This window comes from Jatropha curcas, chromosome 7 (assembly GCF_041381405.1).
Source record: "Jatropha curcas cultivar XTBG-Jc1 chromosome 7, XTBG_Jcur_1.0, whole genome shotgun sequence".
NCBI lineage: Eukaryota > Viridiplantae > Streptophyta > Magnoliopsida > Malpighiales > Euphorbiaceae > Jatropha > Jatropha curcas.
Window position 1 is genome coordinate 2123686 of NC_143157.1, and position 72089 is coordinate 2195774.

A 72089-nucleotide genomic window follows, 5' to 3' on the forward strand; every position below is an offset into this window, starting at 1 on the left:
CGTGGTTAATTTATTTTGATCAGTCTTTTCGTACTGATTTAAAAATTCCAAACTGGTTTAAAAAATGGTGGCAAATAAGGGGCTTATCCAATGATATTCTCCCTCCTTCTATCATCTCTCTATATCAGTATTTTAAAGCCCATTATAAACCTAGACCTGAAGAAGCCCATATTCCATCCTTAATGTATTATTGTATGGCCTTCTTTACGCCCTGGGTATATCAATGGTATTTGGACACTCAGTATGCCATAGGAACTCAAATTCCTATGTTGGTAAAACGACACAAGATTAAATGGTGGGGCTCTTTCAAGAACTCTACTACTGAACTTATAATTAATCAATGGATTCGAAATAAACTCTCTCAAACACCTGCATTAACCTATGCCAATACACTTGCTTTAACGGATCAACCCACATTTGGAATTCAAAAGGCACAGTGTCAAGCCAGGTTAGCAGCAGCTAAAACCCTTGATGAGTATAAAAGAATTTGCCAGGAAATGTTCCAGCAACTTTCCACAGATTCTCCAGTAAAAACCTCCTCAAGTAAACCGCCAGCAGGTTCTTCAGATAAATCGTCATCCAAACCCAGTCTTAAAGGCAAAGCCAAATGGGCAGACATGGCGTCCTCCTCTTCGTCAACATCATCATCTTCCATTGTTTCAAGTAAAGATAGCAATGATGATATTCTTCAATCAATAATAGTAAAAAGTAGAGCTGACAAAAAAGAAAAAGGAAAAGCAAAGTTAAAACAAAAAAGCAAAGTAAAAAGAAAAGAAAAGAAAAAGAAGGACACTTTGTCCTCATCTGATTAAAAGGCAGAAGGAACCTTATTCCTTCACGTGTCTCTACAGTAAAAGGAAAGCTCCAATGGCCGACCAAGCACTATATCTCTACAGTAAAATTCCGTGGCAAACAGAGTAACGTGCATCAACAGTAAAAAGTAGATTCTTTGCTTTTTCTATATAAAGGGAGCCTCTCCCCTTGTGAAGGCATAAGTTTTAGTTTTAGTTATCACCTATAATCCCTCTCTCCTTCTGTGCTCCAAGTTAAAGTTGTAAGAGTTCAAGTTGGAGAAAGTCTAAAGTAAAATTGTTGTAAGTTTTAAATCCTTTATTTCGTAATTAAATAAAGTTTGTATTTTATCATAAACTGCTACTATTAAAAGCCCTGTTAAAGGCTTCTTTCTTCTTCTCCCTCCACACTCTGACTTAGTTCTGGGGATCCCAGGCTAAGGTTGCAGGAACCCTCAACCTTAATTAAAATAAAATCAATTAAAATTGGTTGAATTGATTGATAAATATTAAATATTAAATTTATTGTGATTTGTATGTTGTATAAGTATGCTCTGTGGATGCAGCTTAGTCTGATCTTCCACATCAGAAAAATTGTGTAAACTGTATGTTGATTCTGAAGTAAAATTATACTTAATGAATTATATAAGTATTCATATAAACCCAATTAATCATAGTATTTTAGTTCACAGTTATAATTTATCTTTAAATATTTGTATCTGTATTTATTTAAATCCCAGTAATAATCTTAGCTCTCTACATATATATGACTTGTAATTCTTCAGTCTTTAAAGTCTTTATCAACTTTAGGTTTTTGTTGGAAACAATAAAAAGCATAAGTCTATACACGATAAACAATAAAAAGCATAAGTAAGTCTTTGTTTTAAAGTCTTCAAGTCTTTATTATTTTATTTTCAAAGTCTTTAGTCTTTTATTTTTAAAGTCTTTTATAAGTCTTTTAGCCTTTATAATTATATCTTTATAGTCTTTAGTTTGGTTGTTAATTTTATAGTCTAAATATTCTAATTTTAATTCTTCAAAAGTATATATTTTTAATTATATATATATTGGTGAAAGCTTTTAAAATCAAAAGGTTTTAAATCTGAAATTTTTTACTTTTCATATTAATGAAAACACCAATCAAATCACGCCTAGTTTACACTATTTAATGTTTGTTTACTTTCGTAATGATGCAATGAATTTATTACTTATATAGGTAAGATGACATCATATTTTAAATCTTATATGTTGCTAAAGAAATTGCTTCACTCCTTTTATTTTAAAAATATTCCCTATTTTCAGTTAAATCATATAAGCATCTCTCATTCGTGGAGGTTGAAGTTTTTTTACTTGTACACTTCAGATAATGACTTTCCTAACGTGTTTACAGTAATGGTCCAAGTGTCAAATTAGAAACACGATCTTGTAAAATTAATTTGAGGTTATTTTGTTTGATTCATTAATTTCAAAAGTAAATAAAAATGAGCGTCTAGTTTGTCATAAACCGAATTGAATCAATATAAATCGAACAACATAATTTTTTATACAAACATAATGTTGGGATATCCTCCCAAGTCCCACATCGGAAAAATGTGAGAAGTGGAACCACAATATAATGGTTCAATCTCAACCTATTAGTATGAGGCCTTTTGGGAGGTGCCCAAAAATAAATTCGTGAGGCCTTGGCCCAAAGCGGACAATATTATACTAATCCGGGGTTGGATGGTCCGCGCGGTCCCATCAAGTGGTATCAGAGCTCAGGTTACAGCAATCTCAGGCCAATTTCCGGGAGAGTACGGGTTGTTGCTCCTCCGACCCATGGCCTGATGTGTGAGGGGGAGAAGCCTCACCTCTTGAGTTAGCTTTTGAGGTGGAGAAGGGATTCGGTCAGAAGAAAGGAGTTGACTTTGAAGAAATTTTCTCACCCGTAGTCAAGATGTCTTTTATCAGAGTTGTGCTCGGTTTAGCAGCTAGCATGGCCCGATGTGTGAGGGGGAGATTGTTGGGTTATCCCACATCGGTTGTGGAAGGGGCTGGTGATCAAGTTATAAGTGTGAGGGAAAGCCTCACCTCTTGAGTTAGCTTTTGGGGTTGAGAAGGGATTCGGTCAGAAGAAAGGAGTTGACTTTGAAGAAATTTTCTCACCCGTAGTCAAGATGTCTTTTATCAGAGTTGTGCTCGGTTTAGCAGCTAGCTTGAATTTGGAGATCGAGCAACTTGATGTAAAGACCGCTTTCCTCCATGGTGACTTAGAGGAGGAAATTTATATGGAGCAGCCAGAAGGGTTCAGAGTCAAAGGCAAAGAAAACTTGATGTGTAAATTGCAGAAAAGCTTGTATGGCCTCAAACAAGCTCCCAGACAGTGGTACAAAAAGTTTGACTCTTTTATGGTAAATCACGGGTATGAGAAAACTACTTCTGATCATTGTGTATTTGTGAAAAAATTCGCAGAAGGCGACTTTATTATTCTCTTGTTATATGTGGATGATATGCTTATTGTGGGCCAAGATGCTAAGAAAATTGAGAGCTTGAAAAAGGAACTTGGAAAATCCTTTGCCATGAAGGATTTGGGATCGGCAAAACAGATACTCGGAATGAAGATCTCCAGAGACAGGAAAAAGAGAAAGTTGTGGCTGTCTCAAGAAAAGTATATTGAGAAAGTTCTCAGCAGATTCAACATGAGCAATGCGAAACCAATTAGTACTCCACTTGCAGGTCATTTCAAATTAAGTCTCAGTCAATGTCCTTCAAGTGAGAAAGAAAAAGAAGAACTGAAGAAGATTCCTTATGCATCCGCCGTTGGCAGCTTGATGTACGCTATGGTATGCACAAGACCAGATATTGCTCATGCTGTTAGTGTTGTTAGCCGATTTCTTTCAAATCCAGGTAAAGAACACTGGAATGCTGTAAAGTGGATTCTCAGGTATCTTAAGGGCACTTCCAAAATGTGCTTATGTTTTGGTGATAATAGACCTGTGTTAGATGGTTACACAGATGCAGACATGGGTGGTGATGTTAATTCGAGCAAATCAACTTCTGGATATCTGATGACCTTTGCAGGTGCAGCAGTTTCTTCGCAATCAAAATTGCAAAAATGCGTTGCACTCTCATCCACTGAGGCGGAATATATCGCCATTATAGAAGCTAGCAAAGAACTCTTGTGGATGAAGAAATTCCTACAAGAATTGGGTGTAGAACAAGAGAAGTACATTCTGCTATGTGATAGTCAAAGCGCGATACATCTCAGCAAGAATTTGACCTTTCATTCAAGGTCAAAGCACATTGATGTGAGGTATCATTGGATACGTGATGCGCTGGAGATGAAGTTATTTCAGATTGAAAAGATTTACACTGATAATAATAGCGCTGATATGATGACTAAAGCTTTACCTACAGAGAAGCTTATCACTTGCAGAAAGATAGCTGGTATGGCCAATGTCCCCACTTGAGTGTGCAGGGGGAGATTTGTTGTGCGGTGCCCACTCAGTGGGACCCACACTTTGTTGAAAATAGAAGATGGTAGGTGATCAACCACATGTAGTTTGAAAAAAAAAAAAAGAGGAAAAGAAGTCTTTGGTAGGTGATCCGTTGGTAGGTGGACGCATTAATCATGCGTCCACCTCTCCTAATCAGGCTTCCACCTCTCCTATAAATAGGAGATGGTGCTAGAGCTTCAACACACCAACGAGCAGAGCAAAAACAAAAGAGAGAGTTTTGAGTTTTAGAACGGGTTCTAAAACTTGGGTAGTTAAAATAGTGTAGATAATTTATGGTGTTTTTGGGAAACACTTTTGAGCGCCACTATTTTGTATTACTCTCTTTGTAAGCCTACTATTTTTAATAGTGGAAGAAATATTCAGTTTTTGTCCCTTGGACGTAGCCCTAAAAAGTTAAAGGGTGAACCACGTAAATATCTGTGTGTCATATTTATATTTTTCCGCTGTGTTATTATCGTAATTTTATTGCCGGTCCCATCAAGTGGTATCAGAGCCTAGGTTTGGAGCGGGCATAAGCAGCGGACTGCGCAGTGTGAGAAAAATCTCGGTGTGACGGTGTAACAGCAGGACCAAGACCGGGAAAAGATCTGCAAGTGGTGTCTTGTGTCGAAAGTTTTCCCGGCAAGAGGAGGTCGGGCGGCGTGTCCTGCAAAGTTGTAGCGGCGGTACAAGATGGTGGGCAGATTATCCCTGGAGGGGAGGTCACGATTTGTGTGGTCCTTGGTTGGAGGGGAGGTTTGTTGGGATATCCTCCCAAGTCCCACATCGGAAAAATGTGAGAAGTGGAACCACAATATAATGGTTCAATCCCAACCCATTAGTATGAGGCCTTTTGGGAGGTGCCCAAAAATAAAGTGGTATCAGAGCCCAGGTTATAGCAATCTCAGGCCAGTTTTCGGGAGAGTACGGGTTGTTGCTCCTCCGGCCCATGGCCCGATGTGTGAGGGGGAGATTGTTGGGTTATCCCACATCGGTTGTGGAAGGGGCTGGTGATCAAATTATAAGTGTGAGGGAAGGCCTCACCTCTTGAGCTAGCTTTTGGGATTGAGAAGGCCCAAGATCACCTATCACATAATTGAGTTGAACTGAACTTTTATAGAATTACATTGAATAGAATTTGTTTAGTTCAATTCGATTTTTGTCTTTACTTATTTTTAATTACTGCTTCTAGATGTTCAGTTCTATATAAGAAAAACCAAACTGAACAAAAAAAAAAAAAACATATGTTAAAACTAAAAACAAACCGAATTTTAGAAAATAATTAAACCGAACCAGTTGGTTATTGCACTCAGACCAAAGTAAAATTTCTCGTTTCAATCATCAATTAGTCAAACGCCAATTGTTTTTCATTCTTCTTGCTACAAATTTTTTTATATAAGACAATAAAACTTATTTACTGATGCATAGAACAATAAATTCTTTTCCACTTTTAATGTCTTTATATACATTTCTTATTCACACTACGTTTTGTTGGGCAACAATTTTTTGTCAAAATGCTAAATGCTATTTTTTATAGTATTCGGTAACATATTGTTTGAATTAACTTTTAGAGGTTAAAGTAGCGTTTTGTAAAAAGTTAACTGTGGTTCCCATTATGTATGACACAACCCAAGAGGGGGTGAATAGAGTTTTCCAAAAATTTATCTTTTAAAACACAATATCAAAATTCTGTAGCAGCAGAATTAGAAAGCACTTGTGAGAGACAATTATCACGTTTAGAACTTTTTGATAAAGCTTATATAAGATTAGAAAACTGATTATAACTCAGATAGTGTAAAATGACATATTAGAACTTTGTAGAAATCATAGTACAGAAATCCAGAGTTTTAATGTTCCACAAAAATAAAACTTATACACATTTAAAAACAGTAAATCAATAACAACTTTGCATTTCTAAAAATATTAACAAATGTCTGAATAGAATATAACCAAGCAACACTTTAGAAAATAAAAGAAAATAAAACAGAGATTTATAGTGATTTGGCACTAACTCGCCTACATCCACTCCCCAAGACTTATCTTAAGATTTTCCACTACGTTATCTCTTTTAAAACATAAGAGACAAACCAACAGTTACAAGGAAATAGATTTAACACCTAAATCTAACCTTAAACCCACTAGATTTCAAAGGTTCTAGTTAATCTCAACCTTTCTGTTTTGTAGAGATCAGAAAACTCAAATCAAGATATTAAATCTCACACAAGGAGAAGGTCGTTTGATAACATTTTACACCATAGCTTCTCACCTAAGCTATTACACAAATATTTTTCTTTTAAAATCTCTAGTCTATAAAAGATTACAATAATCTATATAGATAGAGAGAAATGCAACTATAAGCATAGGAAGAACAGAAAATAGTTTTGAAAACAGAAAGTAAGTGCAGAACTATTCTTCAGAAAGAGTTGTTACCAGATTTCTTTTCTCTTGAAAAATGTATCTTGAAGAATATAGATGAAAAGAAATGAAAGGAGTTGAAAAGAGAGCTTTGAAAGATTTGAATTTTGAACAATAGACTTCTACTCTTGCCAACATTTGCTTTTGAGGGAGGAGATAGTTTTTATAAGAGAGAAAAATAATCCCGTTATAAATGAGATGGGATTTCTACTTTAAATTTCTGATGATTGATTTTGACACTGTAAATTCAAAAATTAACTCAGTATGAGTTGCATTAATGAGCTGTTGAGGCTCTTCACGCAAGGCACTAAGTTGAGAGGGTTAACTTCAGAAAGCTGTTTAACTTTACAAACAGAAACTATCAGCTGTGAGTAATAGCTATGTCGAATCAGAAGTTGCTTTTTGCAGAATTTCATTCAATAGCCACCAAGGAGGGTTACTCCTAAAATCTTTTAAATGGGAAAACGTGAAAAGTAAAGATTTTGACTATCTCCTCTTAATAAATTTATTCAAAAGCATTTTAATATAATTTTTGAGAGAGATAAAACAGATTTGTGCTCATAATATTATTTACTCTCTATCCTTCAATAATTTTCTAAGACCTATTATAATACTAACCAAACAGAATATCTTTATTAAACTTCATGGTCTTTAAATAAAAGTCTTGGATTGTAAGAGCTTTAATTATTCAATAATAATTTTCTACATAAAAAGACTTTAGCACAACAATAATATTAAATTTATTTGGTTTACATAATCATCAAAATTTTAGGATAAAATTGACCTTGAGCCAATATTAACCTATGTAACATTTAATTTTTAATGTTTCATGAAAAACTAATTAAACAACCAACAGCTAAAGCTTCTAAAATACATAATTTTGCCGAATAGACCCTTACAATTCAATATAAATCCCTGATGTACACAACGTTTCCCTTTGTTTTTCTTTTCTCCCTTTTTGGTAGAGAAGCACTTTTCATAGCACAAACTCATGACTCCGAGTCATAATACAAGGTTTAATATCAGCAAAGTAACAAAATTAATGTTTTTAATTGAAAATTAAAAAAAGGAGGGAATTTTAATATATATGAAAAAAAAGCTACAGGACCAATCTCCATCCATTGGCTCATATGAAGAAAGTTAATTAGCAAACAGTTGACAATTAGTTGACATGAGTCAAAAATAAAAGAAAGTTAGTTGATAAATAAAACATTAAAAAAAGTGTATTTTATAAAAATAATCACGTAGACATGAAGTCTCTATTTATAATCAACTCTACGCATATTAATTTGTTAAAAAGATATAGCTAAGTGGCAATGGAAGCGGAGAAATGGCTCCTTCTTCAGCTTGTATTTGTTGGTTATGTGCTTGTCAGAATTGAAGGTCTCAATAGAAGCAGTTTTCCAACTGGTTTCATATTTGGAGCAGGATCAAGTGCTTACCAGGTAAACTTAATAATTAATATTAAACTATAATCATTTATATAATTTTTAATTAATGGTTTAATTTATAATTAGTATGAAGGAGCTGCATATATAGATGGTAAGGGACCAAGTATATGGGATACCTTTGCGAGGATTCATCCAGGTCTTTCTTTACCTTGAAATTCTCATTTTTTTCTATTCCTTGATTTATTTTTTTTTTTTTAAATTTAATCTCTTTGGATTTAAAGAAATAAACCACTTAAATATTAATTCTAATGTCTTGTTTTATTTGATTAATTAGTTAGCATATGGTCTTTTTAATTAAATGCTTGAAGTAGTTGGCTATATTTAAATTAATTAGTTGTTTTATATTTATCCATTCAATCTTTTTAAATTTCATTCTTATATTTCTTCTATGAAAAACGTCTCAATTTCTTTAATTTTCTTCTCGTTTCAACACAATAAAAAAGAAAAGTACCATTTTAAAGAAATGAATAAAGTGAAGGAATGTAGTAAAATAGCTCATTTTGATTTTTGAACGAGAAATTCTAGTGAAATGCACCTCATTGTAAAAAATTATTAACTTAATCACTTGGTCGATAAAAAATACTCCTTTTGTTCCATTTTGTTTGCTTGTTATTCATTTTTTGGATATCCCAAAATGTTTACGAGGTTTCTAAATTTAGACACGTGAACAATTATTTTTCTCATAATAAGCTTTATAATTGTTCATTTAATGAAGAGTTTTTAGTATCTTAATGAGTTATTAAGGGTAAAGAATGACAAAATAATTTTTGTTGACTAAATTCTTAATATGCGTGGTTTGTCAAACCAGGCAAACAAAATGGAATGGAGAGAGTAATAAAAGTTGAAAACACTAAAAAAAAGGACAACAACATTCGGGCACTAAATTTATAATTATCTGAAAGAAAAATAAAATAAAAAGAGAAAAAGAGATTTTATAACAACTGAGATGTTATTATTTATGAAATTTGATTTTAAATCCTATAGGAGGCTACAATGCTTGGTTTAAAAAAAAATCAAGTTAGAAATTTCATTAATTGAAAACTGTATACAGATGTTAGATATATATCAATATGTTTCTATAATTTTGTATAGGAAGTCTAGTAATAAACCACTTATACAAAGAATAAAAAAAACACAATCTTGATTTAAAATATCTGATCGAGTTGACAAAATATAATATTTGTATCATAGGCAATCGCTTGCTCCACTTGGTGACTATTCATGGCCACTGTTCGACTCCATGGTCTTTTTATAAATCGGATCTGATTACCTTCAAATTTTTTTTTTATTGGAGAGGAGATTTGCATTTTTTTTCTGCGTAACTATCTAAATAATAAAAGACGCTAGACAAATGATAACGATGCTTGGGTTAATACCAACTAATCTTTCTGTTTTCTCTTTCATTTTTCTTTGATAGAAAAGATTTTAGACCATAACAATGGGAATATAGCAGAAGATTTTTACCATCATTACAAGGTATGGGACAACTACTATTTTCTTTTCCTAATATACCCTTTACTCATTTTATTTTGAAATTAAAAATATATGTTTATAGGAAGATATAGCTCTTATGAAAGTACTTGGATTGGATTCATTTAGATTCTCCATTTCATGGTCTAGAGTCCTACCTAGTAAGTTAATTATGTTTTTTCTTTTATTTTATTCAAATATTTTCATTACTTAAAACAAAAACTATAGACCTTATTTGTGTTGTAATGTTAAGAGGGAAAAATCAGTGGGGGAGTAAACCAAGATGGTGTTCACTTCTACAATAATCTCATCAATGAGCTCCTATCCAATGGTGATTATTCTCTATTCATTTTCCAGTTATTTGGTATATAATGGATGAAGGCTATACGTGACATTAAAAATTAGCAAAAAAAAAAAAAAATCGTGGGACAATATAAAATTTTTTTCATATAATCATATTAGTGAATTATAATGATATATAGTCAATAAATACAATTTTAGTGGGATACTATATACTTCTAAAGGAAAAATAAAAAATACATATAAACATTTTCAGTAACATTAGTTATTTTATTAGTTATTAAGTATTTTAGTAGTGGATAGCTATTCTAATAGCCTATTAGCTATTTGATTATGGCATTTTGCTAAATGTTAAGATAAATAATGTTTTATAAGAAAAGATTTATCTACACAGTGTGTATGGATCTACTGGCCATACACCGAAATCAATAAAACAACTTTTTGGTTTAAAGGAAAACATTACTGACTATGGAAAAGAAAAAATTTTTAAAAAACACTCTTTTTTTGATTGATTGGTTTAGAGAGTTCCATATACGGAGTGTTGACAAGTCTTATTCACGTTTAAACATTATGTCATAGAATAATATAAATAAAAAAGGTAGTGTTTTGACTGCAATCAAACATTAAACACATTGTAAAAGCTAAAATTGACAACTATAGACATAATAAAAAAAAAATAAAATTCAAATAACTAAATGCATATATTTCAAAAACTAATAAATGAAATACCTTGATAAATGATAATTTTAGAAGGCTAAATTTTTACAAATTACAAATATAATTGAATATTTAATGTCTCTTGTATATGCGACCCACAATCTATATAACTCATTTGAAGTCTTTCTAAATAGGCATACAACCTTTTGTAACTCTATTGCATTATGATCCCCCACAAGCCTTGGAAGATGAATATGGAGGATTCTTGAGCCCTAATATTGTGTAAGTAATCATGCATATATATATATATATATATATATATATATATATATATATATATTATTAACAAAAAAAAAAAAAGAATATAGTCTTATTTAATTACAAATGCAGGGATGATTATGGTGATTATGCAGATTTCTGTTTTAAAGAATTTGGTGATAGAGTGAAGTATTGGGTAACAATTAATGAACCAAATTTATTTAGCTCAAATGGGTATGCGACAAGTAGAGGGCCACCTTGTCGATGTTCTGATTATATAGATCAAAATTGCAAGGTTGGTAACTCTGCTACTGAACCTTATGTGGCTGTCCACCACTTGCTTCTTTCCCATGCTCTTGCTGTCAAATTATATAGGGAAAAATATCAGGTTTGTATATACTAATTAATTACTCTGTCCGTCCCAAAGTATAAGTTGTTTTTTATGATTATTTGATCAAACTACCTTTGGTTTTGTTATAATTTAAGAGAATCAATTGTTTTTTTAATTCTCATCTAAAAATTTTGAACGATTTATATTTTGGGATAAAGGGAATAATTTGAAGATCAAATTAAAATTCAGCTTTTCTTTGTTATAAGGATTGCATATTTATTTATGTAGGATTTTCAACAAGGAAAAATTGGGATTTCAGTTCTGACAGAATGGAAAGTTCCAAAGTACCAAACAAGTGCTTGCATCAAGGCTGCTTTTAGAGCCATGGATTTCCAATTTGGATGGTAAATTTATTACTAATTACTTCATTTCTATTTTTTAGTATAAAATTATTATTCTCTTAGAGTTATATATATTTTCTAAGAAGTTAAGTTCTCCAAAAGTTGAGTTAATTTCTTAGGAAGACAAAACTATAAAACAAGTTTTTCACTATTCTGCCTATTCTAAATAGATGTGTAATGCTATATAAGAAAAAGGATTAATACTACTTGTTCATTACCTGACTTAAATCCATTTAATATAAAATAAAACTAGAGAAAATCTTAATAAAACTAAATTTCAAATTTATATAATAATAAAATCCATAAATAAACTAAGAAAATTTAAGAAAGAAAAAATTTTAAATTTTAAATTCAACTTAAATGTGAATTAAAAATTATAATAACTTTTACATAATGGGTTTTTGGGCAGTAGATGCCCAATATCTTAAGCTCATACTTGACTCAAATCCATAAGTAGTAGATTTAATATCTATATGTGTCCCAGGCTCAAGCAATTAATAACCAGACCTCCTTTAAAGGATTGGAATGAGTCCATGTAGGCATAGCCATCGGTTCAGTTTGAATCGGAACCAAACCGGAACTGAATCGTACTATAGACAAATTGGAACTGTCGGTTTAAAGTTTTGAACTGGAAATGACAGTTTAAGGGCTAGTTAAAGTTCATATGAATGTTAAATTCTGAACCTAAATCGGTCTAGAACCAGCGGTTAACCAATGGTGGTCCGATTCGACACAAAAATTTTTTATTTTTATTTTTAAAATTATAATCACTTAGTTTATTTTATAAAATTTAGTATATAATTATATTGTTTAATATAAATGGGAGTTTAACATTTTTTTCTTTCAAATATTAATTTTTACTCAGTTTAAAATTACATTGTTTGAAGCATTTTTAAATTTATTTAATTAATAACATTTAGATAAAATAAAATGATAATTTATTTGATTTTTTTTATAAAATTAATTAATTTCATTGCTTACATATATGAGTACGAGCATTCTAAAAGTTATTTAAAATAAATTTACCAATCTTTTTTTTGAATTCACATTAATTTTTTCAAAAAAAAAAGACGCCTTAAAATTGAATTTTTAGTTTTTTAGAAAAAATTACTACACATTTCACCGGACACCTTGATCAGAACTATAGATTCATTGGAACCTGCATCGAAATTAGCAAGGACTGTAACCGGCTGTTCAAAAGCCAATTTAGGTTCAATATTTTAAAAATCTTAAACCAGCAGTTCCATGAACCGGCCATGCCAGAGTCCATGCACAAAAACCCTAGCCCGCTTTTATCCTTATCTTTTATTCTCTTAGGTAGGAAAAGTGGAAATTTATCGGGAAGAAGAATGAATTGGCTAAATGAGATTTAAAGCCTCTAACCTGTAGATTAAACCAATGAAAAATAATATTTTTTTTTGAAACCAAGGTATTTGTGACCCTTTACCGGTGACAATTGGTAAAGTGGGAACAACTTTTAAAAATCTATATTTTTAATAGTTTGGTTCATAGGTGTGAATCTATAGACTTGGATCTAGGTAAAGCGGTATCCATTGGAAAGCATAAATTTATCCGTATACTTTACATAAAAAAACTTTGTGGCACCAACTTTTATTTTGACCTATTGAACACTTCAATTAAATACTTCGAGTTGCAAGAATTATTTTATTGAATACTCAATTTTCTAAAATTAGATCAATTAAACACTTATTATATTGTTAAAACACGTGAGAATTATTATTGCAAAAATTATACTAAGCACACATTAAGTGAATATCTTGTACATAAATGCCAAAAACACAAAAAATATATTATTACTTGTATAGAGAAGGACACACTGTTAGCAAAATTCATAACTTTAAGGACATAATAAGTTACTCTTGGAGTGCCACAATATTTTTTTCCGTAAAGTACATAGGTATATTTATACATTTGGCTCAAGTTAAACTAATAATGGAAATCAAGAACTATGAACTCATTCGCTTTTCAGGATGTCAAGCTTTATTCGTTTAACTTCTCCCATGAATTAATGCAGGATTGTTAATCCAATTACATATGGTGATTATCCTCGAACAATGCGTTCTATTGTTGGCCATCGACTACCTAAATTCACCAAACAACAGTCAAAAATGCTAAAAGGATCACTTGATTTTATTGGAGTTAATTACTATACTGCATATTATGCAGAAGATGCAGCATATTCAAGAAATGTCAATCTAAGTTACACTACAGACAATCATGTTAATCTCACTAGTAAGTTCTATCTATATCACTTGATTTTATGGTTCATGATTCGTCTTACAAGCTTTCTTAATCATTGTCAAAGCGAAGAAAGATGGGATTCCTTTAGGTCAACCGGTATGATATTCTTTCTTTCTTTCTTTCTTTCTTTCTTTCTCTGCATTATATACATGCATATACACTAGCTCGAATAATGCTGAATTCACGATATACAACTTATTTAAAATTAAATTTTGAGATCGACTTTAGCACAAATTTTTAACTAGAATATCAACTTGGCTCAATTTTTCTAACCGGTAAACACAAGTTAGAGACAAATAATAAAAAAAATAATGGTTTGATTTTCTTTTAGTTTAAATATATTACCCATTTTTAACTCAGTCAATTACACATGTATATAATCAATATCGTGCAATTCTGCAAATGATCATGTAAATTGTTTCGCAGACCTCCTATGATGGCTATTACTTCTATCCCAAGGGAATTCAAGAACTAGTTCTGTACATAAAAAGGAAATACAAAAATCCTGTTATTTACGTTACAGAGAATGGTAAGTTATTATTTATTATACCTCTGCTTATCAATGATGATGAAGAGAAAAAAAAAAATGTCAAAATAAAAAGGATAAATTGCTTTCAACAATATATTCAAATAGGTTTTTCATTTATAATGTGACTAATACCAATTTCTGTTTCTTTTTTGATTTTAGGACTTTTAGATGTGAGAAATAGCTCATTATCTATTACAGATGAGCTTAAAGATAAGTTAAGGATATCATTCCACCATCAGCATTTGTCATATCTTCTAAAAGCAATTGAGTGAGTAATATTACAATATACCATCTTTAAAACTTATATTTTCTAAATTAATTTTTTGAAGTGTTTAAAAATGTTTACTATTGAATTGAATTGGACAGGGATAATGGTGCTAATGTGAGAGGATATTTCTTATGGTCATTTCTAGATGACTTTGAATGGGAGTTTGGCTACACAATTCAGTTGGGTATTAACTATGTGGATTTCAATGATGGCCTTAAAAGATACTCAAAAAATTCAGCATTGTGGTTTAAGAAGTTCCTTCAAAAGAAAAATGTAACCATCACATGTCATTCTTTCTCCTTCTTGTCATCTTTGATGTAATTATTGCAAGACCTTGTTACTTCAAATCTTTTTCAATTGCTATATTGTTGGAAGTTTAGAAAGCACAAACAGTAGAGAAAAATAGAAAATCTAATGCTCCCTCCCTCTGGTATTTATAGGTCTGATTTGACTTTCACATAAATAAAAAAAATTAATTAATCTAGTTAAACTATATTTTTTGTTTAATTTTTTTCTTAAAATAATCTCTATTAATTATTGTAGTATATACAATTGGGATATAGGTGTACACTGGGATGAACGTAGGATCAAAACTGGAAGGGAAATATAAAATGTGGGCTTTAAGGACTCATCTAAAATGTGAGCTTTAAGGACTCATCTATTTTAATGAGGCCAGAATATAAGAATGGAACAATATTTAGTAAAATTGAATTAGAAATTTCAAAGAAAAAAAAAATGTAAAAAGCTGGGATCCGTCCCTGCATGTATATTAAATAAGGGTATATTAAGTGATAAATTTGTAAAATATCTATCCATAGCCTCCATATAGAAATGTATAAGATGTGGATGAAAAAGGGAGAGAAAACGGAGCCTTAACTCTGCAACCACTCAGATACTTAAATCATTGAGAAAATAATAAATAATCGTAATTAAATGAGATATTGTGTTGTTTATTGCATAGATATTGCGTAAATATTGCATATCTGAATAGGGAGTTTGATCCTAGAAAAATAAATTCTTATTGGATATGTATTTGTGAAGGAATAAGAATAAGATTTTCTAATCCTATTCTATTCTATCCAAAGAATAATATTTGATCCTAAATACTTATATATAAATTACAGTTATATCCCTGATAAATACTTATATTCTGTTATTAAGAAATTAAATAATAAATAATCTTTTAAAAAAGAAAATAGAATTATATTTTAAAATAAATAAAAAAAGAAAGTAAGTCTATATACACAAGTCCGAGAGAAATGCATAATTTGTACATGGACAGGTCTCTCGGAAGGATCATTGGTTAAAATTTTTGAATGGACAGTACGCAATTATGTTGACTCCAGCAGTAAGTACATATTTGACATTAGAAACATTTTTTACTTCAACATTGGGGAGTTTTTGGCGGCCTCTTCCAATATCTTCAAGTTGCATTTTCATTTTATTTCTCACGTTGGTGTGGCAAAAATTTCCATCACTTTGCAAAGCGTGTGTTGACACCGGCCCAAAATATTCTAATGTTGGGCTTGACCTAAATATCTAAGTAGTTCTTCTATTTTGGTAAACCCTATTAGTTGTCTCCTAGCTTTACCACTACCAAACCAATTTAAAAAAAAACAAAAAAAATTTTACTGTTATGCAGTGCTAAAAATACTGAAATACTCTCATTTTATATAATATATATTATATTTTGGAAAGTCAAAATTTTGACATATTATGGCATAGTCTAATAGTGAATGCATATATGATCTGACAATAGATCCAGGTTCGAATTCCTCCTCCCCAATACTCAAATAATAAAAAGTTAAAACTTTGTAAAATCAAATTTAAACATGGAAAGAGATACTACCATCAATTCCTCCATCTAGCCTCGTTGCGAATTCCTCTTTCTCCTATTCATCCTCCTCTTCTCTCTATCCATGCATGGACGTCGCCGATTGAATTCTAATCCTCTAGTTGCATATCCTCTCAATCTAACGATTCTTTTGTGTGCCCTTCTACTTGGGTGTGTGCTTTTCATTTAGGGCAGTGCTACACGCGTCATTATGATATGGATCATAACCACATTTTTGGAAGAAAACCACTTGAGGATTTAGTTAAAAGTATAATTTTATCCTTAAGTTATTTTGCATTTAATGCCACCAAAAAATGACCTTTTCACACAAGAGAAAAGCACACACATGCCAATTTCACACTACAAATAGTCATACTCACACACGCATATTAAGACTAATAAATTTCTCTTTCTCTCTATAAGATGTTTGGGGTCAAAATTGACGAAACAAAAATTAAATTATTAATTTATTAGCAAAAGATTAACCATAGGCTTTATGTCACGACCCAATTCCATGGGCCGGACCGGCACTAGGGCCCAGGTAGGCTTAAGGCTCCCGAGACCCGTAGTAAGCCTGGAACACTAGAATCCAATATCTCGGTATAAATTTCAACATTTAGCCCATATGATTATGAAAAATAAACCTCAAGATTTTATTAAATCTCGGCCCAAATTTATCGGCTACAACATTCCACAGTTCGGGCCTAATTAACAATGCATCACATTTATAAAATGGGTTCACATAATTATCTCGTCTATAATAATAAATGATTAAAAGTATACAAATCCTACAACTGCGGAGTCACTAATTGTTAGTATACATAGCAAAATAATTATGGAACTAGGAAAAATTCCTTATTTCCCTGCGCCGAAGAAACATAGCCTAAATCGGATTAAAGGAAAAACCTACTTCCTGAAAAATCAAACAAGACATGTGAGTTTTCTAAAGAGTAATAATTATTGCACAACACACGCAGTCATACAAATGTGTACACATATTAATCTAGTCATCCGACTAGTTATATGCTCACGCAGCCACTCACACAAATGGCATATCACCAGCACTCACAATCATAAACATCTTCATATAATCATATCACGTGGAAATTAGTCAGTGGCACCACATGAAACCCCAACGAGCCGTCCTCACACATGGCTCGCCCTCTCATACATGTGCACCAGGGAGCCGATCCCCCATACGGCCAACTGGTCTAATCCTCACTAACCAGTCCTCTCATTGTTTTTCCCATTCTCTCTTTTCTTTTCCATACCAATAGGAGGCAACCCGGTGGTCTCCATCCAATCTAGATCATCAAGTGCTCACAACAGGAGGCCACCCTGCGGGCTACAATCAAATCTAGATTATCAGGTGCGCAACAACAAGAAGCCATCCTGTGAATTCCCATGTAATCTATATCATCAGGTGCACAAGGGGGCGCCGATCTCCCATTTTCCCGGCCGACGGTCAAATATCATATAATATTCGGATCCATATCACAGACCGTCCTCACAAACCCACGGTGGTCCACTTCATCCCAATTCCACACAAACAAAGCATAGCATTATCACAACACAATTAATCAAACATTGCAATCAAATGCAGACATATTAATCAATTAAACATCATAATGCAATGCACAATTAAACATCCAAAATCAATGCAAATAAATAAATAAATAGTATTAACAATAATCAACAATAATAAAATAAATAACAATATTAACAATAATAATGAAAATAAATAAATAAATATGTAAATAATTAAATGAATAATAAAGATAGTAAATAATCAGAGCACTATATTTATTATATACCAAATTATAGAACTAATCTAAATAAACTTATTAATTATGTTGTTAAATAAAAATTTAGTCTAATTTTTATCAAAATTTCGACAGCACCTCCCCTAAAAATTGAACTATCTACCTGCTCACATATCACAATATCATTATATCTTTATCAATCAATGCACACAGCCCATCCGTCGGGCAATCAATCAATTTAAAATCCCATCCTCCTTCCATAACAACAATATCATTAAGTTAATTTCAATTACTTTCACTTGATAGTTTCGTAGTGTCTAACTATTATAGTACTCTTTATCAATCTTTCATTTCTTCATTCTTGCTTAAAGATAATAGCCACATATTTATACCTTTGTTAAATTTTATATTAGCCAATACGAACAAATGCTTTTATTAAATTAAAATCTAAAGAATACATATACTAAGAGATTTAACTTACAGCTTAAAATATATCGATTAACTATTCCTAGCGAGAATTAAACCTACTATTTCAAATGTTTCAGTTTATCTTTCGCATTTGGATTCATAATAATCATTCTGAATGTTTCGCATTCATGAGTTCAGAATTAAATGTATTTACCTATCAAGGTTCTCTAACAAGAATCATAATAATTTTAACTAGGCCTATTCCATCACTCCTATTTTCAACATAAAATTAAAACCCCTCTTATCCCAATTCATGTCAATTTTCATGCTTAGAAAACATTAAAAATCCATATAAAGCTATAAAATTCAAACAAGAAAATAATCACAAATAAATTCAGACCCAGATCAAATTGACTTAAGCCATTTTCTAATAGAATTAAGCATTACTTCAGCTTTGATTACTAAAGATTACTATTAACTAATATATTGAAGTTTAATAACTAACAGATCCACAAGGAGATAGATTCCTATCTTAAACATTACTTTTGTATAACTAATTCATTCTTAGGTATTATTCATGTAATTATGTAGCTAATATCCTTAATTAACAAATTTTCTGCAGTCTTATACTTTCTAAGCCTAATTATAAATTCAAGTCAAACAATAGTTTGAATATCAATCAATGTCAGATTACAAATCTAACATTATAGTCATACTCTACTGGTTGAGTGCAAAATTCTGCCTATTTAGCACTTTCCGGTTACCGGAAACATCAACCGTCGCCACAAGCCACGGTGGCCCGACGGCCAGCAGGCCTGAGATCAAATAACAGTAATGCTTCCTGTAAGTTCGATTTTGAGATCAATATCTACAAAATATGGCAATTAATTACTAAAACCCCAAATTTTATCAATTGACAAAACCTAAATCTTCAATCATCTCAAGTGGCTCATTCAAATTCAATTTGTCCATTAATTATTTATCTAAAGATAACGAGAAGGCATTTTGGGACTCACCTTGCTAACGTGGATCGCCGAAAAACGATGAGGTCGCTGGAAATCGAGCAGGAGACGCGATCTGGCGGTGGAGCAGAACTGCGACTTCTGCCATCGTTGCGCTCGCCAGAGAGGAGGAGAAGGAGGCTTGAGCATCTGCGGCGGTGACGCGACGGCGAGGTGGCGCTGGTTCTGGTGGTCGGACAAAAACGAGAGGAGGAGAGGCAGTGAGGTCGTTGCGCCGCAGAAAAACGGGAAGAGGAGAGGCAGTGAGGTCGCTGACGTTCGATGGTGGCACGATGGAGGTTCGGTCGGCTCAGGTGGCCGGAAACGGAGGAGGAAAGGGGGAGAGGAGGTCGCGCGCTTGGTGCTAGCGCAAGGAAGAAGAAGGGAAAAAAGAAAAGTAAAAGAAAAAGAAAAAGAAAAAGAAAAAAAGAAAAAAGAAAAAAAATCTTGGGGCTTCTAGACCATTCCGGTTCGATTCGAACCGGTTTGGTCTAATTTAATGATTCGGCTCGATTTTTGCTCGATTTTCGAGTTTTTCAATTGGTTTTTGAATTATTCTTGTGGTTTTCGATTTTTTTGGGCTTGGGCCCAATTTGAAAATTTGGGCTCGAATTGAGCCTGTTTTACATTTACAGCCCACACGGCCAAAATTTGCGATTTTTGATTTAAAAAAAATTCGAAGGTTTTGAAAATAAAAATTCGGGGTATTACACTTTAGATGTAGTCATGGGCTTCAAATTAAATTAAATGATTAATTTATTATCATGAGCTTTAGAAGTGAATGAACATTTAGTTTACACTTAATTATTTTAATCAAATTTGATTTTAAATTAATTTAAATTTATATTATTTTAATTTAATAAATTTTCAAGTGTAACTTAATCAAATGTGATATAATTTAGTTATAATTTTAATTTAATTAGAGTCCTGTTCTTCCATTAAAGTTTATAATTTGAACTCTTCTGCTAGCATCATATATAACAAGTTTCCAAAAGTATAAAGTTCAAGACAATATTGTAAAAGTTTTTTTTATCATCCTATTTCGAAAAGGACCCGTATTTACTTACAAGGTTAATATCTTCTATCAAGATCAGCTCTAACTATAATATTTCAATTTTATATATTTATATTTTTTTATTCCTATGAAAATACCATGATGTGCTTAAGTTATATTTTTATTATGAATTGCCAAGTTTCTATAAAAAAATTGTAATATAATCAATATCATAGACCAGAAATTCCTTTATATAAATTGTATATTAAATTCTCTAAAACTTTTATTTTCGCAATTTCGATATTTCAAACATTAGCAGAGAAGAAATAATTAAATAAGGCATTAGACCCATAATGTCTGAAATGAAATTATTGATATAATTTCAGTATAATTTCACACATTCACCATAATTTTAAACTTATATTATGAGATGGACCTAGGCATGGCCAAATTACGGTTCCGGGAACCGGAACCGTCGGTTCGAACCAGCCCGGAACCGTAACCGGAACCGGTGAGAACCGGGACGAACCGGAACCGGAACCGGAAAAATCCGGTTCGGTTCTGGTTCCTGCAAATGAGGAACCAGAACCGGCGGTTCCAGAGAACCGGTCGGAACCGGACTGGAACCGCCGGTTCTTCGGCTGGTTAGAACCGCCGGTTCGAACCGGCGGTTCTAGCCGTTGTAACTGTCAGATTTTTGATTTTTTTTTTTTGTTGTGAAATGTCTTAATTACCCCTCCCAACAGCCATAAACGGCTATATAACGGCTAGTTTTAAGGGTATTTTTGGAAAAATGAATTTTTGGATTTATTATAAATACCTCATTTTATTTACAAATTCATTACAAAAAAATCTCAACTCTCTCTACTTACTCTCTCTACAATATACTACTCTCTCTACAATATACTACACTCTACTCTATATTATTCATTTATTCTTCTCTACTCTACAATATCTCTTATTAAGTAATTATTCTCTCTAATTTTTTTTATTCAATTTTCCAAATTATATTTTATTATCATATAATGGCAAGTGGAGGAAACTCAAATTCGGGTAAGGGCAAGGGAAAAATTGGAGAATCATCTATCCCTACAAACGACATCTATGATATGATTCCCGACCAATTTAATTTTGAAGGTTTTCCAAATGAAAATTTGGATATTCCAACTCAAGAATCCGAATTTAATGAGCAATTTCAAGAAGATGAAGAGTAAGAGCAAGAGCAACGAGCAAAAATTGTTAGAAGAGCAAGACAAAGTTCCGACATATTCTCCATTCATTTCACAAAAAAATTCAAAGGTGAGAAAATGTACGATGTAATTTGCAATTATTGTGGAAAATCTTATAAATTTAAACAAGCGGGCGGCTATGGATCATTTTGGAAGCATTTGGAGGCAAAACATCCAACAAAAATAGGAGTTGATCGGTCTTAACAACAAATTTCCGGGTACGCTTCTAACATTTCTTTATTTAAATATTCTGATAAAATACAAAAAGAAGAATTAGCAAAAATGATTTCTATGGAACATTTATCTTTTAGTTTTGGTGAAAAATTAGGTTTTAATAATTATTGTCAAAAAGCTTTAAATCCTTGTGCTAAAAGAGTACCAAGAAATACTATAAAACGAACTATTATTTCTTTATATAACAAAGGAAAAAAAGAGTTAGAACTTTTATTTTCTCAATTGAAAATTCGTGTTTCAATTTGTTGTGATGTTTGGAGTGATCATTGGCAAATGCATTCTTATATGGGTATTACATGTCATTGGATTGATGATGATTGGAAAATTCAAAAAAGAATTATTGTTTTTCGTGTTTTTGATGATAAACATACTGCAATTAATATTTATAGAGTAATTGTTTCAATTTTAGATGAATATAGGTTGACAAAAAAAATTTTTTCTATTTCATTTGATAATGCTTCTGCAAATACTAGATCAATTATTGAACTTAAAAAAATTTGTGAACCAAATATTGGTGGTAAATTTTTTCATATAAGATGTGCATGCCATGTTTTAAATTTATGTGTACAAGATGGTTTGAAAATTCTTGATTCTTTTATTTCTCCAATTAAAAAAGCTATTTCATATTTATGGACACATCCCCAAGTGATGAAAAGTTGGGCTAAATTTTGTAAAGAAAATAATAAAAGACCAAAACGTTTTTCAAGGGATGTCCCAACTCGTTGGAATTCAACATATGAATTACTAAACGAGTCTTTTTCTTATAAAGAATTATTATGTTTTTTTGTTACTAATAATATTGAGGATATTAATTTATATCCACAAAATTGGGAGATTTGTGCAAAAATTTTAGATATTTTAAAAATTTTTAATGATGCTACCTATAAATTTAGTGGAGTTTATTATCCCACATCTAATTTATTTTTACCTATGTGTATTAATATTGTTACTGCACTACAAGAATTTCAAAATGATGATTTATTAAAAGATTGTATTTTTTCAATGAAAAAAAAATGGTTATCTTATTTTAAAAATATACCACCTCTTTATCTTGTTGCTATTGTATTTGATCCTAGATGTAGAATGGATATTTTATGTGATTATTTGACTATTTATTATGACGTATTAAATCTTGATGTAGAAGATAATGTTAATATAAATGTACTAGTGTATGAAGTTAAACAAAATATTATGCAATTATATAATGAATTTGTTCAAGTTTCTAGTTCATCTACTTCTATTTCTACTTCTTCTCAATCTAATATTCCACAATTTTCAACACAAAGGGTAAGTGGTGTTGATGTTGCTCAACAAGTTTTATTGCAAAGACAAAAAAGAACAAGGGAATCCAGTTCTATTTCTGAATTTGACAATTATCTAACAACTTCTTTTGAGTTTGGTGATAATTATGCAGATGCAGATTTTCCAATTTTAGATTGGTGGAGTCGTCACGCAAATACTTTTCCAATTCTTTCTTTACTTGCAAAACAAATTTTAGCAGCTCCGGTCTCCACTGTTGCGGTTGAACAAGCTTTTAGTCAAGGAGGTAACATACTTGATGAAACACGATCTCGTATGACACCCGATTCATTAGAAGCACAAGCGTGCGTGGATGATTGGACCAAAGCCGAACTAAGAGCCCAAGAAAATCCAAAAGAAAATGAAGATTTATTTGATTTATACGATGGGTCCTCAACGAGAACATCAACCGGTGGTGCAAATAGCGATTAAGGTAAAAAGGGGTGAAATTGATATAAGGTAAGTAAGAACTACGTGGGCTTTGATTCCTCTAAACCCCAAGAGGATACGTAGGCAACTTAATTTTTTTTTAAACAAAAAAAAAAATTAAGTTCAAGCCCATTTTTTTTTTTAATTTTGTTCAAACTTAAAAAAAAAAAAATTCAGTTCAAATTTTTTTTTAAAAAAATCATTATGTTCAACACTCAACAATTCAAGTCTTTAAAAAAATAAATTTAATTGAAGTATTTTTTAATTTTTTAGGTGTATTTTTTAATTTTTTATGTTCAAATAATTTTTTTTTAAACCGATCTTCAAAATTTAAAATTTTTTAGGTGTATTTTTAAATTTTTCATGTTCAAATAATTTTTTTTTTAACCGGTCTTCATATTTTAAAATTTTTTAACTGTATTTTTTAATTTTTTATGTTCACATAAAATTTTTTTTTAAACCGGTATCCAAAATTTAAAATTTAAAATTATGCGATTCGCCGGAAAACCAATCGAAACCGTCGGTTTTGTAATCGGATCGGAACCGGAACCGGAACCGGAACCGAACGGTTCGGAACCGGAACCGGAACCGGACCATTTCGGTTCGATTCCGGTTCCAGCTTTTCTGGAACCGGAACCGCCGGTTTCGGAACCGTGGCCATGCCTAGATGGACCAAAAGAACTACATATATAGTTTTGGCCCAGTGAGAAAAAAGTGGAAAAAAAAGAGAAGAAGAAAGCAGCCTGATAGTTTTTATTAATTGCATCCATCAAAACATAAAAACACAACTTAAATTAATAGGCATCAGGATTTGCCAATAGGTATGTCTCAATAACCTTAAACAGTGCCAACGTCTGTTGCTCCCCAGCCTTGATCTTTTCTTGATCAATCTTAGCATCACCGTTGGCATAATATTTGCTTATGGACTTGGCAATTGATCCTCCATCAGGGGTAGGTACTAGTTTTAACTCATAAGAGATTTTCTCTATCGTATCACTCTATAATGCACCTTCAATTGTAGTGTAGTTATATATAAAATTATCTTTATCTATTGCGTCAATTCTGTTTTTCATATACTTAACTTCGTTACCTGCTTATGTCCAAAAGAAATATATTATTAATTAAAAGTTATTTTAGAACTAACAAATCAATATGCAATGCCTTAATTAATTATAGCAACAACATTATAAATTGTGTTCGGCAAAAGTTTTTTATATATTATTAATTAAAAGTAAAAACGCTATTTTTATAGTGTTCGGTAATACATTATTTGAATTAGCTTTTAGAGGTTAAAAGTAACGTTTTATAAAATGTTTTAGTATTTTATGAAAAGCTAAATCCTATTAAAACAACTAACAACTACCAAACAACTTAATTTTGCCGAATAAGCCCATAATTTTAATTAAGAAAAATATACTTTTTTATGATATATATATATATATATATATATATATAGAGAGAGAGAGAGAGAGAGAGAGAGAGAGTTTTTAAATAACAATTTAAATGGTAATTAATAAACTTATGAGTGCAACTAAGAATTTTCCTTTCATTATTACCTTCAACGAAGGTAGTCTTCTTGATAGTTCCAGGACCTCCATTTCCTTCAATAATCTCAATACTCTTAATGGCTTCAAGGACGAAGACCTTAAACATCATAGCAGGGGAGATTGCAGTAGCAATTTGATCTTCATGAATCAAAGCAGCCATCTTTAACTCTTGTATTTGGAAAAGATAAGACTTTAGAGGAGATAATATATTTGCTGTATGTGATGATATATGGTGAAGCTAAATGTGGTATTTATAGACCAGACAAATAATATAGACGTGCATCATCTAGCTAGATGGAAAATACATATAAAATGTTTGCAGCATGTCCTTCTTGTTGGTGCATTATATATTGAGATTGGATAACTATTTACTAAAAATATTCCATATCAGTGTGTGTATATATATATATATATATGAAGTTGTGTTTAATCCAAGTTGTCTCTTAGTATATATTTTTGGATTATGTATAAAATTAGGATCCTTTTGGTTTAGTTATTTATACTAACAGATAGCTGATAATTGGATGTTGGTGGCTGATAGCGGTGAGGTGAAGAATGTTAAGATTCAGTAAAATTTTGAGAGCAGTTGTTAAATTGGAAAATCACCATTAAGGATGTAATTTTTTTTTTATACATTATATGATGTATAATACATATATTCTTTTACTTTTAAATTTATTATTTTTTATTCTAATGTTTTAAATAATATTTATAATTATTATTTTTAAATAAATATATATAAAGTGATCATAAAAAGAATAATTTGAAAATTTTATAGCAGTCATTTTTTTAAGGTTAATGGAGTCTAAATAAAATAATATTTGATTCAGCTAGCAGCTAATACGAAAAAAACTCCAAAACGTAGTTAATTGAATCGGTAGCTATTTGGAACTTCTACCAAGTATTAGTTTCTAACTAAAAAATTTATCAAACATCTACAAACTAATCGTTAGGTATGAATAAACAGCTGCATAAATCAGCTAAACCAAACATCATTTTAATTCCGTTTTAAGATTTGTGATTGTCCCTCTTAGTATATATCTTTATGACTTTAGAATTTTTTTTTATTTTTTTGGTACCGAAGGATTCAGGGGCGAAGGGAGGGCCCAGACCTCTTAAACTCTAATGTTTTAAAAAAAATTCCCTATAAAATAGTGAAAAAAAAATTTTCTTTCATTTCGGCCCCCTTAATTTTAGAAATTTTTCTTTGATCCTTTTTAATTTTGGAGTCTAACTCTGCTTGTGGAAGAATTTGCATGTTACTCGATGCTAATTAAGTCCCAGCTATTACACGCCAAACTCTACAATGAGACGTGCGGAAAAGATATAGTCAATGAATATTGTAAATACTGTGAGAAAATGACATCTGGAAAAATAAATAATGATGCTCTTCATTTGAAGACTCGATGCTATTAATATTTATTTCTATAAAAATTTTAATTTATATAAAGTTTAAGTTATATCACATTTGTTGGGATATCCTCCCAAGTCCCACATTGAATAAAAATGAGAAGAGGAACCAATATATAATGGTTACCGAAAGAAGATCTGCAGGTGATGCCTTGTGTTGAAAGTCTTCCTGACAAGAGGAGGTCGGGCGGCGTGTCCTGCAAAGTTGTAGCGGCGGTACAAGATGGTGGGCAGATCTAATAGATTATCCCTGGAGGGGAGGTCATGATTTGTGTGGTCCTTGGTTTGAGGGGAGGTTTGTTGGGATATCCTCCCAAGTCCCACATCGAATAAAAATGAGAAGAGGAACCAAAATATAATGGTTCAAACCCAAACCATTAGTATGAGGCCTTTTGGGAGGTGCCCAAAAACAAATCCGTGAGGGCTTGGCCCAAAGCAGACAATATCATACTAATCCGGGGTTGGATGAGGGTACGCGCGGTCCCAACATGTGGTATTAGAGCTGAAGGTTCCAACAGATCCAGCCAGGCAGAGAGCGGTACTGGATCCGTGGATATATCTTGAAAATAAATATATCACGACGATGAGAAAATTACGGCGAGTCTATTGGTGCAATCCGTTCGAAGAGACGTTGCAGAATCTGAAGAATATCACTCTTAACCAGCACTATTCACGTATAGTACTATTCCCACATACAGATACTATTCACGTATACGTTTTCTGTTGGTAATATTCTGCTTAAGTCAAAAATGGACGATAGAACAACAGGCACAATGGTTAGACTCAACTCATCAAACTATGCAGTATGGAAGATACTAATGGAAGATCTTCTATGCTGCAAAGATCTTTTTGAGACGATTGAGTTGAAAGGGGTCAGACCAGCTTCAATAAATGAGATCGATTGGAAGTCGACTAACAGAAAAGCAGTCGCAACTATTAGGCAGTCTGTTGAAATGAGCATCATAAATCATGTCGCTAATGAGAAAGATGCCTATTCTATTTGGAAGAAGTTGGAGGACATGTACGAGCGGAAGAATGCCCAGAACAAAGCTTTTTTAATTAGAAAGCTTGTAAATCTAAAGTACAGAGATGGCGAAAGTGCTTCAGATCACTTGGGCAAATTCCAAGAAATATTGAACCAATTGACGACGTCAAAAATAGTGTTTGACGACCAAGTGCAGGCACTATTCTTATTGAGTTCCTTGCCAGACAGTTGGGAGACGCTGACTATTATGCTCAGTAATGTGTCAGAGGGGAATCTAACATTAAACACAGTTAAGAAAAGCATTCTGAATGAAGATACCAGATGTAAGGAGATTGGTACGAGTAGCAACTCAGATGCATTCATTACAGTTACAGAAAGGAGGGGGAGAAGCAAATCCAGATACCCCCAAAATCCAGATAAACGTGACAATTCACGGAGAAGATCCAAGTCAAGGAAAGGTGTCACTTGCTATCATTGTGGTAAGCCCGGTCACATCCAAAGGCACTGCAAAAAGTGGAAGAAGGAACGAGCCAAAGAAAATGATGAGGAAAAAGACGATACGGAGGTAGCTTCAGTAGCTATTGATGTTGACGCACTTGGTGATGGTAGTGCGCTGATTTCTCATGCTGGTCTCAGTGAGTGTTCCACTAGTCAACAATCTCTTTGGATTATTGACTCTGCATGTTCTTATCATATTTCCTCAAAGAAGGAATATTTCTCATCACTTACCCTCGGAGATTACGGCCATGTCAAGACTTTGAATGGCACATATGTGAAAATTTGCGGCATTAGAACAGTATGCATCAAAACCAATGCTGGTTATGATCTCTGGTTGGAAGATGTGAGATACACTCCTACGGCGAACTTCAATCTGATCTCAGTTCGTTGTCTTGATGAATTGGGATATGCAAATCTGTTTGTCAACAGAACGTGGAAACTTTCCAAAGGTAACTTGGTGTTCGGTGGAGGAAGAAAGTTCAACACCCTCTACTACACCCAGGCCAAAGTTTGCACAGGAGTGGTGAATGCAGTTGAAGATTCATCTGCTGAGTTGTGGCACCAATGACTTGATCATTTGAGTGAGAAAGGAATGGAGACTCTCACCAAGAAGAAAATGCTATCTCTGAAAGGTTTGCCTCTGAAAATATGCACTGATTGTTTGTCTGGTAAACAACATAGAGTTTCCTTTCAAAGATCTCCTTCTCCATCTAGAAAACCTGGTATTCTAGAATTGGTACATACTGATGTTTGCTCAATGGGTGACAAATCCTTAAGTGGTTGCTCATATTACATCAGCTTTATTGATGACCATTCTAGAAAGGTGTGGGCTTTACCAATAAAGTCAAAAGACCAGGTGTTGGATATGTTTAAAGTCTTTCATGTCAGTGTTGAAAGACAAACGGGAAGAAAATTGAAATGTATTAGAGCTGATAATGGTGGTGAATACAGAGGACCATTTGAGAAATATTGCTCAAAACATGGCATCAGACTTCAAAAGACAGTTCCTAAAACTCCACAACAGAATGGAGTTGCAGAGAGAATGAACAGGACCATTGTTGAAAGGGTTCGATGTATGCTCTCTCATGCTAAACTTCCTAAAACCTTTTGGGCTGAAGTAATGAATACTGCAGTTTACTTGATCAACCTTTCACCTTCAACCTCCCTCAATGGAGATGTACTAGAAAAGGTGTGGTCAGGGAAAAATATTTCTTACGATCATCTTAGAATATTTGGCTGCAGGGCTTTTGTTCATATTCCAAAAGATGAAAGATCCAAGCTTGATTCGAAGTCAAAACAGTGTATCTTCTTGGGTTATGGAAATGATGATTTTAGGTACAGATTATGGGATCCAGTTAAAAAGAAGCTCATCAGAAGCAGAGATGTAGTATTCCTGGAAGACCAAACCGTTGAAGACTTTGAGAAAAATGAAAAGCCAAAGTCTATCAATGAGTTTTCTATTAGTCTTGATGCAGAACCTCGTGTAGAACCACAAAATGATGAAGAAGACGATGGTGAACCAGTTCAGAATGATGCTGAACCAGCTCCTACAGAAGAACTGCCCCAATTGAGAAGATCTGTGAGAGGCAAGATACCTTCCCAGAGATATTCTCCTAATGAGTATGACTTATTGACTCAAGGGGGAGAACCAAAGAACTACCAGGAGGCAATGGCGGATTGTAAAAAGAATGAGTGGTTGAAAGCCATGCAAGATGAGATGAAGTCCTTGCATGAGAACTAGACTTATGAGTTGGTCTGCCTCAAGGTAAGAAGGCATTGAAAAACAAATGGGTGTTCAGGTTGAAGACTGAACAGAACAACTCACAGTGAAGGTACAAGGTGAGACTGGTTGTGAAGGGATTCGGTCAGAAGAAAGGAGTTGACTTTGAAGAAATTTTCTCACCCATAGTCAAGATGTCTTCTATCAGAGTTGTGCTCGGTTTAGCAGCTAGTTTGAATTTGGAGATCGAGCAACTTGATGTAAAGAACGCTTTCCTCCACGGTGACTTAGAAGAGGAAATTTATATGGAGCAGCCAGAAGGGTTCAGAGTCAAAGGCAAAGAACACTCGGTGTGTAAATTGCAGAAGAGCTTGTATGGCCTCAAACAAGCTCCCAGAAAGTGGTACAAAAAGTTTGACTCTTTCATGATGAATCACGGGTATGAGAAAACTACTTCTGACCATTGTGTGTTTGTGAAAAAGTTCGTAGAAGGAGACTTTATCATTCTCTTGTTATATGTGGATGATATGTTAATTGTGGGCCAAGATGCTAAGAAAATTGAGAGCTTGAAAAAGGAGCTTGGAAAATCCTTTGCCATGAAGGATTTAGGATCGGCAAAACAGATTCTCAGAATGAAAATCTTCAGAGACAGGAAAAAGAGAAAGTTATGGCTGTCTCAAGAGAAGTACATCGAGAAAGTTCTCAACAGATTTAATATGAGCAATGCGAAACCAGTTTGTACTCCACTTGCAAATCATTTCAAATTGAGTCTCAATCAATGTCCTTCAAGTGAGAAAGAAAAAGAAGAACTGAAGAAGATTCCTTATGCATCCGCTGTTGGCAGCTTGATGTATGCCATGGTATGCACAAGACCGGATATTTCTCATGCTGTTGGTGTTATTAGCCGATTTCTTTCAAATCCAAGTAAAGAACACTGGAATGCAGTAAAGTGGATTCTCAGGTATCTTAAGGGAACATCCAAAATCTGCTTATGTTTTGGTGATAATAGACCTGTGTTAGATGATTACACAGATGCAGATATGGGTGGTGATGTTGATTCACGCAAATCAACTTCTGGATATTTAATGACCTTTGCAGGAGCAGCAGTTTCTTGGCAATCAAAATTGCAAAAATGCGTTGCACTCTCATCCACTGAGGCAGAATATATCGTCATTACAAAAGCTAGCAAAGAACTCTTATGGATGAAGAAATTCCTACAAGAATTGGGTATAGAACAAGAGAAGTACATTCTGCTATGCGATAGTCAAAGCGCGATACATCTCAGCAAGAATTCGACCTTTCATTCAAGGTCAAAGCACATTGATGTGAGGTATCATTGGATACGTGATGCGCTGGAGATGAAGTCATTTCAGATAGAAAAGATTCATACTGATAATAATGGCGCTGATATGATGACCAAAGCTTTGCCTACGGAGAAGCTTGTCACTTGCAGAAAGATAGCCGGTATGGCTAACATCCCCACTTGAGTGTGAAGGGGGAGATTTGTTGTGGAGTTCCCACTCAAATTGGTGGTGGTATTCCCACTCAAGTGAGACCCATGCACCATTGAAATAAAAAAAATAAAAACAAATAAAAAATTGAAAAAAAGGTGTTTTTCTCTCCTATAAATAGGAGAGGTTTTGGGGTTTCAATACACACACAAAAAACACTCAAAACAAAGAGTGTAGAGAGATTAGAGAAATTTTAGGAGGAAGGTCCTAAAATTAGGGGAGAGAAAAATAGTGAGAAAATTCTTTTTGGGTTGTTTTTGGGAAACACTTTTGAGTGCCACTATTTTTGTAATGCTCTCTTTGTAAACCTACTATTTTTATAGTGGAAGAATCATTCGGAATTAGTCCCGTGGACGTAGTCCTAAACAGTTAAGGGTGAATCACGTAAATATCTATGTGTCATATATTTCTATTTTTCCGCTGTAAAATTATTCTCGTAATTTTATTACCGGGCCGAGAAAATTCTTTTTGGGTTGTTTTTAGGAAACACTTTTGAGTGCCACTATTTTTATATTGGAAGAATCATTTGGAATTAGTCCCGTGGACGTAGCCCTAAACAATTAAGGGTGAACCACGTAAATATCTGTGTGTCATATATTTCTATTTTTCCGCTGTAAAATTATTCTCGTAATTTTATTACCGGGCCCTGACAACATTTAATTGTTATGAATGAAACAATGCAAAGAGTAAAATATTTACGACCAGGTAAAACATCACAACCCATCTTTTCCAGCAGATTTCTTCACCACAATCCCTACCTTTGTCCCACCAGAAAACATTCATCTGATGTTCAACCTATGTACAAAGCTCCAAAGGCAATTTAAAAAAAAAAAGCCCAATATATAAATTCAATCTTATTATCTTCACATTTTACTTTAATATATAAAATTGTGTCTATTATTCTATTCAATGCTTGCTTGAACTTATAAAATTAAATCAATTAAATATTTATGGGATAGTTGTGAAATTTTTGGTCAAAAAATTATACTAACCACACATTAAGTGAATATTTTGCCCATTAATGTCAAAAACACCAAAAAAAAAAAAATGTTATTGCTATTATGAAAAAGGGTACAATATTACCAAAAATCGTAACTTTAGGCCATAATAGGTTCCTCATAAAGTTTAGGATGCCACACAGTTTTTGCAGTATTTGCAGTAAAGTACAGGTAAATTTATACATGTGGGCAAGTTATCAAGAATTTTTCCACTTGATTCTTTATTGAAAGTTATATTTAATATTAATATAGAGCTGCATTAGGAAAATTTAAGTAATATTATATTCAAATAATATTAGTTACTTTTTTCTTAATATGTAAAAGTAGAAATAAGTGACAAGTTTATTTTTTTGGATGGAGATAGTAAAAAATTACAAACTATATTTATACTTTACATTAGCTTTTGAGTTTTTTAATATAGTTAAGTCTCAAATGGTAGTTAAGTCTCAAATGGTACACATATGACTCAACTCACCTTAATTACAATCTCCAGATGATACCACATGGAAATAAAAGTAACAGCTTTAGCAATATCTCTTCACAATACATATGATTGTAGACTTTGGCTTGCACCAAAAAATATATTGCTTTTGCAGATTTTGTGGGATCGTCCCACCTAAGGTACCTATTTTTGTCAATTAATTTGTACCTAAAGAAAAAAATTATTGATTTGTGGAAATGTCGAATCATGCATGCTACTCACATACAAATTCCATTTAGTAAAATTGTTATCCCAAATATATATATATATATATATATATATATATATATATATATATAAAATTCATCAGCAAGCTGCACATTCTCTATATTTTATTTTATATACATTCTATCTAGCTAGGCGATGCACATTCACATGTCCTGCCTGCTCTATAAATACCACCTTTAACTTTACCACATATCATCGCATACAACAAATATATTTGTCTTCTGCAAATATTTGTCATTTCGAAACACCAAACTTGACATGGCTGCTTTGATTCATGAAGATGAAGTTGTTACCGCAATCTCTCCTGAAAAGATGTTTAAGGTCTTCGTTCTTGAGGATTCTGTAATTATCCCTAAAATTATTCCCGTCATTAAGAGTATTGAGATTATTGAAGGAAATGGAGGCCCTGGAACTATTAAGAAGACTACCTTTGTAGAAGGTGATGATTAAACATTTTTAATTATTGTTGTTATAATTAATTATTTATTCAGTTTCGATTAACTTTTATTTACTAATATGTTTCTTTCTTACACAAGCAGGTAGTGAAGTTAAGTATGTGAAAAATAGAATTGACGCAATAGATAAAGATAATTCCATATATAACTATACTACATTTAAAGGCGCACTATGGAGCGATACAATAGAAAAAGTCTCTTATGAAATAAAACTAGTGTCTGCTCCAAACGGAGGATCCATCGTCAAGAGCATAGGCAAATACTATGCAAAAGGCGACGCTAAGATTGATGAAGAAGTAATCAAGGCTGGGGAACAACAAATATTAGCAATGTTCAAAGTTATTGAAACATACCTCTTGGCAAATCCTGATGCCTATTAATTTAATTGTGTACCCACTTTGATGGGTGCAATTAATAAACCTATTGTGCTTTTTTTATTATTATTATTTCTTTACGTTCTGTTTGGACCAAGACTATATATATAGTTTTTTGGTCTCTCTCGTAATAAAAGTTGAATGGGTGTAATTCGCATGAATTCATAATAAATAAAATATGAACCATTGGATTTTTCTTTCTAATATTATAGATGTATGCTTGCTTTAATTATTTCTTCTTCAGTAATAATTTGAAAATTTAATAAATGAGACAATCAGAATTTTAAATAAATCAGCTATACAACTTATATTTTAGAATTTCCTTCATCTATGATATTGATTATCTCTGCTACAAGCTTGTATTGATTACTTATAAAATACACTTCATGAATATAATCCGGGAGGGAAAGAAGAAGCTCCTACAGTCACTAAATTTGGCTAGATACATCCTTTTTCTTGTCTGTATGTTGATATTCATGACTGCCAGTGAGTTTGTCATTTGGTTATGACTTTCTGGGCCTAGCTTGTATTTGTTTATGTTGCTCTTCTCCATCATATTGCATTACCCAAACAACGAGGAAACACCCCCTCCTTACCCTACTTTATCTTTTAAGTTTTTTTCATTTTTATTTTTGTTAATAGTGATTTATGTAATTTAATTTTGTTCTTTCAAAATTCTCTCGGATGTTCTGGCTTATTTATCTACATAATAAAAGCTTTCAAAGAATTAAGTTTGTTCAATAAACTATTGTTTCGTGCAACTTTGTATAATTAGATTTGTTTCATTTCATTTATAATGTATTAAAAATATTAATTTTTAAGTCTCAACTAAGTATCTATCCATATCTATACTATATATAAATGTGGGAATATGAGAGAAGAAATAATGAGATTTCTGATAGTACCTTTAATAAAACTTAGAATATGCTAAAATAACCTTAGTCATAGCCAATTAAAAAATTACATTTTATTAGTTGATTAAATATATATATAACAATTATGAAATTTAAAATATGCTAAAATAACCTTAGTCATAGCCTCTTAGAAAATTGCATTTTATTAGCTGGTTGGATGCATTTATAATAATTATTTTTAAATAAATACATTTAGATAATCAAATATTTCAAAATTTTAAATTTTATCTTTTTAAATTTATTTTTAATATATATATATATATATATATGATAATGAGACATTTGAAAATTTTTATATTTTATTTTTCAAATATTTGATACTATTTTAATTATAATTTAAAATATTTTATTTTGGAGAGAAATAAAAAAAATTCTTTTTGTTAATATTTTTTCTTTATATTTTTGTATGATTTAATTGGATATAATTATTTAAAAATAAATTTTCAAATAGTTATATATATAATATTTTTATCTAGGAGTAAGATAAAAAGAAGAAAATAGTGTATTATTGAAGCATTTCAAAATTTATGTTTTATCATTTTTAAATTTATTTTAATAAATATATATATGATAAAGAGACATTTGAAAATTTTTATATTTTATTTTTTAAATATTTGATTCTATTATGATTATAATTTAAAATATTTTATTTCAAAGAGAAATAAAAAAAGAAAAAATATATTCTTTTTCCTTTATATTTATATGATATATTTTTTAAAAACTAAAATTTCAAATAGAATATACATAATATTTTTATGTAGGAGTGAGATAAATAAAAGAAAATAGTATATTATTTTATTTATATTTTATTTATATTTGTATGATTTGATTGAGTATATTTTTTGAAAACTAAGTGTTCAAATAGAATACATATAATTAAACCTTTGAAAAGTTTTAAATTTTTATTTTTCAAAATTTATTTTAAATAAAATGAAATATATGTGTGTGAGAATTGGCGAACAGATTAAAATTTTAATTTTAAATATATATATTCATATATCTATATATATTGAAACTTTTTTGTTAGATGAGTTTTGAAAAAAGTTTTATTCTTAATAATAATTTTTATTTTTTATTTTCTTTTTTGTTAATGAATAATTTATAACTATTATCATAATTTAATAAGAGATCTATATCTCCTTTGCAATGAATAGATGACCTCTTGATGATTAAATATTTTTAATTTTCTTGATATGTTTTTCTCTTATATCCTAAATTTTTTTTGATTTAAAAGAAATATCATTTATAAAACAAAAAAAAATAGAACTATATATTTTTTTTTTTGGATCACTTTTTGGGATTTTAAGAATTTGTGTGTATGTGCATATATTTCTTTCAATCATACACTGGGTAAGTAATACTTTTACTGTAGTCAAAATGATTATCATTATCAATTCAATTCGAGACTGAATTAAATACACAAGAAGTAGCATTACAAGTAGTTTGTACGGTAAAATGAAATAAAAATTAACCAATTGTATTTATTTTAATCTAAACAAAAATTTATGCTTTAATATTATCATTAAATGATTATCATTATTAATTCAATTTTTTGTACTTATGATAATCATTTTTACCGTAGCCAAAATGATTATTATTATCAATTCAATTTGAGACCGAATTAAATACATAAGAAGTAGCATTACAAGTAATTTATATGGTAAAGCGAAATACAAATCAACCAATTGTATTTATTTTAATCTAAACAAAAACTTATGCTTTAATATTATATAAATAAAAAAAATTAAAAGAGTACAAAAAATGAGTATATAACGAATATAGTCAATATGCAACGCACGTTATAAAAAAAACTAGTATATATCTATCTATCTATGCATACTATATATAAAAGTGAAAATGAAGAGGGAATAATAAAATTATTGATAGTACTCTTAATGACATTTCGAATATACTAAAACAACTTTTGTCATAGCCAATTAGAAAATTGTATTTGATTGATTGATTGGATATATTTATAAAAATTATTTTTAAATAAATACTTGTAGAAAATTAGGCATTTTAAAATTCTAAGTTTTTTCTTTTTTTAATTTATTTTTAATAAATATTTATGATAAGGGGACATTTAAAATTTTATATTTTACTTTTTAAATATTTAATTCTATTTAACTATAATTTAAAATATTTTATTTCGGAGAGAAATAAAAAAGTATATTTTTTTATTAATATTCTTTTTTTCTTTATATTTTTATGATTTGATTGGATATATTTTTCTAAAAATAATTTTTCAAATAGAATATATATAATTATTGCATTTAGGAGAGAGACAAAAAAAAAAAAGAAAAAAGTATAGTATTTTTATTAATATTTTATCTTAATGTTTGTATGATTTGATTATGATTTGATTAAGTATATATTTTTTAAAAAAATTTCAAATAAAATACACATAATTAAACCTTTCAAAATTTCTAAATTAAATTTTATTATTTGATTGGATAAGTTTATAAAACTTATTTTTTAAATAAATACATATAGATAATTAAGTATTTCAAAATTCTAAACATTATCTTTTTCAAATTTATTTTTACCAAATATATATGACAAGAAGACATTTAAAATTTTTTATTTTTATTTTTTAAATATTTATTTATATTTTGACTATAATTTAAAATATATTATTTAGGTAAGAAATAAAAAAAGAAAAAAATTATATTTTTTTATTAAAATTCTCATTTTCTTTTTATTTATATGGTTTGATTAAAAATATTTTTTAAAAAATAAAGTTTCAAATAGAATATGTATAATATTTTATTTAGGAGAGAGATAAAAAATATACTATTTTTACTAATATATTTTCTTTATGTTTGTATGATTTGATTGAGTATACATTTTTTATAAAAAAATATATACTCAATTTAAAAAAGTATTAAATAGAATACACATAACTAAGCCTTTCAAAAATTTTATATTATATTTTATTAGTTGATTGGATTTATTTATAAAACTTATTTTTTAAAATAAACATATAGATAATTAAGTATTTTGAAATTTTAAATATTATCTTTTTTTTAAATTTATTTTTACCAAATATATATGACAAGGAGACATTTAAAAATTTTATTTTTATTTTTAAATATTTATTTATATTTTAACTATAATTTAAAATATATTATTTTGGCAAGAAATAAAAAAAGAAAAAAATTATATTTTTTCATTAATATTCTCTTTTCTTTATATTTGTATGATTTGGTTCGATATATTTTTTTTAAAAAAAAGTTTCAAATAGAAAATATATATAATATTTTATTCAGGAGAGAGATAAAAAAAATACTATATTTCCTAACATATTTTCTTTATGTTTGTATGATTAGATTTGGTATTTTTTTTAAAAAAAAATTAAATAGAATACACATAATTAAGCCTTTCAAAATTTTCAAATTATATTTTATTAGTTGATTGAATATATTTATAAAAATTATTTTTTAAATAAACATATAGATAATTAAGCATTTCAAAATTTTAAGTATTATCTTTTTTAAATTTATTTTTAATAAATATATATGATGAGAAGACATTTGAAATTTTTTTATATATTTTTAAATATTTGATTTGATTTTAATTATAATTTAAAATATTTATTTCAAAGAGAATAAAAAAAAATATTCTTTTTGTTAACATTCTTTTTTTATATTGTATGATTTAATTGGATATTTTTTTTAAAAGTGATTTTTCAAATAGAATATACATAATATTTTATTTAGGAGAAAAATAAGAAAAGAAGAAAGGTATATTATTTTCATTCATATTTTTTTCTTAATGTTTGTACGATTTTATTGGGTTTTTTTAAAAAAAAAAAACAAATTCAAACAGAATGCACATAATTAAATATTTCAATATTTTTAAATTTTTACTTTTTAAAATTTATTTTAAACAAAATGAACTAGTGAATAGTTTAAAATTTTAATTTTAAAAATATATATAATATTTTATTGATATATTTATATATCTATATATATTAAAATTTCCTTTATTATGTGAGTTCTGAAAAGAGTTTTATTCTTAATAATAATTTTTATTTTTTTTGTTCCAGAATAATTTGTAATTATTATCAGTTTAATTTAGTAAGAGTACCTCCCTTGCAGAAAAATAAATGGCCTCTTGATGATTAAGTATTTTTAATTTTCTTGATATTTTTTTTCTCATATCCTAAATCTGCTAGACTTGAAAGAAAATAGTGATTAGAAAACTGAAAAAAATTAGAACTATATATTTCTATTTTGGGACACTTTGATATTTCAAGAACTTGTGTATATACACATATACACAAGTTCCTTTATGACAAAGTGCATATATGTGCATACGTGTATATGTGCATATATTCCTTTTTCGAATACACTGGATAAGTAATATTGCTACTACAGCTAAAATGATTTCAATTATCAACTCAATTTAGGACCACTTTATTATACAAAAATAAAATTAAGTACATAAGAAGTAGCATTATAAGTAGCTTGTATGACGAAGTGCAATACAAATTAACTAATTGTATTTATTTTAATCTAAACAAAAACTTATGCATTGATATTATATAAATAAAAAAATTAAAAGAGTACAAAAAAATAAGTATGTAACGAGTATAGTCAACGAGTACTGCACGTTATTAAAAAACTAGTATATAAAAATAACAATAAAAAGTGTAATATTGAGATGGATAAAAAAATAAGGTTAATTCAATAATGATTAATTATCCCTATTTTAATTGCGAATAAATAAAATAAGAAGTTATTATTTATAAAAATATTTAATTGGATTGGATTAGTTTTAGGAACTAGAACTCAATCAGAAATCTTGTTAACTTACCACTTTATTATAGATTATCAATATATATATTTAATTCTCATAGAAAAAATCACCAAAAAAGATTTATTTTTCTTTGGCTATAGGGTTTAAGACTTTATCTTTATCAATTTACTTCTTAATTTATTATTATTTATTAAGAAATATATTATAAGATTTATTGTTTCATATAAAAAATAAAAATCATTATATATATATATATATATATATATATATATATATAATTATAATATAACAAGTTATACTTATAAATTCATATAATATATTGGAAGAATTTTTTTTCTTAAAAAAAGCGACCATAAAATTAATTCTATACTCATAGACTTCAGGAAAAAGTAAAAAAAAAAAAAAAAAGAAAAATACCAAAACTATAAATAATGCTCTAAAACAATGATTTATATATCATTATTATAATAGTTGAGACTAATTTCTTGTATTTTAGTAATATAAATAGTTTATGGTATTATATATTTGAAAAAATTGGGTTAATTAATTTAAATTGCTATAAGAATATTTAAATTGCTCGATAAGTAATTTTATTTTTATGAAAATTTGGTTATTAAATTATAATAATGTTTTTATGTCATCAATTTTTTATTTTCTTAACAAATTATTTAATAAATGAATTTTTTATTTTATATTTCATAAATTCTTTTTTCTATTTTATGAATCCTCTTAGATTTTTCAGTAATATAAACTGTTAAAATATTATAATTTATAATAATATATTAATAAAAAATTACATTTACTTCCAACACATAAAAATCAACGAATACAAATGACGTGCACGTTTCAGAAATCTAAGTCTAAATATAGAGGCATATTAGAAAAATGTAAATAGAATAATTATTTAAACAATATTAAATACCTATTTAACAGAGAAAAAAAAATTACTCCCTCTGTCCCAAAATACAAGTCGTTTAAGGTTTTTACACAATGATTAAAGAAGCAATTAATTGTCCAATATCATATCAAACTTAAGGATATTTTGACCAAATTATCTGTTATTTCAAAATCAATAGTTGCTTGAAAAATATTTATTGTATTTAATATAAACAAGGGCAACACTAAAAAAACATTTATTACTTCTTGAAAGACACAAAACAACTTATATTTTGGAACAAAATAACAAATAAATATCGACTTATATTTTGAGACCTAAGAGTATAAACTTTGTTTACATTTTACATTTAATCTATGCCATGTGAATCGCAATATACATTTATTACATGTCATATGAGTCACAAATATTAAGTTAAATAACATGTGGGATCAATAAATTAAAATTTTTAGTCAATAAGATAATTTGATAGGTGAAAGAGAAAGATGAGATAGTATAATAGTTTTTTTATTATTATATATATATATATATATATATATATATATATATATATATATATATATATATAAATGTTTAAAGGTACTCTATCCTTCTCATTGCAAGTACGGTTTATAATAACCATATAAAAATTAAAAAAATTTTTAAAGATCTTAGTTCTAAAAAAAAGGTTGTAATAGACTAAATTATTCCTCTATCAATTATCTAAAAGATCGATTCGATTGATGAAATTTGAGTGATGAAATTTAAATATTTCATATTTATTAAAATTTTCTGTTTAGTTAAGAAAAAATACGCCATAATCTATAGAAATGTGGATGCCATCACGACCTCAATTTCACCATTTTAAAAGGGAAGAGAAATTTCACATCATAGGTACAATTTTATTAATTCCAACATTTTATATAAATAATATAGTTTCAACTATTCAATTTTATTATAAAAAACATTCAAATCAATGTATTTTGATATTCAATCTAACAATAAAATAGGCGATTTTTTATTTTACAATTTTCCATCAATTAAAACAACCTCTAAATAATTAATACATATTTAGTGAAAATACCTATAAAAGATGAGTAAAGTTAAATGCTGTCTTAATCTTAGATTTATAGTCTATTCAATAAAATTAGTTGTTTTAACAAAAACTTAATGTTAGCTTTTTAATAAAACGCTATCTTAATATCTTAACTTTTAATAAAGCTCTAGCTCAACCTCGAAAACAACCTTAGGCGTCACAGCTAGGGGTGAGCAAATCGCGGATATAATCAAAAATCCAAATCGAATCGAGTAATTTTGGTTTGGTTTGAATCAATAGATTAGTTTTGGTTTGGATTGGTTAGTTATAAATATTAATTTGATTTTTCGGTTATGGTGCGATTAGTCTGAAAAATCTTGGTTAATGCAAATTAACTAGATTAGTACTCAAGATACTTTTTATCTAAGATTTTTTTTTTTTTTTTTGCGTGAAAACATTGCGTGTTTTGCCCCATATTAAAATAAAACCAAGAGTGCAAACTATATTTGTTTAGCTTTTGTGACAAGTGACAACAATATGGTATAACTTTTAAGATTACTGACGAAGAAGGTCATGTTTAATTGTTTACTAATTGATATTTTGTAACTGAAAGTTTAATGAATGCTTCTTTTAATGTTAATCATATTAATTGTTATTTGGATAATTGGATTTTGATATAAATGCCTTTATAATTTTTATTTAGACACTTGTGACTTGTTGGATTAATTAATTAATTTTATTTTTTATTTTTTTTTATTCTATACAGTTGTCTATAAATTTATAAGCATTTGTATATAGTTGTTTTAAGAGTCCAAACTGTAGATCCAGAGACACGAACATATATATTGAAAAATTTTGGATAATATTTTCTTGTAATCGGTTTAGATTAACCAATTGAAAATACTAATATGGTTATTCTGGCAATTGCAATTTTTTATAATAAAACCGCATATTATTGGATTCGATTACTTTCGGTTTTATATTAAATATGGTTTGGATTGGATAATGAATTTATGAAATTCGGCTATATTCAGATTGAGTTATTAGGTTTGGATTGATTCGGATTAACCGAATGCTCACCCCTAGTCCTAGCCACTTACAGCTGAGACCCATACCTCACGAGTAGCTTTTGTAGATGAGTTTAGTGACATGAGTTTTCGAGGTTGTGTTTAGAAAATCAAAATTACTAATTGTTTGCAGTTAGCAAAAATTGGCTTAACCTTCAATTTCACTTCGAACTTTTCGAGTAATTGTAATTTCACTTTAAATCGATTTTTGTATTCTGAGCATCTGAACTTATCAATCTAGTTACAATTACACCCTAATTTGAATTAATACCCAACTCATTATTTTTACATCTTAAAATTGGTTCAATTTTAAAATCAAATATTCCAATCTTGATTTTTTTTTCTTTATCATATGAATACTTGGGTTTGATTTTATTATTTATTGTTTAAATAATTGGGTGTGAAGTCTATTTTTTATACTATTTTAATCCAAATTCCGACCTTAGTTTACTTTTAGGGGTGTAATAAACAAACTGACAATTCAGAGTATTGTAAATCACTTTTAGGATGTAGTTGTATCTTAAAAGCAAATTAGGGTGTAATTGCAACTAGGTCGATAAGTTTCAGGATACCCAGGGCACGAAGGTCTATTTAGAGTGAAATTACAATTACTCGAAAAGTTCAGGGTGAAATTGAAGATTAGGCTGCAAAAATTTAAGGGAGGGTCAAATCTCCTCTTTCTTACATCCAATTGATTAATTATTATTTTATTAATTTTAGCTGAATTAATTTTATTGTTTTTTTTTGGGACAATTATTTTTTTAGGAAAAATTAATTGTATTGTTAATTAAGCAGTAATATACATATTATGATTAAACTTAAGAAACACTTAATATCTTCGGTGTATCTAATCACAATGTGGTCTTAAGGCCCATTTGGTTTAGTTATTTATACTGATACATAGCTAATACAATAATCATAAAACATATTAATTTGAAAATTTTATTAATAATTATTTTTTTGAGGTTAATGGAATCCAAATAATATTTAAATGAGCTAGTAGCTCATATGAAAAAGTTTTAAAACGTAACTTATGGAATCAGGAGTTGTTTGGAACTTTCATCAACTACCAAATACTTATAAGCTAGCTATTGAATATGAATCAATATATACAATGGGAAAAAAATTAATGAAACTAAAATTAAAAATATAATATTATTTTTGCCTAGAGTTGATATTGACAAAAGATATAAATTTTCATAGCAGAAATTAGTCTGTTAATTGATTTGGACGATAAAATAATAACTCATCTACAATACCTTAATTGTTTTTCTAAGAATTCGCAACATATGACGAATACAGATGAATTTCTGCCGCTATACGTCAACAACATCAATGGAGAAATATGTCACATTACCACACTCCATTGATTGAAGATCCGCACTTGCAAATCAAGATCTAAAGTCTCCAATCAAATAAAGTCAAATATCATATTTTTTACTTAGTAATAAACCCTCACAAAGAAGGGACAAAACGACTCCAATTATGGAGACAAAATAACAATAATAAAAACAAAAAAAAGATTTATTATAGGAAAAACAAATCTGAGTTTATTAAAGTGAATAAAATATTAAAAGCAAAAAGAAAGTGAAGCGAAAGAAAAAGTAGAAAGTAGAGGCTATGCAGCTGATAAAAAGCGGCAACCCCAAACTAAAACTAGGGTTCGAAACCAGAGAGAGAGAAGAGGGACTAGGGTTTTTGCACTATCAAATCTATAAATCTTAAAATTAGTAATTGGTGTCAAATATCTTGAATTGAGTATAAACTCAAAAAAGGAATAAAAAAAAAATACATTTCCACTAATTAAGTATAAACTTTCAATATTTTTTGTTCAATTTATATATGTGTTTCTCCCTCCGGCTGAGATGATAATTAGATAAAACTCTTTTAACAGTGGCAATTCCACTTTCGAGTTTTTTCAGTCAAATTTGAATTCAGTGTGCATGACACACATATTGGCTCAACTCAATTTAATTACAACCTCCAAAAATTTTACCTAGCAATAAAAGTAACAGCTTTACCAATATGTATTCACAATACATCTGATTATAGACTTTGGATTGTATAATTACGTGCACTTAATTTAGCCTTTGATTGACTAACACACGCAATTCCTAGATCAATATATTCATTTTGCAGATTTCGTGGGATCTTCTTAATTTGTACCCAAAAAAAATACTGATTGCGGAAATCTCGAATCATGCATGCCACTCACACACAAATTCCATTTAGTAAAATTGTTTATCCCAAATATAAATAATACATGAGCAAGGCGCACATTCTATATATTTTATATACATTCACATGGCTTGGTCTATAAATACCACCTTTAGCTTTATCACATATCATCCCATACAACAACTATATTTGTCTTCTGCAAATATTTGTCATTTCCAAACACCAAATGCATTTGATTCAAAACAAGTGTTCAATTGTCAAAATTTTGCTTACTTTGTCGTCTTCAGAGGGCAGCTCTTTGGACCCCACATGACAAATCCTGTTGCTTTCTCCTTTTGCCCCTTATTCAAAATTTTGCATTATTTGTCCACTTTTTTTTTTTTTTTTTTCTTTTCACAACTACAATATTATTTTTATTTAACTATCCAAAATTCATTTACCCGATTAATTTAAGAAATTTGATTAGCATAAATAAGAATAAGCTAGGAAAAAGAACAAATAACTTCCTTTCGAAAGTTTAAAAAAATTATATATCCAACGCTCGAATTCAATATCTCAGATCTAAAAAAAAAAAGAACTTTATTATTTCATTTCATCTTTCGAGATATAATAATAAAATATAATATAATAAAAATATATTTTTAATATTATATTTAAAAGGTGTTTAATTATATTTTATATCGCACTATGTTTAAGTAATTTTATTTATAATTTTTCTCAAAATAAATAAATAGCGGATTCTTTATCCAAATCGAAATCTAATGCCTTAAATGTGCTTGGAAAGTGATATAGGAATGTGCTACTCCTATTCCAAACATTATATATTTTTTTATTGCAAAATTATATAATATTTTTTTTTCCAAATAATTGTGTGTATGTATATAATGCTGAACAGCTCTGCATTATTGACTTTTCAGGCAAAAAAAAAAAAAAAAATCTACATTATTGACGCTCTTATATCCCAGCTCTGGTCATTTTATTTTTTGTGACAAGCAATAGTTTCATGGTTTTTCTTTTAAAAAAGCAATATAAAATATTAAATAATCTTGCATTTATAAATAATAGTTTTAATTGACATTTAAAAAATAATTGTATTTAGTATAAATATTATCACCTAAATTAATGATCAAAATCTCACTATTCTTGAAATGTGATCCTAATTCAATTATACAATTAAAGATTTTCTTAAAAATACTATTTTTTATTTGATTCATGAAATTGACAATTGACATGGCTGCTTTGATTCATGAAGATGAAGTTGTTACCGCAATCTCTCCGGAAAAGATGTTTAAGGTCTTCGTTCTCGAGGATTCTGTAATTATCCCTAAAATTATTCCTGTCATTAAGAGTATTGAGATTATTGAAGGAAACGGAGGTCCTGGAACTATTAAGAAGACTACCTTTGTAGAAGGTGATGATTAAACATTTTTAATTATTGTTGTTATAATTAATTATTTATTCAGTTTCAATTAACTTTTATTTACTAATATGTTTCTTTCTTACACAAGCAGGTAGTGAAGTTAAGTATGTGAAAAATAGAATTGATGCAATAGATAAAGATAATTTCATATATAACTATACTACATTTGAAGGCGCACTATGGAGCAATACAATAGAAAAAGTCTCTTATGAAATAAAACTAGTATCTGCTCCAAACGGAGGATCCATCGTCAAGAGCATAGGCAAATACTATGCAAAAGGCGACGCTAAGATTGATGAAGAAGTAATCAAGGCTGGGGAACAACAAATATTAGCAATGTTCAAAGTTATTGAAACGTACCTCTTGGCAAATCCTAATGCCTATTAATTTAATTATGTTCCCATTTTAATGGGCTCAATTAATAAAACCTATCGTGTGATATTTTTATTTCTTTTTGTTCTCTTTGGACCAAAACTACATATAGTTTTTTGGTCTGTCTCAAAATAACAGTTGAAAATTCTGTTGAATGTGGGCAGGAATGCACCATGTCGTCGAAATGTGGGTGTAATTGGCATGAATTTGTAATAAATATATATGAATGATTGGTTTTCCTTTCTGATATTATAGATGTTATACCTTCTTTAACTATTTCTTCTTCGTTAACATTGAAAATTTTAATAAATGAGAAAAAGAAAATTTTAAAAAGTTTGGCTAGATTAATAAAGAAACTTCAATTCCGTGAAAATTTTAGTCAACTTGATAATAAGAAGTTACGTAGGCAATCTCGTAAATTCAGTTCAATCACATTAAAAAAATAGTAATAACAATAATGGCAAGGAAAATTCACAAGTGTACAAAATCGCATCAAGTAATAAATACAATAATTATATAACAAGTACCAAAATTATGTTAAACTACTGTTATCTAAGTGATAATAGGAAAAATAATTGTAAAAAAGAAATAAAATAAGGCAATGAATAAGAAATTAAGCAAGTAATCATTGAAAAGAAAATCAAGAATTAAAGACTATAAGAGATTTTTGCTTCACTTAATTTTACCCAATTTATTTTATTAGTTTGATAATTAATTTTAATTGTTCAAGAAGGAGAAACAACATTGAAATCATTAACAAGCTCTCCCGATGTATTGTTAGCTATTTTAACCCCGTCTAATTATCTATCTTCCAATTGCGCAATCAAACATGAATTAAATCATTAAGTTTTATGGTTTGTATATGAATTCATAATCTAAGGTCATTAACTTATTAAAACCCCCTCATGAGTCAAACTATATAGCTTCCATATCAAGTTATTTTTTCCATATAATTTATTACCTTTTCATATCAAAAACCATTCTCTTGATAGTGATTAATGAATAAATCAATCCAGAGCAGAAACTCTATCTAGAAGCATGAAGTTTAACAAATGGAAAAATAATAATTGGATCCCTAAGTTTTAGCCTAATTAACACTTGAGGACCTCAATTTTTAAAAACCAATTTTGAGATCCCTAAATTTTAATTCCGTCAACATATACATCCTTCTGTCTAAAATCAACACTTTTTGTCGTTAGTCTTTGTAATTAAAGTGAGTCCAATGAGAGAGAAATAAAAATCAAACCCAATTAACAACCCAAGAAAATTCATTCAATACGCTAATCAACTAATAACCCCCGTAACAATATCCCAGAATCCCAAACAAAAGAAAGGGCCAATGTTAAACATGTTAAACAACTAATATTGTCCAAATCTAATAACCCACAAAAAGAATGTCAATTCATGGAAATTTGAGTTAATTAAACAAACCCCTAAACATCAAATTCTCAATCAAATCCTAAACCAACCAAGGCTTTGAATTCAAAAAAACTATAACTAAAGAACAAATCTTTAGTTAAACCAACTGCCAAAAATCCAATGACACAAAACTTAACCACCATCAAATCGCACAGAATCACAAAAACAAACAACCTACAAAACCAAAATCCTAAGAAAAACAAAAACCTTACCAAGAAACAAGGAAAAGATAAAAACTTGATACTTTTTGCAGCTAGACATTAGTAGCTTTATGGATGAGAGGAATAGAGCTTCCCTATGTTTTGGGTTTGTTTGAGTTTAACCTCCTTTTTATGGGTGTTTTGCATCCGAAGCATTCTTTCTATCACAAGCTCATACTCACATTTCTTGTACGAGTGACGTTCATTTTTGCATTTCCATGGGAGATAAAACTCAGCTCGATAAAAATTTGGCTCGACGACACTTGTTGAGTGGGATCATAAAGTGTGCGCATTGATTTCTGTGCGAGATAGGGGCCTTTGTCTTCACCATCTATCTTTGCTTGTGTTGCTATCACTGGGTGTTTGATGATCCTTGGACTTCCATAATTGATTGCCTCCGAAAATCCTTTTTAGTTTCAAAGAAAATTTCGCAGCATTGGCTTCAATCTCTAATCTCGCTACACACTAATTGATCATGGTTTTTGGGTTATTGGTTGCTATTGGGCATTACTGTAAATAATTAATCTTTTAGGTTTATGGCTTTCGGCATTTTCGTACTTCCACGTTCATTTGACGGAAAAAAAATGTTGATTTTAGATAGAAGGATGTATCTGTTGACAAAATTAAAATTTAGGTATCTCAAAATTGGTTTTTGGAAACTAAGATCCTCAAGTGTTAATTAAGCCAAAATTTAGGGATCCAGTTATTATTTTCTCAAAATAAATTATACCTTGAACAAGGAAAAATAAATCTAATATTATAAAGAGTAAAATACTTTCGGGTCCCTAAATTATAATCTAATTAACACTTACGTCATTTTACATTGAGCTAATAACTATAAAATTCCTAAGTTATTATTCCATCAGATAAATGGGTCCTTCTGTCTGCTTTCATTCATTTGCCACAGTTACCTTTACATGCTAAGACAAAAATGACCTTGATTAAAGAAGAAGGGGGTAAAGACCACCTGAGTTGAAATCTTAGCGGTAGAGGAAGAGTAAACAACAACATTTGCTCTTCGACAAGTGAAACGGAGCTCGCTTCGATGTGGTTAAGAAATCTACATTGAGGAGCTAGAGATTGGATTTGGTCGGCACGGTACAAGTACCTACAATATCATCTCCTTTATAGTTCTTGCTCAAGCTGGAGGCTGAAGCTCAAGATCAATGTCATCTTCTTCATGAAGAAGAGAAAGCTCGTTATGCGTGTATGTATTTGAGTGTGCTTGTAAAGGATGGATTTGTTGATGGGACCGAGAAAGATAGAGAGAGAACAAAAGGATGGGTCTTTTTAAAGATAGGTTGAAGATGGGTAGAATAAGGAGATTGAAGTCATTCCATTTGATGTTGTGGGCGACAATGAGACTATTGTGCTTAATGGTCCAAATCATGAATTGATAGAGATAGCCTCTGAAATTAATGAATCAAATGATGAGGTGGAGTCTGAATAAGAATCAAGTGAAGATATTATTGGTGATGAAGATCAAAGTGAAGATAGTTTTGATGAATGATGAAGAGAAATTTGAATATGTAGAAATTTGCTTATTAATGGTCCTCTTTATGTCATGTATGATCATAACTGTGTAGCTAAATATGTAACAGGAATTAGATGAAGGATCAAATTGTTTCGCTTGTTTCACTTGTTTCCTTTGACTTGTAGGTAACAAGTAAGAATATTCTTTTAAAGAACTCTATTATATATATATCTATTTTGGTTCTACAAATTGAAGGATTTTTAGGAACACAAAACTATTGATTGCTTCTTACTTATTTTAGTTTGAAGCCATATAACTTTGCCACCATGATCACTCAATCTTTCATAGAGAAATTGGTTCTAGCTAGTTATGAATGGAAGTTTGTGCCTATAGAAACGAAGGACATATACTGGCAAGAGTTTAAGGCATTGTACTATATTTTTTCTTCCCCTTAGACTATATTTTTCTCAACATATTATATGACTTGTACCTCAATGATAAACTACATATATAATCTGATGTTTTTTTAGTAGACATATTATCCCATGACTGTTTTTATTTTGGTTACTTTGCTTTAGCTTATAAAATATTAATGACTAGCTTGATAAATGTGTCCATTTTATGTGTGTATTTTTTTTTTATGTTTTATGGCTTTAGAAATATTTAATGGGGGATGAGGAGATTGATGCATCCGTACAAAAAAACTGGAGTAAGAAGGTCGCAGAACGCTATAGGGGCATGCTTCGTAAATGGCGAAAGAAAAAACCTAAATATATCCCTAATGATATTTGGAATAGTGATAGCCTCGCAAAGCGGGCAAATCTTGTTATGTTATTTTAATATAAATTGCATGAATGCATGATTTTTTTTATATATTTTACGTTTATTCGTGTTGTTTTGTTTCAAAGTAATTTTCAGGAACACAGTTGGAGCAAAGATTTGTTCTATACAAAAATAGGGCCAAAGCAAGTTGAAAAAATGGAAGAAATCCTTGATCCAGCCCTCGCGCAGCGAAGCAAGTCGCAACAAAGAAAAACGCCCAAGTCGCGAGCGCTATCAGAGGTTGCGCGCGCAACCTACACCCAGAAAAGGCAAGTCGCGAGCGCGACATTCACATACGTGGGCGCGAAAAGCAGGCCTGAGAGTCAGAAGCATTTGGAGCAGAAGTCGCGAGCGCACCTTCCATCTGCACGGGCGTGAGAAAGCACTTTTGAGAGGCAGAAGGTTTGCTAGCGAAGTTCGCGAGCGCGACTTCCATATGCGCGAGCGCGAAAAGAACTTTTGAGAGGCAGAAGCATTTGGAGCAGAAGTCGTGAGCGCGACCTTTACAAGCACAAGCACGAGTCGAGATTTCCAGGAGACGTAATTGATGCCTTTTCATCAGAAGATCATATCTTTCCATGCAAGGGTCGGGACTCTTCCCAAGAGAAGTCACTTCAAGCACCTCTTGGCCAACCAATCACTACCAAAACCACCATCACTCTCCTCCTCTATAAATAGTAATCAAAGTGAAGCAAAAAAGAGACATAGAGATTCATAGTAAAAGTTAGATTCAGAAACAGAAACACTTAGATTGTATTAGGAGAAGTGTGTTAGTAGTACTTAGAGCAAGATTGACGAGAGTCACTTGTTAGTGATTGTGCCAAGAACACCAAGAAGTTCCTCGAGGTGTGATGCCCTCCGGAGGCTTGAGTTAGATTACTTCTTTCTCTTGTTTTATAGACTTGTTGTATGTTGTTCCTCATAACTCTTCTATGCAACGCAACAATTTTAATTGGTAGTATTCAATAAAAATTCCTTAAGTTATCTTTTGGTCTTTGTTTAATCAAAGTTACTAGATTATATTCTCAGAAGGAAATAGTTTAGTAAAGATCAAAGAGATTTAATTCATTGAGTTGAATTTACATATGCATATTTCACTTATTTCTGTTGAAATTAAATCTGCCTTATTGAAATAATCAAAGAATAAGAATTAGGTTTAATATTTAACAAGATAAGGTTTTTATTATATGTAGAAATACATATAATAGATAGTATAATTCTATACTGAGAAGTTGAATTATATCTTACCATATGTGATTAAAGAATTCTTTATTGTATGTTACAAGCTTTTGCATAGAAAGGGAAAATCCTATGTATGATTAATTATTTTAAGTATTTTACTACACACTTGTCTTTATGATTAATTATTCTAAGTATTTGACTACACACTTATCTTTAAATTTAATTAAACATTAGCCTTAGCATAAATAGAAATTAATCACTTCTGTATTCGTATTCCTGTAAACACATCATTAAGAGTAAAGTAGCAAGTGAACTCAACCCGTTCCTCGTGGGATCGATATTTTATTACTACATTGCGATCCGTATACTTGCGGGAACTCAAAAGAGACGCAACAAATAGTTGGAAGCCTCATTGGGGGCTCCTGAATTTGAAATAAAGTATAAAAAGTGTTCTAAGAATCACCTTACTGAGATTGGTGATCTAAGGTCTGGTCCTTCACGATATACAGGAGGCTCTGTTCCTCATTTAGTAAATGCAAAGTGTTTGGTATATTCTTTTTTCTTTATACAAATTAAATTTAATGATAATGTATCTATTTTGCCAAGTGGATAATGTAATAAATATTGTCTAAATTTTAGGAGGCTTAATTACACTGACCCCCCACTTCCACATGAGGTTTTGGAGGTAACACACACTAGAAAGAATGATCAGCAATTCGTAGACCAGAGGTTCAAGAAAAAATTTGTAAGTTGATACAACCAAAATTATTATTATTTTGCTTATATTTCAACAGTGGAAGTGCAAGTACTAATCATTATATGTTTTCATTACTTTTAGGAGGCTATTGTATTTAAAGTTGAATTGAATCTCAAGCTGAAGAAGGGTCCAGTGAACCACGCCCAGTTGATGCTACTCAGATATATCTGCAAGAACTTGATGGTATCAAGAAGCAGCGAGTGTACGGTCTCGGTTCGCAGGCATCATTTTTCTATGGTCATTCTAGTACCTCTAGCTTTTCTGCTACATCTCACCTTTAGGAACACGTCAGTGAAAATATTGTTGCTCGAATTCAGGAGATATTAGAGCAACGAATGAAAGAGCTGGAGATGCGATATCAACAAGAGTTGCAACAGCAACAACAAATGATGCAGGAAAAGTTACAGCAGCAGTTACAACAATAAGTTGCAGAGCTTGTTCGCACTCATTTGACACCTATGACTCCACCAGTTCATACTTCAGAGCATCCTGGATCACAGTCTTCTTTAGATACTCACACCAGTACTTAGGGTGATGATACCATCTAAGTTGACTTTATTCGCTTTCTATTAACAAATATATGTTTATTACTACGTATGAGACATTATTGTTTCTATTGTGACAGTTTCTGTTGTCTTGATATTTTAAATATATTTAATATTATGTTAACTTTCTTTGTTTGATTTTAAATTAATTTTATTAAAAAATATACAAATTATAAATTAGAAATATGACCGAATTAGAATATTCATAAATGTGGAAATTTAGAATTATTTGGAGCTCGATAGATAAATAGGTAAATAGCAACGGATATAGACACGAAGTAGAGACGAATTTTATGTGTCAATGATAAGCTTAGAAATGGAACTTAGCAACGGATGATGCTTTTGCAATGAAATTAGAAATAGATTTAGCAATGGAAAAAACTCAGATTTGTATTTTTTTTCAGATGTAAGCAACGGAAATAAATAAATAGAAATGGATTTCAAGATGGAATGGAAACGGCTCGGAACGAAATTTGTTTCCAAAGAGGTTAGCACTTAGAAACAGTTTTACTCGATACTAGCAACGGACTTGTCCTAAGAAAGGTTAGAAATAGATGTGGTATCCAATGCTAAACTACCGCAGAAATGCCCCAAGTTGTTAGGGATAAAATCCGTTTCTAAATTCGTTGCTAAATGAACTTGACTACAGCTTTTGGTTATTTAGAAACGGAAAAACCCGTTGCTATTTGGCGATTTTCTTGTAGTGAGAGTTGTGGACCAAAGAACAAGTGGAGTGGAAAGGACTTTAAGCAAATCATGTTAGATATCAGTGCAGTAATAAACTTCAAGATTGATTAATAATTTATAACATAAAAAATAATAACGGGAAAGGCAACCAAAATAATACTAACACAAAACACCAAATAAAATTATATTAATAAGAAGCAAACTTTCACAAAGCTTAAGGAAAGAATTATTTACTTGCTTCTTTTGGACTTGGTTTTTGCTTGGTTGGTTACAAATGAGATGAGGGGTGGTATTTATAGGCATTTCTACCTCCTCAATGTACAGCTATGATTTACTTACAAAAATGTACGGTGGAGATTACATGGAGCATTCTAGAGTAGGTGAGATATTTCATTAAAATATATTATGGGTGGGAGTATTCTAGAATGTCCTAGGTATTTACACACCATGTGGGCTTGGGACATCCATCTTTAGGCTTAGGGTTTCCACCTTTGGGCTTGAAGCTTGCCAAGTATTTAATTTATTGTGGTAGCCAATTTTGGTGGTTGTCTTTTTTAAATTAATCGGTGATACTTTAATACTCTCCCTAAATGATTAATTTCTCTTTCTTCATCATTCCCAACTGTTGGCGAAAATCTTCATATTTATTTGCGTTTAAACTCTTTGTAAAGATATCGGCTGGTTGATCCTCCGTCTTGATATATTTCATTTTAATCTCTCCTTGTAGAACCTTCTCTCCGATAAAGTAATAGTGAACCTCCACGTGTTTTGCTCTTGCATGAAACACCGGATTCTCAGCCATTTGTATAGCCGAATGACTATCACAATTCAACGGAATCGGATAGTCGAAGGGTTGATGCAGATCATTCATAAGCGGTGACAACCAAACACTTTCCTGAGCTGCTGTTGCTGCTGCTCGATACTCAGCTTCTGTTGTGGAAAGTGACACCGTAGGTTGTCTTTTACTGCACCAAGAGATTACTCCTGAACCAAGACTAAATGCATAGGCTATTGTCGAGCACCGAGTGTCGTGATCTCCTACATAATCAGCATCGCAATATCCTTCCAACTTGATAATTTCACCTCTTTTGTATAAGATCCCATAATCGATTGTACTTTTGACATATCTTAATATTCTTTGAACTGCTTCCAAGTGAGGTTTCTTAGGCTTCTGCATAAATCGGCTGACTACTCCAACTGCAAAGGAAATGTCCGGTCATGTCATAGTGAGATAGATTAGGCTTCCCACTAGTTGTCTATACATAGTAGCATCTTCGAGATCATTCCCTTCATGAGCACACAGCTTGACGTTAACATCCATTGGAGTAGATATCGGCTTGCATTCCATCATTCCAAACCTCTTCAGCAGATCTCTTGCATACTTCTATTGTCCGAGGTATAAACCTTCCTCGGCTTTTTCTATCTCCAATCCAAGGAAATGCCTGAGCTTTCCCAGCTCTTTCATCTTGAAACGAGTAGCCAAATTCTCTCGGATGAGTTGAATCTCTTCGATGTTGTTGCTAGTGACTATTAAATCATCAACGTATACTAGCATTATAGCTAGTCTTCCTTCCCGATCTTGCACAAAGAAACTGGAGTCTGCTAGTGCCATAACATATCCATTTTTGACAAGGAATTTGGCAATCTTGCCATACCAAGCCCTTGGTGCTTGTTTTAGACCATATAGAGCTTTTCTTAGCTTGCACACATAGTTAGGATTGTCACGACTTCTGAACCCTGGTGTGTAACAGACTGATTTTCTTTTAGTGTCGGTAATAGTGATTTACCGGTCTGTGAATAGTACCATCGGTCTGGGACTTGGTATTATTTTAGTCCGAAAAAATTACTATGCATATTTAATATTTTATTTACTATTTTCGGAGCATGTTTGCATGATTTAGGCGGGTAGAAAATATTTCATGAATATTATTGGAGAGTTTATGTATTAAATGCATAATATTTCTAGTGTGGTATATTAAGAAATAAATGAGGAATTGTTTTAGTGGAGTTAATTTAATTAATTGGTGGAGTTAAATAATAAGTAGAAGAGAATTATTTGAGGAATATTTAGAGCCATTGGATGAGATTACTTAGGACTTGATCTTAGCCACACATTTGGCATGAAATTAGGAAGTCAAATTTGACTTTGGCACCTTAAAGTTATTTTCTTTCTTCTCTTCTCCTTCTCCACGCCATTTCCATCTTCTTCCTTCCTCTTTCTTTCCTTTTCTTCATTTTCTTACCTCCAAATTACCACCAAGCTACCAAATTAAACCATAGAATAGTACTTAATTCTTAAGAATTAAGTAGTAGAAGTTGAGATTGGTGATTAAAAGCAAAGAGAAGTGAAGTTACCATTGAAGCAAGTAAGTTGTGGTTTTTGAGTTTTGTGAATTGTTAAGTAGAATTCATGGTTTAGACATGTTATTGATGCATTAAATCATGCTCCAACTATTTCTTTTGTCAAGTTTTGCTTTTAATGTTGATTTCTCATACTTTGAAGAGGTTGGAGAACCATCCTCAAAGGGTAAAGAGAAAGCCAAGGAGTAAGGCTTTCCAAGCTTATTCAAGCTTGTTAATGAGGTTAGTGCAATAATACTTTCACTTGTTTAAGTTGTATTTACATGGTTAGGGTTTTGAATATATTTTGGGAACTTTGTATGTTTTGGTTAAATTGATGAATTTTAATGTTAGAGATGTTCTGCAGTGGGATTGGAACTCATTTTCGACCCCTTTATACTTCCCATTTGTTTCTGACTTCTTCATGAAAGTTGTAGCTCTATTTCTCAGCTTTCCAAAACATATTCTTATGTCTAATTCCAATGCTTGTAGCTCAACTTATGATTTAAATACCAAAACTGGTTCTGTTATGATGTCTTTCCTGTATATCCGAAATGATTGTCCATTTTGTAATGGCAAAATAACATCTTATGTTCTTCATAAAAGTTATAGCTTTACTTCTTATCTTTCCAACCCATCCTCTTGTGTCCAAATTGGAGATACATAGCTCAACTTATGGCTGAAACACCCAAACTGACTCTGTTGTGACGGGCTTCATGCATCACTAAATTGAGTGCCCATTTTGACCACTATAATGACAAGATTAGGTTCTGAGTTCTTCATAAAAGTTGTTTCCCTATGTCTTGAGACTTCCCTCGTTCTGGATTGGTTTAATTTGAGTGTTTGGTTAAGTCAAAATTCAATAAACATTGGACTTGGTTCTGCCAAACCAGGTCTGGTCTGTTAGTCTGTGTTCCTAGCTTTTGTTTGCTATTTTACCGATTGATCTGGGCTGTGGTCCCTTCTGAAAATTTGTAGAATTTTGTCTTAGCTTTCTAATGAATCTGATTTCATTCAATGTGGAGACCCATAACTCAAATTATGTGTTAAAAACCCAGAAAAGGTCAAGTTTATGAAAATGCTGAAAAGTTCTTGATTTATGTACTTTATACTATATTAAGTATATATATACATCTATAGTGTTTTGAGTAAAAATTTTTAACTGATGAGTATTAAGAAATGAAGAGGTTTTGATTAAAAATCATTGCTTTTGTGAAAGAATGATTTTGATTTGGGCTCTACTATGCATGATTGAAACGTGGTATGATGAGATTGATTTTGTTATTGTGAAGCTATGATCATATGCTAGGGTTATCAGCCCTTATAAATAGGCGGACAAGCTTATTTGTGTGATGGGGTGGTGCTTTCATAGGCCACAATGGCGGGTGGTGCTTTCATAGGCCACAATCAAATCTGCTTATGTTCATTTTGCATGAGTACGAGCCTTAACGAAAAATGAAATTTTATTGTTGCTATAAAAGAATGAAGACATATTTGTATTTATAATCTTCTCATTGCTTTCAAAGTATTTGAATTAAATGAATGTGATTTCGGTATTTATATAGTTGAGTAATTTAAGATTTGCCTTGGCTATTCTTGTTAATTTAATTGTTGGTTATTTAGCACCACTGAGTCTTCCACTCAGCGCATTGATTTTTATCACGTGCAGGTTAGGAGCGGAGGGTGTTCTTCAAGACCAGAGGAGGAGCATCAGAGTAGATATCACATTTTGGGTAGGATATTTTGCAAATGGTGATTTTTGGCATGTATATAAATCTTGTATTGTGGAGGTTGGATAAGTTTATAATGTATTAAGAGTTATGATTATTTAAGGAAATAACATCTTATTATATTTTTAGTGTATGATGATAGATTCCTTAAAAGGAATGTGTTTAGAATATTATGCGTATGTTGATGGATATTTAGAAGTGCTTGTGGTATGTTGTGTTGAATTGGAGTTTTGGGGGTTTGGAGAAAATTGGAAGTGTGTATATTTTCTTTGTGTAGCAAGTTAATTTTTAGGGGAAACTCTTGCGAAATTTTCGTAGGAATTTCCTTAAACATTATTTCTGTAAAAAAAAAACAAAATGTTAATTACTTTCCTCCTTATGAAAATTTAATCACTTCTAATTTGTGATCTAGCTTTAATAAGTGATATAAGATGGTGCTTCGGCACCGATTGTGACATCCGCCGTCTGGTTCTCCGGGATTGGCCGGTGGGTGTTACATGGTGGTTGCTCCATGTAGATTTCACGATCAACTTCACCATGTAAGAATGCGTTCTTCATATCCATCTGCCATAAAGGCCATGACTTACTAGATGCTAAAGCTAGTAATACACGCACAGTAGTGATCTTGGCAACTGGACTAAATGTCTTATCATAGTCCAAGCCATACTGCTGAGAAAATCCACGAGCAACCAGTCTTGCTTTGTATTGCTTAATTGATCCATCCGGGTGAGTTTTGATTTTGTAGACCTATTTGCAAGAGATGGGTTTCACATCTCTTGGTTTTGGCACTAATTCCCATGTTTGATTTTGCTCCAAAGCAACAATTTCTTCTTCCATCACAGTAGTCCGCTCCATTTTCTTTGATGTTTCTTCATAAGTTGTTGGCTCCTTTATCTCTGCTATAGCAGCATTTGCTTATTTTGGATTAGGCCTTCTTTCTCGACCCGACCGCCGAAGCAGAGGATAATCTGGATCTTATTCTTCTTAACTTGGCTGCTGTTGTTCGTATACACCTATCTTCCATGGGCTCTTTGATTTCTCTTAAACTCTGGATGGCTCTGCTTGACCTTTCTCTGGGATAAACTCTCCCTCTCCTATCTTCTTTTCTACTTTTTCTTGAATTTCTTTTGAGTCTAGTAGCAAGGTTACTTGAGATGACCACCAAGATGATGCCTCATCAAAGACCATGTTTCATGAAATATGACACTTGTTAGTTATAGGTTCACAACATCTCTAGCCTTTTCTTGGCTCATCATAACCAATGAATATGTAACGAATTGCCTTTTTGTCAAACTTGCTTTGAAGTTCATCTGGAACGAAGACATAACACATGCATCCAAAAATGTGAAAATGATTTACAGTTGGTTTAATGTTCCACAGTTTCTGGAATGGGGATGTAAACTCCAATCTTGCTTGAGGTAGTCTGTTGGTGACATATACAACTGTCTTCATGCACTCTGCCCAAAATCTAGCTGGCACATTCTTTGCATGGAGCAAACTCCTACAAATCTCCACCAGGTGTCGATTCTTTCTCTTAGGAACTCCATTCTGCTGTGGTGTTCTTGGACATGTGAATTGCCTTCGAATGCCTTACTCTTGGCAATATTTAGTGAATTCGTCAGCGTGTACTCTCCACCATTATCAGTGCAAAGGCATCTAATTTTATTTCTGACTTCTTTTTCAACTTTCTTCTTGAAAGCTTTGAATTTTTCAAAAACTTCCGACTTCTCTACCATGAAATCTACCCAAACATATCTTGAGTAGTCATCTATAAAAGTGATCATGTACCTCATATTACTGTTTGTAGGTTGCTTGATCCGTCCCAGAACATATGAATGTATTAACTCCAATGGCACCTTGGCTTTATGTTTTGACTCTTCAAAGGGAAGTTGGTGAGCTTTTCCATACTGGCATCCAGCACATATAGTGTCTTCTCGGCATTCCAACTGAGGAAGACCTTTAAGCATGGACTTCTTCATCATCACCTTAAGCTTGTGTCCCAGACGAGCGTGCCACAAGTCAGCTGTCTCACTCTTTCTTGTTCTGTTAACATAGGCTTCTTATGCTGACATAACGTAGATTGATTCTACTCACCGTCCTTCCATGACTGGATCTCCGATTAATTTAAGGTTACGATAAACCTTAACATTATCAGGACCGAACACCATATAATTACCTGAACTTGCTATTTGTGATACAGAGAGCAAGTTTTTCTCCATCCTTGGCACATGGTAAACCATCTGTAACTCCATTTTCTCCATACTTGAGGGAGAAACAATGGTTGTCTTTCCAATGTGAGTTATTGGCAATCTCGTGTTATTTGCTGTGACTACAACACGACCTCCATCATAATCGGATACATACGATAATTTCTCCTTGTTTCCTGTCATATGATTAAAACTTCCAGAATCAACTATCTAATCATCATCATAGTTGACTCTATCACTTACAGATATTAATGACGAATCTTGCTCGTGTCCTTTCATCATCATCTCTACTGGCTTCTATGGCGAATATTCTTCCTCATGAACAAAGAAATTGTGAATATCCCATTCCTCTTCACTTTGTTGCTCGTTCTGGGTTGATGCTGTGTTTCCTTCTACTCATCTACTTCGACATTCTCGAGTGAAATGTCCTCTTTTGTTGCACTTATAGCAAAGATCACTTTCTCGCCAGTCATCTTTCCTTTGTCTTGGCCTTGCTCCCCCTTGCTGTGATGGTCTCCACTTTTGCTTTCTCCATCCTTGTTGATCGCTCCTTTCTTTTCCACCATCTACTCTCGCAACGTTTTGAAATCCCCTCTTTTTAGCAAAGAGAGCTTTATCATCATCCTTCAAAGCTACTTTAGACATTTTTTTCATCTAAAGTCTCTTCATTGGACAAGATATTCTCTAACTCGTCTAAGGTTGGTTGTGTAGCCCAACCACGAGTAGCAGTCACAAGACCCTTAAATTCAGGTCTTAGACCATGGATGATGATCCTCCTCATCCTTGTCTCGTTGATCTCGTTGTTTGGATCTAATTTCGAAATCTCCTCACATAAAGATTTTACTTTAGAAAAGTATTGACTTACAGTTAGGTTCTGTTGCGAGATTGAGAACAACTCATTTTTGAACCGTTGCAGTTTTACTTCGTTCTTCTTGGCGAAAGCAGACTTGAGGATGTCCCACGCTTCCTTTGGTGTTTTAGCCGACTTGATCCGTTGCATATGCTCATCTTCTACTGCAATTGTCAGCACATACATCGCCTTCCTGTATTTTGTCTCCCACTCTTTCAGAGCTTTCGCATCCCCAATTGGTGGTGTAGTATTATCTCCTTCGACGATATCCCATAAGTCTTGACCTATAAGATAATATCTCATACGGGTACTCCAGTTCCTGTAATTGTTGCTATTTAGCTTCTCCATGCTATTAGCAACTCTACAAAAATCTACCATAAGGTACTGGTGTTCCTGACACTAACCAATGCACGACGGTCCCTGACCAATTACGTTCACAATCCTTGCTTGTGAATCTTGTTGCTTCAACAACATTCCCCGACTATTAATTCCAACGGAGTAATGATACCCTACACTTGTAAAATACCACCACAAAATACCACGGCTACAACAACTACCACCACAACCACGCTCTGATACCACTTTTTAGATATCAGTGCAGTGATAAACTCCAAGATTGATTAATAATTTATAACACCAAAAATAATAACGTGAAAGGCAACCAAAATAATACTAACACAAAACACCAAATAAAATTGTATTAATAAAAAGCAAACTTTTACAAAGTTTAAGAAAAGAATTACTTACTTGCTTTTTTTGGACTTGGGTTTTGCTTGGTTGGTTACAAATGAGGTGAGAGGTGGTATTTATAGGCATTTCCACCTCCTCAATGTACGACTGTGATTTACTTATAAAAATATACGGTGGAGATTACATGGAGCATTCTAGAGTAGGTGAGATATTTTATTAAAATATCTTGTGGGTGAGAGTATTCTAGAATGTCCTAGGTATTTATACACCATGTGGGCTTGAGACATCCATCTTTGGGCTTAGGGTTTCCGCCTTTGGGCTTGAAGTTGCCAAGTATTTAACTTATTGTGGTAGCCCATTTTGGTAGTTGTCTTTTCTAAATTAATCGGTGATATTTTAATAATTCATGTGTTTGCTTTCAATGCAATACCACCATTACCATCTTTCTTCGTCAATGATCTACTTGTTGATTATGTATTTCAGAGAGAAGAGAAAGAGACAAAGGAGAAGAAGAGACGGTGGGCGAGGGCCAAGTGACTTGATGTAAAATAAAATAAAAATAAAAATGAGAAAAAAATAATTACGTTGTCTCTCAAAATAAGGGTAAGATGTGAATTTTATTATATTCTCTCTCCTCCCAATACATTTTTATTTAAAAATTAATGGCGAAATTGAGTCAAAATGAATGGAAGGACCCACTTATTTAACGGAATAATAATTTAAGGATGTCATATTTATTAGATCAATATAAAATGACGTAAGTGTTAATTAGACTATAACTTAGGGATCCGAAATTATTTTACTCTATTATGAATTGGAATAGAAATTAAGCTACATCAAATCCCTAGTATGAGAATTTAGTTTAACATAGTAATTAAATAAAACTCAATTAAACTTGAAAATAATTCCATAGTCAACATGAATAATGAAAATTAAACAATATTAAGAGTTTAGAAATAAAAACTTGTAAATGAATAACGTGGACGACTTTATTGAATCTTGATCTCCAACTTGATTGCTTGAAGTCTTGTAAATAGAAACGATGTAGAGAAAAGAATATGAAATAATGGATATGATGTCAATCAATCTAATTAGTATAGTGATTTATCTTTATATAGAGTTCTTAAGGCTTCTTTAAGTCTAATTAGGAAAACCACCTAACTTGTTGAGGAAGAAATAGAATTACAATGGGAAAAAATTAATTCTTATATTTCTTCCAAATTAGGAGTCCAAGTTGATCGATTAGGATAGAACTCGAATAAGGTAGTAGCTTTGTGGTCTCCACTCTTTCTTATTTGATATTTGGCAAATTCCTAACTAAATCGCTACAAAAACCTTCCAAAACAAGATCAAAACAAATTAAGGAAGCAAAAATTAACAATTAAGTAAAAATATAAATAAAATTAAATAAAGACTAATTAAAGTAAATAAAAATACTAAAGATCCTAATAAAAATTATATTAAAAATATTATAAAAAATAAGCCTATCAAATAATAATAAAATAATTGAGCATTTTATGTTGACTTTTCAAAAAAATAGAAAAAAAGTTGCTACTGTTAAAAGTTTTATATTAAAAATTTTGGAGGAAAGAAACGCAATGAAATAAAATTTACTTGAATTCGTTGAACAAACAGAAACTAAAAACTGTAGCTAATTGTACATCATCTAATACTAATCTACATGGATATTAGAAAGATATATCTAGCGATGGAAGCATGATGCAAATTTCAGACTATTCACCCCGCTCTCATCTGTTAATGACGGACAGGTAGCTATTAATACATTTAAGACGGGGAATGATAGTCAAATTACTACCCATAATGGATATGGTTAAGTACAGGCAAAAGTCCATGAGTAAAGGTAGTTATTAGTAAAAAATGTATTTTAAGTAATTTTGATTTGGATAGTTTAAAACTTGTGGATACTTTACCTGTTTAAAAGGTATTTTAAACGGGTTTGAGACAGTATCCATTTACGAGGTATTTTAAACCGTTTCAGATAAGTACAGTTAATAAAATTATAAACGAATTTAGATATAACTACTTAAACGGATTTGGGATGAATAAAGACAATGAAATTCTTAATTGATATGGATACAAATAGCTCCAAATTCATAGATACTCGTGCACTTCCATCCCTAGATATCTCCAATGTCCCATTGTTAGTGTTCAAAGTCTTCTTATGCAAGCAAAGACAGACAATCAAACTAAATTTCATACTTAGGATATCACATTTATATGGGAGACATCTTAATTAACATTAGTATTACACTATTAGATCAAGTGGAGTCAAGCTCCTCATGCTAACTAATTAACAAAAAAAATATAGTTTAAAAATAGAATTTTTCGTTTCTAAATCAAGAAAATCCTTCAAAAATACATTGGGAACAAAATTATATATTAATACCTCAAAGTAGTGATTCTCCTTAGGAATCACTACTCTAATAAATGTTTAAATTGAGTCAACCTGATGACTTGATGACTGAGTTTACAATTGAACCGAGAGGATAATATGCCTAGACCCTATGTCCTCCTATATGGATCAAACTATTTGAAAAATATTTTTTTTTTCAAAGTGAAAGTATTTCTGACTATTCATTAAGAAAAAAAGATAAAATGCAAAAGATTTTTAAAAATCTATATGTTCATTAATTCGATCAATTGGTGGGCCCATATACTATATCTAAACAAGTTTTATTTTTGAACCAAAATCAACTCAATTTAACTGATTTTTTCTTTTTCATTTTATTGTTATTTATAAAAATTTAAAAATAAAAAAATTAAATGTAATCATAACTATGCTACAAATAATAATAATAGTAATAATAATAATAATAATAATAATAATAATTATTATTATTATTATTATTATTATTATAAATAATGAAAATTTATTTTTCAAACCACTTGTCATCAAATGTCAAAAATAATAATTATAAATTTTATATGTCAACAAAATAACTCTTATGATATTACATAATAACTTAATTTCCGTTAATTATTGTCACTGTATATTTTGTTTTTTATATGAATAAATTACTGTATAAAATTATTTGTACAATTTTTTTTAGCATCGGCGAACAAGGAAATCAAAACTAATTCAATCAATTGTCGATGTACACTTATCACGAAATTATAGAAATTATACTTGTATTTGCATTACTCAATTTTGCACTATATATATTCACTATGCGAAAACACTGTTCAGAAAGATTTTTGAAATGGATGAATCTGTTGCTAAGAAGAAAACGGATTAGTAACGGAATAGAGCTTAAAATCTTACATCAGATCTGGAAAGGGATTACCGATGGATTAGAAATGAATTTGGCAATTAATAAGTTAGAAATGGAAATTCCGGCTAAATTTCACGGGAATCAAGGCGCACGATAGAAAAGGATTAGTAAATAAATAGAAACGAAATTTAGAAACGAATATCTTATCAGTTCCAAAAAAATAGAAAAAACCTTGTGGATTCTGCAAAAACAGATTAGGAAACAGAGTAGAAATGGATTACTTCTCTCAATGCTATTTTTCTATTTCATTTCCTTGTCTTTGAGGAAAAAATAATTATTAATTCAAGTTAAAAGAATTTTTAAAAATATTTAAAATAATAAAATATAATATTGTAAACAAATTTTTAATTAATTTGATGTTTGAGGTTTATAATTATTTTTATTTGTATTTAATTTTTCTTAATAGTGTGACCACCTAAGCAAATTTATAATTAAAAAGTAATCAAAACAACAAACATAATTTATAACTATTTTAAAAAACTAGAACGCAGTGAAAAAATAATATAAATTTTTATAAATGAATTTTATTGGATATAACATTACTAAAAAAACTTTTAATACTCCTTTTCACAAAAAATTATTTACATATTTCAAAATCAAGTAAAATAAAGAAAAAATTAAATTACATAATTTTATAATTAAATCTTTATTGAATATAAAATTACCAATGACTACAATAATGAAATTTATATCCAAATTTAATAAATCTCTTGCATGTTTTCATGGTAACTCAAGAGGCCCTTGCACCTTCTCAACTCTCAAGTAATTCCACTTCATTTTTTATTTGAATATGGACTTGGATTGCATTTAAGGTTTCTATTGAGAATGACTGGCGTCGCCTAATTCTTTGATTATTTGAATGTAGCCGGTATTAAGGATTTTATTTTTAGGGTTCCCCGACACTTTAAATGATTGGCTACTTTTTGTTGATATGCCTCAACTTTGTGGAATGAAGTAGCTATAATGTATATTCCTAATTTCTTTCTACTTTTATTAATTTTTACACATATGGTAAGGCTCTAGGCTATACTTGTACTTGAATCTCTCATGCTTTTGAAGCATATGTGCCATTAAGGCGATTCTGATTAACAATTCAACTTTAGGGGGGGAGATGCCAATGATTCCTCATGTTTGATTTGTTTTTATATCTCTAAATGTTAGTAGAGACAATAAGAGATTACCTTTTTGCTGCTCAGTTTAGAGAGCAAACTGAAGATTTACCTTTGTGCTCGGGCTGCAAACCACTTGCACATTCTGAAATTACTCTTACTCTTATTGAAGCCGATGCAAACATGGAACATTGGCTTGTAAGATAAAATGAGCAAGTCAAGGAACATTGGCTGGTAAGTCTTCTTAAGACTTGCAGTCATGGAACATCAACTGGCTTCAATTGTGAGACAGATGTAAGAAATTTTAATTTGTTTATTTATTCTGTTTTGCTGGGGAATCTCAAACATGCCTTTTCTTTGTATGAATATGCCATATTGTAAATTGAATGAAGGATAAGTTCAAAGTTACAATTCCTTTTTGTATCCTTAAGATTAAATCTGTGTTTTTCTAAAGAGATCCCATCTTGGATTGAATGACACTTGTACTATGGCAAGCTTTTAATTAATAGTCAAGTACTTAGATATGGCATTGAGGAGAGGAGGAAGTGGACATTTATGGAGAACTTGCAATGAGCGACTAGTTTCTAACCCATTGCCATAGCCCTTGCCACAACCACACCACAACAAATAACAATAGCAACTCATTTAGACCCGTCCGATCCTACACCAATCATAAGCATGCCATTATCATCAGCATCCTAGATCACAGACTTCTATAGATACTCACACCGATAGTAAGGTGATGGTACTGTCTAAGTAGACTTTAGTTGCTTCGTAGTTAGTATGTAATAGATACTCACACCGATAGTAGGGTGATGGTACTGGCTAAGTAGACTTTTAGTTGCTTTATAGTTAGTATTTAATAAATATAAGTTCAATTAGTAGGACAGTTCTATATAAGTTTAAGTTTAACAAATATGAGACATACAATTGCTTTATTTGTAAGGCAGTTTTTGTTTTTCTGATATTTTATATATATTTTAAAGTTATGCTAATTTTAGCTTAACTTTTCTTTATTTGATTTTAAATTAATTTTGTATAAAATATTTAAATTATAAAATCTGAAAACAAAACATAAATAGAATGTACAGAAATATGGAATTTCTTACAAATGGATAAATAGCAACAGGTTTAGAAATGGATTGGAGATGTATTTTATGTGCCAACCACAAGTTTAGAAACTGATTTATCAAAGGATAATAATTTAGCAATGAAATTAGAAAACGAGATAATCATATTTTTAGTGTCTGAACTTTCACTTTTTTTTTTTTTTTTATTTTGGTGTCTTAATAGAAAACGATAACGACTGAATGTTTTAACTTATAATTTTTGCAATTGAATGTTTTTGGATGCCGTGGCCAACCAGAAAACTGATTATATACGCGTGGGCCCAATTTTTGCAAAGCTTACGTGGCATGCAACTTAGCCACATCATGAAACAAATTGGATGCCACGTGAATTAAGCTTTAAAATTCCATAATTGTCCAATGGTACACATTAAGTGAAGCTTTCACTCCTCTACAATCAGACTTCTTCATATTGATTTTTGAGATTCCACAAAATCTCCTCTTTCCCTTTTCTTGCATCTTTCCTCTTGTTTTTTCTTTCTCTCTTTTTTCTCATTTCTTCTTCCTCTCTTAAAACCCCTTTGCATTGGAAAATCCTATTAATAACTATAGCCATTGTTAAGGATCTTATGAAGTGATAGACGAAAATTAATTGAAATTTGGGAAGATGCAGCAAAGGTTTGATCTTTAATTTATAGATTTGGTTCTTGCAAGTTTGTACTATTATCTTTTGTCGTATAATCAAGATTTGATCTTTAAGTTTCAAGGTTAATTTTTGGATTTAATATCTGGGTCTAACCTGAAAGTCTTTAGTTTTTCTAATTTTTGGATTTAATTTCTCAGTTTGATAATATTAAATCCATATTTGGAATTGAAATATTGTCAAGACAAACAATATATGGCGAGTACCTTTTAACAAATTGCTCTTAAAATATAATGTTATTCTTAATAAAGTGAAAACTTTTGGTTCTCTGGCAAGGAACACTTGCCATTTGACGAATCTGCAGAGTCACTCATTTCAAAATCCATGGACCTAGACCCTCCCATATCATGGCAAGTGCATGTATTCAAGTATAAATCAGCTTCAAGGAGAAATATTGAGTTGTATGCATTTGGACCACTATCGGAGCGATTCAAGAATGGTGTGAATCTCAAGAATAATTTTGTCATCAACAAACCACCATTGTCGAAGCTTGATGGATTTTAATGGGTTTTCTAGTTCTTGATGGATCATTATTCGTTTAATTTTTATCTTTTTTTTTTTTTTTGGTAATTTTCTAGAGTTTAATATTATTAATGGGTTCTTTCTCCAATTTTCTGTTTGGATCTTTGTTCTTATGGAGTCAATTTTTTTATTACAACAGTTTTGTCCTTGATGAGTTATTATGTGTATTTCTTAATTTTTTGGGTAATTTTTGGAGGATTTTATGTTTATACGTTATCCTCGTCTTCTTCCTTTCGAACAAGTTTTAAGTTTGCATTTTTATTAGTGTTTGATGGATTTATGGTTCTTGAATAGTTCACAAGACCTACATCTTAGAGAGAATCAGAAAGATTCATTTATTTTAATTTTTGAGGCTAGCTTCGAGATTTGATCGAAAGGGATAGACAAGGAGGTTGTTGGGCCAAAAGAAATGGAGGTGAAAAAGATTAATTCCTCAAAGTCCACGTCAGATTTAGCTTATTTGACAAATTAAAGTGCTTTTAATCCACATCATTGCCACATGTTAAAAAGCGGTTTCTATAATTGTACAATCATATTTCCGGTTAGCCAGGTCACCTCCAGACACTCAATTGCAAGTGTTAAAACATTCAAGCATTCAATCGTTTCTATTTTTCATTCAGACACTAAAATAGAAAAAAAAAATGAAACGTTGAGCGATCATTATCCCGATTCAACATCGACAAAGATTCAACCTGTATTTTTCTCCAACATTAGAAATGCAAATTAAACACGGATGTAAAATATTTAGAAACATATATAGAAACAGACTACAAATGAACTTAGGGATGAAAAGGAATCAAATTGGAAATAAAATTCATTCCCAAAGAGGTCAAAAATTAGAAACGAATTTATTGGATATCCATCATCATATTAGAAACGGATATAATATCTGCTTAGAATGCTTCAAGTTGTCACGGATAAATTCCATTTTCCGATCCGTTTCTAAAAAATATTTAGCAACCGATTTAGACATGTTGCCATTTCAGTATTTTCTTATAGTATTATAGTTATAACTAAAAATATATTTTTTAAGTAAAAGCCTTAAATTATAACTAATTAGTAGATTAAAAAGTGATTAATTAAAAACTAGTAATTAATTGTATTTACATCAATAAATAATTTATCATGCCTTTAAAATCAAATATGTTGATTGATTTTCATTCAAAAACAAAATATGCTAACTAATTTTAAAATTTATTCTAATCCAATAAGTGTAATCTTGATTGACTGCTTTAATTAACTATATAATATTTTATTATGGTGTCACGTATAATATTTTTTTTTTTTTTAAACAAAACTGATAGAACTTATGAATTATTGTAGAAAACAAAAGCAAAATAATCTAATCATTATATATATACACACATATATTCATGGAGTGTTTTTTGGTTGCTGATGTGACACATCATTTGGAGAGTAAAACTCTCTAAAATTTCAGTGTGCATTTATTCACAGAAAATATTTTTTTTTCTAAGAAAACAATTTTGTTAGAAATGAAAATCGGAAATCAAAAAATGGAAAATGCTTTCACTTGGTAACAATATAAAACTCATATTTTAATTTAAAAACTTCACAAACATTATCATAACTTTCATAATTAAAATAAAATATTATAAATTAACTTAAAAACTTTTTTATTTAAAATTTTTATTATCGATTACTTATAATAATAATAATAATAATAATAATAATAATAATAATAATAATAATAATAATAATATCAATTTTTATCATTTTGTAAAATTTTTTAAAAATAAAGGATATAATATACCTATAATAACAAAATTAATTATATATTAAAGCATAATATAATTTTTTATATTTAAATATTTTTATTTATCCAATAAAAATATTCTATAGAAAAAATTATTTATAGACATTACTGTAAACACCTAAATTTTATTTAAGTTAATTCAATTATTAACATAATTATTTAATTAGCCAATTAAATTATTAGTTAATTAAATTAAATAATGTATTTTAATAACCAATCAAAATATTTAAATGGTTATTAAAATAAAATTATTAGATAAACATTATTTACTGTATAAATAAATAATGTAGTAAAATCCAATAAAAATGGGCCAAGTGGATCAATTAAATTAAATCTTAGTTAATAAGTCAAGCGTCTACATAAGCTAAATGATGCACAGCAGCCAATGAGAGCTTGCTAAGTGGACCAATCAAATTACATACTTGGCAAGGGGACTCCCTCATATCTCTATAAATAGGAGGTATTTCTTCACATACGGGATACACAGACATATAGAAAGAAATGCAGAAAAGAAACCTCAAAACTTTGTCAAACTCAAGCTACAAAAAGTCTCTCCCAAGTCCAAAAAATCAAAGTTATTTCAACTTCAATTCAAGATCAAGTCTCATTGACCCTTGAATCGCCCAAATCTCGTTCAACTTCAATTCAACATCAAGTTTTTTCGGCCGTTGAATCGTATTCAAGATTAAGTCGTTTCGACCCTTGAATCGTCTCCGCGACAACAAAAAAAGAATCAGAGGATAATCTTCTTTGTAATAAGAGATTCCACATTAAAGATTGTATTCACTTATTATCATAAATTCAATTGTTATTTTTGTATTTTTGTTTCTTAATTTTCGGGAACAAATTTTACTCATGCAATTATAACTTCAATAATGAAATGTCATTTTATAAAATGAAAAACAGTTGGAAAACATATCTTTTGTTACAGAGGAAAGTTTTGGAAAACAACTTAAAGTTGTTTTTCAAACCTTAGTTAATGTTTTCTAGTTTTTCAAATAAAAAGCTAACTGATTTGAACATAAAACTCTGTTTTCCAGTTTTGTTGGAAAATTTGTAGAAAACTACTCCAGTTTTCTATAAATAAATACACTCTCAGCATTCCATTTTTACTTGAGAAAATTTTACCTTTTAAATATTTGAAAGATAATTATCTACTTTTAATATTTTACTTACAATTTAATTATTTATTGCTTTTTGTTGACCACTGTATCTTCCTTAAATGTTTCACATTTAATAATCATTATTACAATTATTCACCTTTTTAAAAAATTCCTTAAACGTTTAAATTCAACCCAATCATCACTCAACTCTGGATTAAAAAAAAAAAAAGAAACTGTTTATATTCTAGAAATCAACCGAAATAGAAATCGAGTAAAGTTCTAGTTAATTGCCAAATCTGACCCGTGCCATTTAATGAGAAAACAATATACTGCGGGTTAGGTTAAATTTGCTTTTTATAAAACGTTAACCGCTGTAACGTTTAGCGTTTTATAAAAATTAATTAAATTTTTTTAACAATCATTTTTTTTTTGAATTCAACTAATTCATTTTTTGTCATTTAAGTTAAATAACTAATTAAATAATTAGTTTTACAGTACTTCTAATTTAAACCGTTATATAAATAGCTAACAGCTAGTAGAATAACTAAGGCCCTAATTGGCAATTTTAGTGGTTCTAGTAGCTATTAGTTCTTGTAATAACAATTTTAGTGGTTTCATAATAACATCATGATATATAGAAATAATAAATGACAATCAACAATTACATGGTAAAAATATTTTAATGAGAATTATTGATTCATAATAACATCATGATATATATATTCAGTATTCTATTTTTCTTTTTGCACCAAAAGAGGCCAAAATATATATATATATATATATATATATTCAGTATTCTATTTTTCTTTTTTAAGGAATTTTTTTAAATCTTTTTTCTTATTTTTCTATATTTTGATGGGTGCTTTTTAAGTTTAAAAAATTAAAAACTAATAATAAATATTTGGAAGTGTTATATTCATATTAGAATTCTATTTGAAAGCTAAATTTAACAAATTCAATCAGATGATCATAGTTTAATCATATCT

At 30.5% G+C, this 72089-nt stretch overlaps 5 protein-coding genes and 1 pseudogene across 7 annotated transcripts; 3 read left to right on the plus strand and 3 right to left on the minus strand.

The window, feature by feature from the left end:
* Window positions 1–7955: 7955 nt before the first annotated feature.
* On the plus strand, window positions 7956–14956 carry LOC105644333 (beta-glucosidase 17). Of its 3 annotated transcripts, none has more exons than XM_012229640.4 (13): window positions 7956–8127; window positions 8200–8269; window positions 9551–9609; window positions 9689–9764; window positions 9857–9934; window positions 10755–10842; window positions 10951–11206; window positions 11438–11553; window positions 13586–13803; window positions 13877–13908; window positions 14239–14341; window positions 14501–14609; window positions 14708–14956. In XM_012229640.4, exons 1-13 carry the CDS (start codon window positions 7999–8001, stop codon window positions 14928–14930), a joined length of 1557 nt encoding a protein of 518 aa, XP_012085030.1. In that variant the 5' UTR covers window positions 7956–7998; the 3' UTR covers window positions 14931–14956. The 3 variants fall into 3 exon arrangements, with proteins under 3 accessions (XP_012085030.1, XP_020538960.1, XP_020538961.1); XM_020683301.3 differs by having other exon boundaries at window positions 10951–11113; XM_020683302.3 differs by having other exon boundaries at window positions 7987–8127; window positions 9556–9609.
* Window positions 14957–24594: 9638 nt separating this feature from the next.
* Window positions 24595–25507, minus strand: LOC105644345 (major allergen Pru ar 1). Its single transcript, XM_089724140.1, is given in 2 exon segments — window positions 24595–24890; window positions 25357–25507. Coding segments are annotated over 2 exon segments (447 nt in total).
* Window positions 25508–33290: 7783 nt separating this feature from the next.
* Window positions 33291–34211, plus strand: LOC105644344 (major allergen Pru ar 1-like). Its single transcript, XM_012229649.4, has 2 exons — window positions 33291–33617; window positions 33718–34211. The coding sequence occupies exons 1-2, from the start codon at window positions 33437–33439 to the stop codon at window positions 34011–34013; spliced, it is 477 nt and encodes a 158-aa protein (XP_012085039.3). The 5' UTR covers window positions 33291–33436; the 3' UTR covers window positions 34014–34211.
* Window positions 34212–46067: 11856 nt separating this feature from the next.
* LOC105644343 (major allergen Pru ar 1) lies at window positions 46068–46781 on the plus strand. The gene is made up of 2 exons (XM_089724279.1): window positions 46068–46248; window positions 46349–46781. Exons 1-2 carry the CDS (start codon window positions 46068–46070, stop codon window positions 46642–46644), a joined length of 477 nt encoding a protein of 158 aa, XP_089580405.1. The 3' UTR covers window positions 46645–46781.
* A 1399-nt stretch (window positions 46782–48180) lies between these two features.
* Window positions 48181–48633, minus strand: LOC149494551 (NADH dehydrogenase [ubiquinone] 1 beta subcomplex subunit 7 pseudogene; annotated as a pseudogene).
* Window positions 48634–60629: 11996 nt separating this feature from the next.
* On the minus strand, window positions 60630–61220 carry LOC149494552 (uncharacterized). The gene has a single exon (XM_089724020.1). It carries the CDS (start codon window positions 61218–61220, stop codon window positions 60630–60632), a length of 591 nt encoding a protein of 196 aa, XP_089580146.1.
* Window positions 61221–72089: the final 10869 nt, after the last annotated feature.

Bases quoted from the DNA above. Each gene is read 5' to 3' on its own strand.
- LOC105644333 (XM_012229640.4), top strand. From the start codon at position 7,999: ATGGAAGCGGAGAAATGGCTCCTTCTTCAGCTTGTATTTGTTGGTTAT. The intron at 9,610-9,688 runs GTATGGGACAAC...ATATGTTTATAG, and splicing joins ATTTTTACCATCATTACAAG to GAAGATATAGCTCTTATGAA. The intron at 14,610-14,707 runs GTGAGTAATATT...TGAATTGGACAG, and splicing joins TATCTTCTAAAAGCAATTGA to GGATAATGGTGCTAATGTGA.
- LOC105644344 (XM_012229649.4), top strand. From the start codon at position 33,437: ATGGCTGCTTTGATTCATGAAGATGAAGTTGTTACCGCAATCTCTCCT. The intron at 33,618-33,717 runs GTGATGATTAAA...TTACACAAGCAG, and splicing joins GAAGACTACCTTTGTAGAAG to GTAGTGAAGTTAAGTATGTG.
- LOC105644343 (XM_089724279.1), top strand. From the start codon at position 46,068: ATGGCTGCTTTGATTCATGAAGATGAAGTTGTTACCGCAATCTCTCCG. The intron at 46,249-46,348 runs GTGATGATTAAA...TTACACAAGCAG, and splicing joins GAAGACTACCTTTGTAGAAG to GTAGTGAAGTTAAGTATGTG.
- LOC149494552 (XM_089724020.1), bottom strand. From the start codon at position 61,220: ATGGTAGATTTTTGTAGAGTTGCTAATAGCATGGAGAAGCTAAATAGC.